The sequence below is a fragment of the Hakea prostrata genome, chromosome 2, assembly GCF_041222555.1.
Source record: "Hakea prostrata isolate BN-2017 chromosome 2, UWA_Hpros_2, whole genome shotgun sequence".
Taxonomy (NCBI): Eukaryota; Viridiplantae; Streptophyta; class Magnoliopsida; order Proteales; family Proteaceae; genus Hakea; species Hakea prostrata.
In genome coordinates, this window is record NC_142601.1 from 30,876,693 (window position 1) to 30,948,781 (window position 72,089).

Here is a 72,089-nt window from a genome sequence, read left to right on the forward strand (position 1 = left end):
TTATGTATTATGGAATAACTTGCCTTGTTGAGTTCTTTTGAACTCACTCCTTTTTGTGCAAATGTTTTGTTAGACTATGCTACAGGAACCGAGGAAATTGATGGCCAATTCTATGAAGCGCCCTTTGATGAAGCACACTACCATCAAGGTGCTAGCGATCATGAAGACTACGGTGAAGATCCCTAATTGGATTATGCTTTGTACCAAGACTAGATCTTCTCGAGAGCGGATTCGGCCATGTCTCGTGTCTTTTGTTTATGTTTACGAGGATATTTTGTATAAGACTGAAGAAACATTAGTTTAGATGTTTATCCCTTTATTTCTCTCTTTTGAGACTTGGATTGTAAACCCTTAACTATTATTCGAAATACTTTCCGCTGCGACATGGGGAGTGATTTCCGCTCACTCTCTTCATTTTGATTATATATACATTGGTATCATTTACTTCTACACTCTGATTATATTGTCTTCTTATCCTTATCTTGATCTCATTGTTTATTTGACATTACGTTGATTATATTGTGTTCTTGATTATGTTATTGTGTATGTGGGAGGCATGGTTTTCTCGATACTTGATCTTCGGGGCTGTGGATCACATACCCGGGTATGCCTGGTAGGGTACCGGCTGGGTGGATGTGACAACCACTAATTCCGAAAGTGGGGTAAAACCGTATGATCTGACGCCCACCAAGAGGAAGTACAAACCAATCTAACTATCAAGGAAGGGAGGTAAATCCTATATAAACTAAAGCTATATACCCAATAGAGAGAATTGAATCTTTTCCCTCTTTAATTGTTTTCAATTCAAGCTTTGTGAACCAGCCAGAGCATTGTGGGGAGCCATTGCTGACTTAGCCTTTGAAGGTGGCCACTCTACCGTGCGATCGGGCCACATCTAACCCAATTTTGCAGGTCATTAATCAAGGATCTGAAGGCTGATCAATTTTTGGACGCATCATTTGGTGTTGTTTGTTGGAAACGCTTCAAAAAGCCATGGTGGATACTAGATCTAAAACTTTGAGGAATCAAAATATTTCCCTTCCTCAAGGAGGAAACCCCCTGAGGGAAATCATGTTCGTGACGGAGAAATCCACAAAGATGAAGAAGTAGCCAAAGGAGTTCATCAGAATGACCTGAACAATGAAGTTCGAATGGCAATGGTAACACAGGAACAGATGAATTGGATGCAAATCCAATTTTTGAAAATGCAACAAATGCTTCGAATGATGGCCAGATGCCTAAGAGCTCCAAGACACCTAAATCTCCATGATCAGGAAGAAGCCCAAGGACGAGCACGAAGGGTCGGGATAAGAAATTTTCCAGTTTGAGGGCGTTCTCCTTGGAGAAATAGGCAACAGATTGAGGGCCAAAACTTTGAGCAAGAAAGAAATCAAGGTCTGCAAGGAGTTCGGGAAGAGCGATCGAGAGTGAGAAGAACTAGGGAATTACCCAGAAGAGATGAACAGAGCATTCAAGATCGTGCACAAGAGAGTCAAACTGGAACTCTCACTAGACTCAAACGCGGAGTACACACACATATAGCAACATCTCATTGTTCGGGTAATGGCAGTGTTCGATCAGATGGTACTTGGGCAGTACAAATCAATCGAGAACCGGCAGACATTAACCAAAAGTTGGGACAACTCACAAGGGGAAGGAGGTCTGATGACATTTACTCAATCATTCGGAAAACCCCGTTCGTAGATGCCATTACCAAATACGAGTTCTTGCACAATTTTAGACTTCCAACCTTCTCTCTGTTTGATGGGTCGAGAGATATAATTGCCCACATGAGTTGCTACTAATAGACCATGGCTGTTGCTGGTAACTTTGATGAAATCTTATGTAGAGTGTTCGGGTCATCACTCACGAGCAACATGGAAGTGGTTCTCAAACTTACCTTCGAGAAGAATTGTTGATTTTGATGAAGTAGCCCAAAAGTTCATTGGTTGGTTCTAGAGTGGAATCCAAACCAAGAAAACCGAAGAGACGTTATTCACTGTCAAACAAGGAAGGAACGAGTCTATTCGGGACTACTTGCAAAGATTCAACAAAGCTACCATGGATATCAAGAACTTGGGTGAATAGGTAGCCAAAACTGCTCCCTTCATAGGCCTCTCCAATAGGCTACTCTTGGAATTATTGTTATAGGATATGCCAACCACATATCTTGAACTTGTACAAAGATGTCAAAAGTAGGCAGAAGTAATATAGATCCTTGACACTCGGCAAGGAGAGATGAAGACGGCCAATGTGAAATCCAGCCCAAACCTAGCCAGGACACCCTATCTGTTTTGGGTGAAGAAGGACTTGTTTAATGTTAGACCTTGAAGTTGGATCTTGATTACAGTGTTGCTATATTTGAGAGTCTTAGGAAGTCGTGTTAGACCTATTCCTTAGGGTAGATCCAATGTCCCGAAGTGAAGGAAGAAGTCTCTATGGGTCCTCTCAGTAGAAGACATTGTATTTGATCCGAAACCCATGGAGTTTGATGACGGTGCTCCATACTTGGATGCATTGTCAGTGTTTGATAAGAAACTACACCTTGAAGAAGGGGAGTTTAGTTGATGGACCTAATGCACTTCTAGACTTGATTCGAAGGTAATTCTTTGACCTAGACTAGTTGATTGAGTTGTAGGAGAAAGCCCAAGTGCATTTGAGTTGATCTGGCCTTCCATTTCCCTATCTGGAGTTGCTGTTCTTACTTGGTCGACTAGCCAGTCGACCAGCTGATTTAAAATTCTGATTTTTGGATTATTACTTAAGTGAACCTCATAGTTAGAACCCTATTCTATTGCTAGACCTCTTGAGAACATGGAGAGACTCCTCTTAGGCCTCTCCGTGGCATTGGTGAAGATCTTCTACAAGAATCATAGTCTCTCTTCTCAAATTTCTTCTACAAGGTATGTAATCTCTCATTCTCTCTCTAATCTACTCCTACCTCATCTCATTCTTGCTGTTGGGACTATGAAGATGGTGCTGCAACCTTGCAACCACCTCTTCTTGTGTTCTCTCCTTGCATTTGTAAAAAGCCCTCTCATTCTATCAATGCTATGCTCTCTATATTGATTCTTAACCTTGCATTCTTATGATTTTCTTCATAGCAACATGATTTCATCTCCTAAACTGATTCCTTTAGCATACAAAGTCTGATTTTATGTTAGTAGTTGATTCTAATCTATTGTTCATCATTCCCTTAATTGAAACCCAGATTTCACTTGCATTTGCAATTGATTTCATTGAAGAACATGATGTTTAGCATTTAGAAGCTAGGGTTTCAAATTGGGGAATCTTAATTTGACCATTGATTGATGTTAAATCTTTCCTAGATAGTCTTCATTTACTATTCCTAACATTCTTTCAAACTTCGGAGTGATCTGAGTCCCGGAAGCTGAGTTTCAGATAAAAAATCTCATTTCAGCCCCGTTACTATTCATCTGGTTGACTACTTGGTCGACTAGGTCAGTCGGCCAGCCAATCGACCAGCTGAATACAAATTTGATGTATTTGTTTGATTTGATCCATTTGACCTCCAATTTGCTTGATTCTTTTTCTAATATTGCATCTATGATTGTCAAGGGTGCAAGTACTAATCTTGGGACCATTCTATTTGATCTTTGGATTATCTTCAATTCGATTTAAGGTAAGGACGGTATTACCATAATTACATAAATTGTGTGAATCTTGTTTCTATTTTGGGAACTCTTTAGATTCAGTTTCACTATTGTATTTCTTAATGTTGTATTACTGTTGTGAGTACGTCAAGTATAGTAATCCCATATTATGTATTCTTTTGTTATCATGAATATTCATTCTTGTTAATTACATATGCAATTGATCATGTTATTACATATCTTTCTATATGATGAAATATCGGTCGTCTATCATATGATCGAATTCGGAATGTGATTGAATAGGTATAATTTGGGATTGGGGAATGTCCTATTGACATTTCTGTCCTTGGACATCAGAGGGAATAGTATGGGATGTTTCCGAAGGTGCCCATTGATGCTTTCCCGGATTATTGGATGTCATACATAGGACTTGTCTAGTGGTGTTGGGTAGGATGTCCTTGTTATATCAAACCCGATTCGGAGGGGTATTGAGACCGAACAACCCGTGGTAGCAATGTGGATTTGTGGGCGCTCAAGACTAGTGAGTTATATCCATGAGAGGACATAAATCACATTGCGGATGCTCGTGAGAGGCCATTTATTGGCAAGGTTGCAAAGAGTAGACTTGGGCTCACAAGCGCTCGAGACCAGTGAAATGATCCATGAGAGGACATGTGTCACACCCCACCCGCCTGTCTCGGTTATCCGCCCGACAACCTGTGGGAGTGATCCGTCATAGGATCCACGGTCTTACCCATCAACAATAATAAATGCAAGTAAAGATAATCATGAGCAAGAATAAGTTCAATAATTGAATAAAAGGATTATAGGAGTCCAAATACTCCAATAAAATAATCAAGGAAAGAATAAATGATCAAAAAGAATATGTGTTTAGCGAAAGTAATTCAAAAAGAATTAAATAATCTTATTTCCAGTTTCTTTCTCTAAAGCTAGAAAATGTTTCTCATGTTTATCAAGAAAAGGGGTTCTCCATTTCTTCTCCATACGGTGGGCAAACTGTCTGGGCAACTTGTCTCCTCGGCCATCAATGGGTGCTATAAGCGCACTCCATGCATTCACAGGAGCTCCCGCACAGACTATCTCCATTCCCATTGCCGGTGCCACATCCTCATCATATGAGAAGGCTCCTTCAATGGAAACGAATCCATCTTTCGGTGCATATCTTCCATCTGTACAGGCTAATATAACATAGAAAATAAAGGAATGAGTTATGACGAACTCAATAAGAACAACAATAATTCTCATCCGCATGTCAACACCATCAGAAATGAATATATGATATGTATGAAGTGCAAAAGTATGAATGCCACTAAGATCTAACTGTGCGAGTCTCTAACAGTTGACATGCTTTAAGATGTACACCAGCCCTCCTCTGGGTTGGTCTAGTCGCTCTGATCAGGCAAGAACTGGCTACCTCTATAGGGATCCTAGGTAAAAGGGTAAGTCCACACTTGGCTCTCAAACCATGGCTGGGGTTAAGTCAACACTCTCTCACCACCACCATTGGCATGAGTATTGACGCAGGTCGGGATTTCTAATCCTATGCAAGTCATAATGTTAACATACTACATGAAGTCTATATACATCCCCTATGACACCAACAAACTCGGTTCAGTATCATTCGCAACCTAGGAATGAGAACCCTCACGGACTGGTTACCGCTATTGGACTCAATTCCATAACCCTATGGTCATCCACATATTTTTGGGGCAGAAAGCTCTCATGACTCCTCATGACACTCGATCCGCTCCTTGGACGTCCATGATCCCAACCCTAACATATGCAACCCTACCATTGTATGACCAACAGTGGACCACTGAGTCTCTACATGGACTGGTTACCGTTGTAGGATGAAATAGAGTCCCATCACCGTCATCACGAGTCATCCGGCTTCAATTCCCCTACCGAAAGGGTAGTAGTATTTGGGTACCTAGCCATGCAACTCTAGACTCTACCTAGGTATGTCATCTAGTAGTTATGCCAGTGCTGGAGACATCAACGAGCATGTGTCCCATACCACAACTCTCTAATATCTCAGGCCAAGATATCCAAATGGAATACCCTTTCCATCAGAACCACAAACCATCATCATCATTGTTGGTGCTACTTTTGTCGATCGCCTTGAACCGAAGTTTCTCGCACCGAACTCCTCAGATCTGATTCGATCTGGTTTGCTCCTTGATCAATCAACCTCTCACTCCTGAAAGAAAACAGAATCACAGTAAGAAACGGAGCCGATCGTCTTGATCGGCGTCTCGTCTCCGACGATCTAGTCAGTATGGAGTCAATGGTGTTCACCGTCTCCTTCTGGAGCTTTTGGAATGCTAGTAATGGAGTTCAATCAGAGTGAGTTTAGGGTTTTGGTTGATTCTAGAGACTTACCTTCTCACGGATCTTCCCTCGCTTTTATACTGATTTTCCCGCTTATAATACTCTTTTAACCATGGCCATCAGATCATTGCTCCTCTTTGAACGTCTTCGATCATCTTAGCTTTATATCTCAATTGAACCCGATTGAGATTGGTTTGACCGGTACGAACCGGCAATGGATATTTTAGTTACAACATAAGCCCCCAAGCCTGCTGATCAGGTCGAGCTTGTATGAGACTCTGGTCAGGAGGTTTTATCCTTTTCATAAAAAACACACAGCATCTCTTGTCCAGCTACTTATGTCTTTTCCCCAGGTAATTCTCGGTTTCTTCAAAACCTTGATGACGAGTTACTGCATCATATCATCATTATCTTGAAAATCTGCTTATAATTATATCTCTCATGAGATCATGTCCTTCGTATTGGTTGACATTATATTACTGTATTCAGCCCCCAAATTATCTTAAAACCGGCTGAAATCACTGTCTTGTCAGATCTTTTCTGAATTTTCAAATACAACTTTTTAACTTCCTTAGCGTTACCGCCGCCTGATCACTGACTTCATCTTTTTCCCATGCATTACCATCATATTGCTCCCTTGTCTTTTCACACATCATCTTCATTTTTTCAACTGTTGTTTTTCATGCGTTAGCTGATTAATCCCACGCGTCGGTTCACGAAAGGTAATGACCATTGATTTTGGACCATCGTGTATTTCCCCCTCCTTTCAAGAAATCCTCTCTAATTCTTTATATATATCATCAACCTGTCGCCTTTTCCTTTCCGTACCTGTTCTTCTTCGCGAACACCAACATACCTATCTCGCTAACTTCTTTATTACTCCTTTTCAGATTTTACCTTTTCAATTTCCTTCTTCTTCCTTGCTTATCTCCGCCATGGAACCCGCTTCCAATCCTTCAGCATACCAGTATCTCTTCCCAACCCGATATACCTTCAAACAGAAAGCAAATGAAAAATGTGTCCGGTGCTTCTTCCTCTTCTTAACATGATCCTTCGGATTGGAAACCGGTCCCGTATGCTCATGATGAAGCCATCCTTCCTTATACTCCTGTCAACATGTCCAGAGAAAAAATGGACCCAAAGCATGCCGGTCCTGAATGGTATCCCACTAAGATAAAGAAATCCTCCCTGGATTCTTATTTGGAAAGTTACCATTTTCCTTCTGATGCTAGAGTATGGGTTCCCGACTCCTCCGACCGTCCTTACTCAGTTGATCCTGGTGTTATCACCATCTACCTTGATCACCTTGATTCAGGTTTTAGAATCCCGCTGATTCCCATAGTTCAATCTTTGTTAGACTATTATCATGTCTGTCCTTCTCAGCTTACTCCAAATAGTTGGAGGCTGGTTTATTGTTTTTTTGCGTTCATTCTTCAGATGAATCGTGTCCCGTCTGTTGATCTCTTCAGAAATTATTACACCTTGAAAGTATCCCGCGAACGCGGATATCTTCATTTTGCCGAAGAACCTCGCATTTTGGGTGAACTGGGGAGAGAATCCAAAATTTTCATTGATTCCTCCATTCCCCATGACAATAAGCAATGGCGGGAAAAATACTTCTTCTGCGCTATTCCAAATCCAAACTTCCGGTCTCGGTGGTGTCTTCATTCCTTGGAATCCTTATCTCCTCTAAAAGTACGTCCTGTGCTTACTGAATATGACCGAATAACCTGGAGAATGATTCCGACTGGAACTCCCATAGATGCGGCCAAGTTGAAGACGGATGCAGGTCTCATTAGTCATGGCCTTTTTCCAGGTAAAGATAATAACTGTTGTATACCTTTTTATCCTTTTGTAATCCTTACTCATTATCATATATTTTTGCCATCAGAAGTAATTGCTCGTCCCATCCTTAATGTTGCTGACTTACGGAGAAGTGTTTCGGAAGAAAAGAAGTCTGATTCTAGGGTCATTAAACCCTCCAAGAAAAGAAAACATACTGCCCGTCATCCTTCGAAGAGAAAAACTGCTAAGAGAAATTCCCCTGATCAAGAGGAAACTACCCCGGCTCCAGAAAGTGCCATCAGAGAAGATGCTGATGTGCAAATTGTGAAAACAGTTGCAAGTGAAATCCCTGGTCCCAAGATGAGGACCTCCAGAACCTCCAATACACTGAGATGTAGACTTAGGTCTACAGGTCCAGTCTCTGACCAGGGCCCATCTGGTTCAAAGAAGAAGAAGAAAAGAAGAAAAGAAATTCATACTGCCCCCATAAAAGTTCCTGTTGTTGAAGATAATCCATGTGAAGAAATTCCTCATGATACTTCTGTCTTCCCAGAAAAAATGGTTGAGGACGAAGGTCAAGGTAAGGATTTATTTGACTATTCTTCTGACCATCTGAAGAAAATTGCTGAAGACATACTAACATATGCTGCAGGTGGTATTATTGAAGAAATAGCCGATCAACTATGTGATGAAAATATTGATGTTCCTGTCTCTCCCTTGGATGTTGTTGCCGAAGACCGTGTAAATGAAATTTCCGCTTCCGTTTTACCTTTGTCCATCCCTGTGTTGGATGTTGCTGTCCCAGATACTGATGTTCCTGCTCCTCCAGATACCAATGTTCTTGCTCCCCCAGATACTAATGTTCCCTCTCCTGAGAAAAATGATGAAGATGTTCCTCCTCCTGAGAGAAGTAATGAAGATGTTCCTCCTTTGGAGGATAATAACCAAAATGTTTCCCATGGAATTCATGAAGTAGTTCTCCCAGAGAATAATCCTGTCCCTCCTGAAGCCCTCGTGGTAATTGTCCCTCATGAAGATCAAGAAAATATCATCATGCAGACTGGTTCAAATGATGCTGCAGTGAATGTTAATCCTGAGAATATTCTTGGGGTAGCTGATCTCCAACCAGCCCCTGATCAGGTTGATGATACCATGAGCAATGCTGATTCTGGGAATCCTTTCCACCCTGAGTGGTTTTTAAAAGAAAATCACACAGCCAGCCGTAATTGGGAGGCTGCCAGAGAATGGGGTACAAAAGGCAGAATTCCTCGCGACAAGAAGAATACTGCACGGATGTCTGATTCTGATCTTTATTCTCATGGGTGGGGGTAAGAATTAGACCTCTCCTTCTTTTTATTTATTTAAAACTAATTCACTTTTGATCTGATTATTTATATTGTCTTTAATGTATATATATATTGATTGATAAACAGATGTTTTGGAGCTGCCTTCAATGCATTTTCTGAAGTGTTGGAGAGAGAGAAAACTTTGTCTCAGGAAAATGTCGAACTGATCAAGAAGAACTTCGAATTGGTTAATGAGGTACAGGATCTTCGAAGAAAATTGGGATCTTCGAAAGAAAATTACAAAGAAATGCTGAGTTCGAGAGAAATAGATTTGATGAATGATCTTGATAGTTTGCATAATGATTATGAAATTTGCTCGACCATTGTCTTTGAATTGCAGGAAGAAGTTTCTATGTTGAGAGAAGCCGTTTTGAATCATAGGAATGAGCTTTCTCAACTTAAAATGTTAAAGGATGATGCCCTTGACAGGGCCAAAATTCCCACAGGTGAAAGAGAAGATTTTAAAGGAAAGCTGACCAGAGCCTTGGTCTGGTCACAAAGCATTGAGAAGGAAAAGAATGAACTCCAGGAGAAGTTTGATGAGATTGAGAAGCTGAATACTGCTTTAGAGTTGGCACAAGAATATCATGTGAAAGCCTTCAGTTCAATTCTGCTGGAGAAGTCTACTTTGGAAGATAAGAATAATGATTTGGAGTCAAGGCTGAATGAGATGACAGTGGAAAAGGATAATCTCAATGCTTCCTTTAATTTAGTTTCTAAGGAGAAAGAAAACCTTCATGCACTCCTGGATGAAACTTTGAAATTCAAAACTTTGCTGCATGAAGACTTAGAGGCAGAGAGGAAACAGTTTGAAATTGAAAAGAGAAGAATACAAAATGAGAGCCAGATAGTTTTAAACTCGGTTACCTCCTCTATAAAGGAAGTTGGAGATAACCCGACTTTCCTAGGGTTTTGCAAAAATATGGTAAAGGACTGCTCTGACCAAATTTTTTCAGAGATCCTTAAGACTCACCCTAGTTTAGATTTCAAGTTGTTACCTCCAGAGTTTCTCCCTTCTAGAACCTTTTTTGATCTTAGGAATCTGAAGCATCCCAGTTCTGATTGTTCATCAGAAGATGATTCTGATGATGATATGAGTGACTCCTCCAGCTCTGGCCCAGATCATTCCGCCAGTGGTTCAGATGATAATGATGATGACAATTTACCTGCTCAAGGAGATGAAGACATTGCTGCTAATGATGCTGTTGATGTTGATCCGTCTGATAATGCTACAGATGTTGATCCATCTACAAAATCACACATATGAAGAAAACACTCTTTTTGCTTTATGGACTTACCTTTTTCTTTCTTTAAGGCTATTGTTAACCATTACCTTTTTCTTTTTTGCCTACCTCTTTTGCATATGAGGGTTTTTCTTCTTCTTTTTTACTCGTCCATCTTTTATGTGAATGAAATTTTCTTCCCTCCTTCTATTGTGATTATTTTCATATTATATGTATACTGCTGAAAATACCTGATCAGATAGCTTGAGATGTTGATTTAATACCTGATCTGACCTTTGAGCTTTAATTAACAGACTTCAATGTAACCTGATCCTTGAGTTACTTTCTGATTAATTCCGTCGTACTCGATCCAAATGATGCCTTAGAAAGATGGCTACTGGAGTCTGACTCTGGAAAGTCGGGATCACCCTCGGTACGGAATGATCCATGATCAGCTTCGGAAAGCATAACCTGGCCTCGGAAGGCTGACCACTTGGGTCTGACTTCGGAAAGTCGGGATCATTCCTCGGAAGGAACAATCCATGATCAGCTTCGGAAAGCATAACCTGGCCTCGGAAGGCTGACCACTTGGGTCTGACTTCGGAAAGTCGGGATCATTCCTCGGAAGGAACAATCCGGGATCACCCTCGCGAAAGGAATGATCCGTGATTAGCTGAGCGTGACCTGGCTACCTGAGCCTAACTCACGAAGAGTCGGGATCATCCTCGGTACGGAATGATCCGTGATCAGCTTCGGAAAGCATGACCAGGCCTCGGAAGGCTGGCTACTTGAGCCTAACTCACAAAGAGTCGGGATCATCCTCGGTACGGAATGATCCGTGATCAGCTTCGGAAAGCATGACCAGGCCTCGGAAGGCTGGCTACTTGAGCCTAACTCACGAAGAGTCGGGATCATCCTCGGCACGGAATGATCCGGATCAGCTAGCATAATCACGCCTCGGAAGGCTGGCTACTTGAGCCTAACTCACGAAGAGTCGGGATCATCCTCGGTACGGAATGATCCGTGATCAGCTTCGGAAAGCATGACCAGGCCTCGGAAGGCTGGCCACTTGGGCCTGACTTCGGAAAGTCGGGATCATCCTCGGAAGGAATGACCCTGGATCAGCGTTGATATGGCTTGATCAAAAGAAACTGGTTCACATTAATGTTCCTTGGTTTAATAACGAGAAAGAAACTTTGGATGACCCTGCTTAATAAAATGCATTCTCCAAGAATACATGAAAATTCTTTCTACTGATAATATTTCTTAAGGTGAACTACATTCCACGGTCGTTTCAAACAACTTCCATGAGAGTCCTTCAGCCAGTATGTGTTTTTGCTCACGTTTTTGTTACCACATATGGTCCCTCCCGGTTGCGTAAAGCTTTCCACAATTCCTTGGATCTGACGCTGATTTTTTCCTCAAAACCAAATCTCCTACTCTGAAAGATTTATGTTTGATTCGAGCGTTATAATACGCTGCTGTTCTCCTTTGATATTCCATATTACGGTATAAGGCCTTTTCTCTGACTTCATCTAAAAATTCGAGGTTTGCCCGTAGTCCCTCTTCATTAGTTATTGGATCAAATTCTTCATATCTATTTGATCCCACCATAACTTCCACTGGAGCCAATGCTTCTGATCCATACGCCAGTCTGAAAGGTGTTTCACCTGTTGGGGTTCTGACCGTAGTCCTATATGCCCATAATACATGAGGTAATTCATCAATCCACAGACTATGCGCTTCATCCAGTCTCTTTTTTATCCCCTGCAAAAGTGTTCTGTTTGTTACCTCAATTTGGCCATTGCATTGAGGATACGCTACGAGATGAGTGTTTGCATTCAATATGATAATCTGCACTGGAATTCCTTGAATCTCTCATTGTCAAATTGTGGTCCGTGATCAGTCAGTAGAATCTTTGGTAGGCCATATCTGAATATGACATGATTTCTGAAGAACTTTTCGATTTGATTCGTGGTAGTTGCTGCCAAGGCTTCTGCTTCTACCCATTTCGTAAAATAATCGATTGCAGCCACCACAAACTTTTTCCCTCCAGCTGCAATAGGAAAAGGTCCCAACAAATCCATACCCCACATAGCAAATGGGAGAGGATTAAGGATTGATGTTAGCTGCTCTGCTGGCTGGTTCTGAATTGGTGCATGAATCTGGCATTGATGACACCTTTTTACATACTCAATTGCCTCAGATTGCATTCGTGGCCAATAAAATCCTTGTCTTAAAATTTTATATGCCAAAGCTTTCCCACCTAAGTGGTTTCCACAAATTCCTTCATGAACTTCAGATAGAGCATAAAGAGCATCAGAGGGTCCCAAACACTTCAACAGTGGCCCAGAAACTGTTCTTTTATATAATAACCCATTTTTTAGAATAAACCTGGCAGCTCTTCTTTTTACAGTTCTGGCCTTTTCTCTATCTTCAGGAAGAATACCATCTTTTAGATATTGCATAATAGGATCCATCCAAGATATCTCTGCATCAATTTCCATTATCTCTGGCTCTGAATATGCCGGAATATCTAGCTCCTCATAATATACAGTTTGTGGAATAGAAACAGACTTTGCGGATGCCAATTTTGCCAGAGAATCTGCTTCATTGTTTTGATTTCGAGATATCCTTGTGACTGAGAACTGTGTGAACCACTCCTTACATTGTGATACTTTTTTAAGATAGCTGACCATTCGATCATCTTTCGCACCATACGCTCCCGTGACTTGACTGACCACCAGTTCTGAATCACTTTTTACTTCGATGCTTTGAACACAGAGAGATCTAGCTAGTCGTAATCCTGCAATAAGAGCTTCATATTCTGCTTCGTTGTTTGAAGCATGAAAATTAAACCGAAGTGCATTTTGAATTACAAATCCGAACGGACTTTGTAAAATCACTCCCGCTCCTGATCCCTGCGAATGACTTGACCCATCTACATGCAAGGTCCATACAGAAGATGCCTTACTAGAATCTTTTTCCTCCTCTGGTGATGAAATACTTTCAGCAATAAAATCAGCCAAAACTTGTGCCTTTATTGCAGTTCTAGGTCTATAATCTATATCATGTTCGTTAACTCTCTCGCCCATGATACCATTCTTCCCGCCGGATCAGGTTTATGCGGTATTTTCTTTAAAGGCCAGTTAGTAAGAACGATAATTGGATGAGCTTGAAAATAGGGCCGGAGCTTCCTGGCTGCTATTATTAAGGCGAAAGCCTGTTTCTCAAATTCCAGATATCTAGATTCTGCATCTAACAATGTATGGCTTACAAAGTAGATAGGATTTTGGACAGTACCTTCCTCCCGGATTAACACCGCGCTTACCGCCGCCTTTGAAGAAGATAGATATATCTGCAAGCTTTCTCCGGGCTTTGGTCGAGATAAAACTGGTGGACTGGTCAACCTCCTCTTCGACTCTTCAAATGAATTTTGACAGTCCTCGACCATTTGAATTCGTTGAGTGCATTTAGATTCTTCAAAGCCTTGAAGAATGGTGCACACTTATCTCCTGATCTGGATATAAATCTACTTAATGCTGCAACTCTTCCTGTTAAGCTTTGAATTTCCTTCATACTACTGGGAGCTGTCATATTTAAGATAGCCCTGATTTTTTCTGGATTTGCTTCAATGCCTCTCTGTGTGACCATGAAACCTAGGAATTTACCAGATGAAACTCCAAATGCACACTTCTCAGGATTGAGTCTCATTCCATTTCTCCTCAATACATCAAAGCATTCTCTCAGATCGACGAGATGATCAGATTTAAGTTGACTTTTTACAAGAAGATCATCTACATAAACCTCCATATTTCTTCCAATTTGATCAGCGAACAGCTTGTTCATTGCCCTTTGGTATGTTGCACCAGCATTTTTTAACCCAAAAGGCATAACTTTATAACAATAGCTTTCCCGATTGGTCATGAATGCTGTGTGAGGTTGATCCTCCTTTTTCATAAGAATTTGATTATATCCTGAATAGGCATCCATAAAACTCAACATCTGCTGACCTGATGTGGCATCGATTAGCTGATCGATTCGTGGCAAAGGATAGCAATCCTTGGGACATGCCCTGTTCAAATCAGTGTAATCTACACACATTCGCCATTTTCCATTATGTTTTTTCACCATTACCACATTTGCTAACCACCTTGGGCACTCGATTTGCTCAATGAACTCAGATTTCTTAAGTTTGTCCACTTCAACCTTAATTGCATCATGCTTTTCTGATGAGAAATTCCTTCGTCTCTGCTTTACTGGTTTGATAGATTTATCTATCCATAAACAATGCTCTGCTACCTCCCTACTTAAACCTGGCATGTCTTGTGCTGACCAGGCAAAGACATCTGCGTTTTGCTGGAGAAATTCTTTCAATTGTTGCTTATCCTGACCGCTCTGATCAGCTCCTATCATGGTCCCTTTTTCTGGATTCTCCAAATCAAAACAAATTTTTTCTAGCTTTTCTACTGGTTCACCTCTTTGAATTTTTTCCTCATCTCTATTATCTGTAACTTCAACAGTAAAGGCAAGTGCCTTACCTTGTGCTTTCGAATCCTTCAAAAAAGTTGTGTAGCTTTGCCTTGAAGTTTTCTGATCTGATTTGCATTCTCCAACGCCACTTTCTGTTGGAAATTTGACCTTCAAATGTCTTGTCGAAATTATTGCACCAATAGTATTCAACGTTGGTCTCCCCAGAATTATATTGTATCTTTGTGGACTTTTAATTAACAAAAATTTGGTAACTGTAGTTACCGTTTGTGGATGTGTTCCAAGTGTTATCGTTAGTTCCACAGTTCCCTCTACCGAAGTAGACTCTCCAGAAAATCCAAATAGTCTTGTATTGCAAGGTTTTATCTTGACCGTATCCAACTTCAATCGTTGAAAAGCTTCGTAAGACATGATGTCTACAGATGATCCTGTGTCTACCAGAACTCTATGAATATCTCTGTTCGCCACCTCAATGACTATCACAACTGCGTCATCGTGTGGCTCTTGAATTCCTTCCATTTCTTCCTCCGTGAAGACTATTTCCTTCATCGTTTTGATTCTTCTAGGAATAACATGAGATTCAACAGAATTCACATACCTGGCATGAGCCTTAGATTTTGAAATTGAATTTAAGTCCAAACTTCCCAGGATGGTCATGACGGGGGACTGCTTCTGTTGAATCTGCCGATTTTCCCTTTGTTTAGTATTTTCCTCCTGGAGAGTTATACTGAAAATCTCCCTTGGCTTGTTCTTCTCTTGCTGGTGTTCGATTGTTCCACCTTCTCGGCTGATCAGCAACATTTCTTCTGTTTCCCCCATTTCTTTTTTGAACATACTGATCTAATCTTCCTTGGTTGATCAGTCGTTCAATTTCATATTTTAGAATTCTGCAGTCATCAGTATCATGACCATGATCTTTGTGATATCTACAGAATTTATTCGGATTTCTTTCATCCGCCTTTGCTATCATAGGTAATGGCCATTTCATAAATCCCTGGTGCTGGATTTGCATCAGAATTTCCGATCTTCTTACGTTGAGAGGAGTGTAGTTTTCTTGGAATGGTTTGGGAATATCCCTTCGTATTGACGATCGAAATATTTTTTGAAAAGCTCTGCTTGTTCCTTCGTTCTCTCTGATCTCTCGATCAGGTCTCACCACTCCCTCATCTTTTCTTTTAACTCCATTGCTATCGTTTCTTTTCTTGCTTGGAGGATGTCTTTCATATTTGCATACCGATTACAAGTAGTCGTCAATTCTCGCTATGTTTTTTGGTTTATTCATAATCGGGAATTCGGGAAGATGTTCATCTGTTAGGCCTCTGAACATAGCGTCATATGCCACCGCCTCATTCAAATTTTTAATTTGAATTGACTCCTGATTGAATCTCTTCATATAATTTCGAACTGATTCTCCCGATTTTTGGCGGATTGCAGCCAAGTTATCAACATGATTTCTTGCTTTTCATGCTACTTTGGAATCTTGACAAGAATACTTTCGTCAAATCCTTAAATCCTTAATGGAGTCGGCAATAAGTGAAGAACCAGGTTGTTGCAGATCCTTTCGGGGAAGATGGAAATGAACGACACTTTAAAATATCGAGTTACCTCGCTAGCATCATAACAGAGTTGAACCGAGCGGGTGCTCCATTGGATCTGTACTTCCATCGTACATCGTGAATGTCGGAAGTTTAAAATTGCGCGGCAATGGTGCTGACATAATGTCTTTAGCAAATGGATTCTGGTTCATTATTTCCTCAGTATTTTCTCCGCCATCTTTATTCACCAATCGTTGGATCTGATCATCGAGGACGCGAAATCTTTTGCTGATTTCCGATCCATAAACTTCAGATCTGCAATCTCCTGATCTTCCTGTTTCTCTCTTATCTCTCCAATTCCCAACGCTCCTGCTTTTTTTGCTCCAGATATGACTCAATTGATCATCTCTGGACGATTCTCGATCCTCAGTCTCTAGTGGAATATAGTTTGGATCTGCACTTTCTCCTGATCCTTCCTTCAGAAATGATCTCCTTCGACTTCCTCCCGATTTTTGAACACGAGAGTTTGGGACATGAAGTCGCTTTTGCTCGGGAAAGAGTTCGAGATTTTCCAACTGACAAAACCGGAACTCTCTCCTCAGGATGTACTCCGATCTGCTTGATGAAAGTTCTCATTAGATTTTGTGTCTCCAGTATTTGATGTTGCATGCTCTCAAACCGCTCCGCAATTAGATTTGGATCTAACTCTGGACGAGATGTCGCCAATGTATCTGCTAATTGTTTCTCTTGCCTTCCAAACTGATCAGTTGGACGAGACGGAGAATGATCTTCCAGCATTCTCTGCCTTTGTCGAGTTTGCATCACTGGAATTTGCGGCATCGGAACCACTTCTCTCGCTCTTCTTTTTGGATTTACTCTCCTTGGCTCCCTCTGGCTTGTTTCCGCCATTTCTATCGGTAATTCCTCCTCTCGCTCAGGTGATTGAGCCATAGCTTCTGTTCTGACTTGTGTTCCCACAGACGGCGCCAAATGTTGGTGCTACTTTTGTCGATCGCCTTGAACCGAAGTTTCTCGCACCGAACTCCTCAGATCTGATTCGATCTGGTTTGCTCCTTGATCAATCAACCTCTCACTCCTGAAAGAAAACAGAATCACAGTAAGAAACGGAGCCGATCGTCTTGATCGGCGTCTCGTCTCCGACGATCTAGTCAGTATGGAGTCAATGGTGTTCACCGTCTCCTTCTGGAGCTTTTGGAATGCTAGTAATGGAGTTCAATCAGAGTGAGTTTAGGGTTTTGGTTGATTCTAGAGACTTACCTTCTCACGGATCTTCCCTCGCTTTTATACTGATTTTCCCGCTTATAATACTCTTTTAACCATGGCCATCAGATCATTGCTCCTCTTTGAACGTCTTCGATCATCTTAGCTTTATATCTCAATTGAACCCGATTGAGATTGGTTTGACCGGTACGAACCGGCAATGGATATTTTAGTTACAACAATCATCATACCACATTCATAATTGATAAAGCATATGTAAAGTCAATACAAACAACAAGCATATAATAACATCAGCATGCTATTCATGGTTACAACAATATATAAAATGAAAGAACAGTATTGAAAGACATTGGACTAGCATGTTCAAGTCATTTCCTAAAGATGAGGTTGTATGTCCTTACCTATAAATAAGTAGAAATCCTCTAGATTGCAAACCAGAAACAATTATAAGACTTTTATTGGAAACAGAGGACACCTATAAACAAGGTTACAATAATATGTAAGTCAAATGAATCAAATCAGACAAAAGTCAGAAGTTACTTGCCCTCTGGAAACCAGCCGGTTGCTTAGGTTGAGCGACCGCCCTAAAAATAGAGAGTTTCAATCTGAAACTTAGGCTTCTGATCATCAGATTTTGATATGATTTTTGGATGATCACAGTCCGAATTTTGAACCTAACACTACCACAACCAAGGGGTAACATGAAACCTAACAATTGACACCAATTTGGTACCCAAAAGCCTCCCCTTGATTAGATCAATCCTTTTCACAAAAGCAGGGTTTTGTTTTCGGACCTGATCTCATCAAGAGCATTAAAAAGGTAGGTACTATAATGAGAGGATCATGAACAACCAAAGAGGAAAACAAATCTACTTTAATCATAGCTGAGGGTAGAGAATGAGTGAACAGGGAGTCACTTACCTCAACCAGATCAGCCAGAAAAGAAAAGAGAAGCTTCCAGATCACCAGCAGCACTTTGCTCACTTTCCAGCAAGTCACTACTACTGCCTAACCACCAAAAAGAGCAATCCCAAATATAATATTCGTAAAAGAAGCGAGGGTTGCTATTTATAGAAGTCTTGGGGCAAAATAGGGCAAAACCCCGCAACAAGGACCAAGCGGTCACTTGGTCCAGTCAACCGCCACTAGCAACCACCCCCTAGTATATTGCTATACAAGGGTGCTTTGCTCAAGCGGTTGAAGTCAAAGTACAACCTAACCCTAATCAACACATGGGGGAGGTCTTACCTTCATTCCGGACATCTCCAGACATCACTGGCCTTCCAGAGGTCCAACTACCAAGCAAGGCAAGCTCTTCCACAAGAGAATCCAGATCCATGGGTTCAGGGTATGGATCATGGACTTCTATTCGGACACTCCACAAATTTACCCAGCTAGACCTTCGGCTTCTCGGACCTGCAATACGGATCTCGGGTTAGAGATATGGGGGTTGTTACAATGTGAGAGCTTCCTGATGAGCACATTTATGTGTGAAATCTTAGGGCATAAAACATGCATTTTATACACTTAGAGTGGAATTACCTTGGGTTTTATGTTGTTTTTGCAGATTTTAGGACTTTTCAAGATTTAAGCAAATATTTGGAAATTTGGGCTTGAATCATGCAATTTTACACGTCAAGAAGTCCATTTAAATTCTCAAATGCGAAAATGGACCTGATCTGGAGCATGATGGGCTAGAGATATGTGATTATGAGCCAACTCCGAAATACTGAAGAGATAAAGAAGGCAAATTTGATCTATGGCTGAGATTATAAATTATCAATCAAATCTACAGAGATATTATTGAGAGAGTCCACATGGAGAAAAGATTCCTTGCATACTTCAATATCTTATTTTCTATTTGGGATTTGATTAAAGAAAGAAAAAGAGGAAAAATAATTATATTCAGATAAGGATGAAACAAAAATCCCGTTTTTGAATGTCTCTGTCCAGTTTCGATCAAGCCCTTCATCGAACGGTCATCTGATGTCCGAACGTGCTGATTTTTGGAGGAGAGCTTCATGACTACTTAAACCTCAAATCCAATGGTGAAATTATGCATCTGATCTCTTTAAGTTGGCTCGATTAGTACGTCAAAACCCTAAATGGCTGAGTAAAATAGGAACCTTGAGTTTTATTCAAATTCAGCCGTGCCTCATATCTCATGTAAACTCTATAAAAGGAGCATACTCCATCAAAGGAGAACATGTTCTAGAGCTTAGCAGAATCATCCTTTCTCCTCTCTTCAGTTTATTTAGGCTTTCTCTAGTTTTCTTTGCTTGCATTTGTGAGATTTAAATTTCTAGATTGAATGTTTAGGTTTAATTTTTTTTTATGTAATGCAATTCAAGTTCAAGTTTCAAGTTTCAAGTGTTTAGATTCTTTTTTCTCTGGGTCTAGCAATTGCAAATTTAGATCATTCTAGATCTAGATCTGGTTGTTAGGGTTGGTTGAGATTCGAAAATTTTGTTCAATTCGCAAGTAACCTTCTTCATTAATCTTCTCTCCTCCCTCCATTCCCACTTCTATCTACCCCTCTATTCTTAATTTAGGATTTACTTTCAGCATTTACTTATTGTTCTCCCATCCCCTGGATTCTTGATCAAAGATGCCTATAGTGGTGCCTCTCTTTGGTTAAGGCTTCCTTTTTACTTTCTGCAATTTACTTTCTGTTATTTACTTTCTGCAATTACTTTCAGCATTTACTTATTGTTCTTCCATCCCCTGGATCCTTAATCAGAGATGCCTACAGTCGTGGCTCTCTTTGGTTAAGGCTTCATTTTCCTTTTATTGCTTGTTTATTGCTTTGTTATTTACTTTCGCACCTGTTTTTTTCTTCTTTAATATCCATTCCCCCGATCAGTGGATTGTAAGCTACAGCAAAGGGTCCATGGTCAAAGTCATTATTATTATACTCCCCTTCCCTCGATCTAGAGCTCACACTCACATCACTTCCCTTTTCCTTTTTATTTTTATTGTTCGCATTTTTTTTCCTGTCTTTTATTTATGCATTGATTGTGTTTAATTTATTTTTCGTTTCAATTCGATTGCATTAGACGTATAGATTAGGATCGTTTAGTTTAGTTAATTATTTAACAATAATTGATCATTCCACTCTCACATTACTATTAAGAAGTTGAATTATAAGTGACATATCTCCTTGAGATCGACCCGTTAGCTACACGACACCGTGCACTTGCAGTTACTTTTAAATTCCACAAACAAGTTTTTGGCGCCATTGCCGGGGAGGTATTAGTCCACTTTATTTTTCTAATTCTTAAGTAAATCGAAGTGTTTAAAAAAAAAATTTCAAAGATATTACTCTTAACTTGAGTAGAAACAAAAACGTATAGTAGTCCCCACTCTACTGCAAAATCCCCAGGATTCGATTGTAGGTGGCTCCGAAGACTATATGGATTCCCTTGCTGTCAAACCTATACAGCGCTCAGCTATACGGCAACCTTACAGCTTTGGAATCATTGTTTCAATCTTTGTGGTGGGAAATTCACTACTTTCCCTTCGTTTTTGTTATTTTCTTTTCTTTTATTCTTTAGTTACTTTATTTATTTAAAAAAAAAAATGTCATTCTTTCATAAGAGCCATTAATTGCATTAGGTGGTTAGTGCATGTGTGTCTGGACTCGTGATTCTACAAATAGAATTGTCCGAGTGTCTACCTTCACCATGGAAGGTCTACCTCCTCCACCTCCGCCTAAGAGTCTTAGAGATAGATTTTATCCAACTCGATCTACACAACCTTCCTATATACGTTTACCTAAAGTGAGGGCTAATAATTTTGAGCTCAAATCTCATTATCTATCTATGTTACCCCAATTTCATGGGTTATCTGATCAAGATGCATATTGTTCCTTAGGGAGTTTGAGGAGGTTTGTGTCCTTATGAAGGTACAACAACTCACTGATGATGCTGTAAGACTATGGTTTGTTACCTTTGCATTAAAAGACCAAGCCAAAAAGTGGCTTTATAGCTTACCTAGGGATAGCATCATCACATGGGAATAATTCACTGTCCTATTCTTGAAAAAAAAATTTCCTTTTTCCAAGACGAAAAAAATAAGAAATGATATTCTTCAATTTTGTCAAAATCCCAATGAGTCCTTTGCTAAGGTAATGGAGAGATTCCAAAGCCTTTTCCAAGAATGCCCTCACCATGGTATATAATTATGGCATTTATGCCAAATAATTTATGAGGGTATCGATTATCAAACAAAGCAACTCTTGGAATCTATGTGCCCCACAGGATTTACATCGTTCACTGATGATTCCGAAGCTTGGGAATTTCTTTTAGACCTAGCAGATAGAACTAGAGAATGGGAGTCAACCCAAGAATCTGAAGGACTAGTAGGGGATATTTTGTTGATAGCCAGTTCATAAGGAAGCACAAATAGATAGTCTTTTGAAAAAGTTAGAGACTTTGGTAGTTAACACTGCACCACCACCACCAAGTCAAGCACATTTTATTGACAAATTTATTGCTATGTATGCATGGTGTCAGTGTCCTACACATGTAAATGAGGAATGTCCTAGCTATTTTGGAGGCCAACATGAAAATGTCAGTGCGATGTTTCCAAACCCGTACAATTCTGGGTGGAAGAATCATCCTAACTTTTCATGGTCTCAAGGGCAAAACCAAAATGGATTAAGCAATTATTCCACACAAAATCAATTTGGTGCCCCTCAAAAACAAAGTGCCTAATTTTCTCATAATCAAAATGTCCAGTTCCCTCAAGCCCCTAATTTTCAGAATGCCAATTTAGCTAGGCCTGCCAATCCACCTATTGTGCCTCGTATGCCTCATATTGCACAAAATCAATCACCACCTGGTTTCAATTGAGGTAATAATCCAAAGTTTTCTCATCTTTCTACCTTAGAGAAGAATATGGAAGTACTTTCTAGCACCTTCATGACTTCTATGCATAATATGGAAAAACAAATTTTCACTCTTGCAAGTGCTTTGTCTGAGCGAGAAAAAGGTAAAATGCCTAGCCAGCCTGAGTTAAATCCTAGGACTAAGATTCAACAAAGGCCACCAAATCAAGTCAACCAAGTTGAAACCACCTCTTCTTCTTTAGAGCCAATTACTTCTATGTATGCATTGAGAAGTGGAAAAGGTTATTTAACAGGTGAATCTCCTATTACTGACCAGGGCAAAATTAGTGACCATCGTGATGCGGAGAATGTTCAAGTATCTCCCAATGAGGGTTTGTCTAAAGAACCCTTAGAAGTTGAGGAGGAACCAATTGCTTTAGAGGTACCTAAGTCTAATGAATCATTATCTGAAACCCTAAGAAAAAGAAGAAAAAAAAACTTCAAATGTGAGATCTTATGTACCTAAGGCCCCTTTTCCTAGCCGATAGCAAGTACCAAAAGGAATGAAAATGTTGACAAAATTTTAGAAGTTTTAAAAAATGTGAATGTCAACATTCCACTTTTAGATGTTATTTCTCAAGTCCCTTGTGCTAAGGTTCTTAAAGACTTGTGTACTCAAAAGAGAACCACGAATATCCCAAAGAAGGCCTTTCTAACAGAAAATGTGAGTTCAATCCTTTCAGAACAAGTCCCAATTAAGTATAGAGATCCAGGAAGTCCAACAATTCCATGTGTTATTGGTGATAAAAAAAAAAAAACAGAACATGCTTTACTAGACTTGGGCGCTAGTGTTAATTTATTGCCGTATACTGTTTATAAACAATTGGGTCTTGGGGAACTCAAACCAACCTCAGTTACTCTTCAGTTGGCTTATGGATCTGTTAAAATACCTAATGGAATAGTTGAAGATGTGTTAATTCGAGTAGGAGAATTTGCGTTTCCTGTTGATTTCATTGTCTTAGACACACAGCCAGTTAAATCTTAATGACCAAATTCTTGTGATATTAGGGAGACCATTTTTAGCTACAAGCAATGCTCTTATTAATTGTAGAAATGGTCTTTTGAAGTTATCATTTGGGAATACATCCATTGAGTTCAATATCTTTAGGTTAGGGAAACAACCAAACTTTTCTGAGAATATTAGTATGTTGCAAAGCATTTCTGATGATATTGTCCATTGAAAAAGGTTTTGAAGAAACCTTTGCCTTCGACTCTTCGATATGCTTTTCTAGGCCCCAATGAAACTCTTCCTGTAATCATTGCCTCTGACTTACCAAAGACCAAGAGGATGAACTTCTTAGTTTGCTTAAAGACAATCAAGAAGCCATAGGTTGGCAAATGGCCGACATTAAAGGAATTAGTCCCTCCATAGTTCAACATCATATAAATTTGATTGATGGATCCAAACCCTCTAGGGAACCCCAAAGAAGGGCTAATCCTGTGATGAAAGAAGCCATTCACAAAGAAGTGTTGAAATGCATGGATATTGGGATTATTTATCCCATATCAGATAGCCAGTGGGTAAGCCCAATCCAAGTTGTTCCTAAGAAGTCTGGAGTCACAGTAGTTACATCTACTACCAATGAGCTCATCCCAACTCGTATTCAAACTGGTTGGCGTGTTTGTATTGATTACCGAAAGCTTAATGTAGTCACTCATAAGGATCATTTTCCTTTGCGTTTCATTGATCAAATGTTAGAACGTTTAGCCGGCCATGCTTATTATTGTTTCCTTGATGGTTATTCTGGCTATAATCAAATCCCTATTGCACCCGAAGACCAAGACAAAACCACATTCACATGCCCATATGGAACATATGCCTATCGATGCATGCCCTTTGGGTTATGCAATGCTCCTGCTACATTCCAGCAGTGCATGATGAGCATATTCTCAGATATGGTAGAGGATTATTTGGAAGTATTTATGGATGATTTCTCTGTTCATGGGTCTATCTTTTCTGATTGCCTTCACCATCTCCGCTTAGTTCTTGAACATAGTAGAGCCAAAAATTTAGTTCTTAATTGGGAGAAATGTCACTTCATGGTGAAGAATGGAATAGTCTTAGGTCATATTGTTTCTAAGGTAGGGAATTATGGTTGATAAGGCTAAGGTTGATCTTATCTCTAATTTACTATCACCTAAGAGTGTCAAGGATGTTAGATCATTTCTCGGTCATGCTGGTTTTTACCGCTGCTTTATAAAGGACTTTAGCAAGATAGCCAGACCATTAACTTCATTACTTGCTAAAGATGTCCCCTTTCATTTTACCTCTGAGTGCTTACTTTGTTTTGAACTATTGAAAGAGAAGCTCTCCACCGCTCCTATAATACAAGCACCAAATTGGTTAGAACCCTTTGAGTTAATGTGTGATGCTTCTGATTATGCTTTAGGGGCAGTTCTAGGTCAAAGGCTAAATAAGATGCCCACTGTGATTTCTTATGCAAGTTGAACCCTCAATGATGCACAACTTAACTATACGATAACTAAAAAAGAATTTTTGGCTGTTCTGTTTGCATTAGAGAAGTTCCGCTCATATTTGATAGGTAGTCATGTAATTGTTTACACTGATCATTTAGCTATCAAATATTTGCTACAGAAGAAGGATGCAAAATTCCGACTCATTCGTTGGGTCTTGCTACTACAAGATTTTGACTTAGAAATTAGGGACAAAAAGGGAACTGAAAATTTAGTTGCAGACCATCTATCCCGCCTTTCTAATTCTAGAAAGGAAGAGAGTCCAATTCTAGAAACATTTTCAGATGAGCAATTTTTATCAGTAAACACGGTACCTTGGTATGAAGATATTGTCAATTATCTTGTGACCTATGAAACCCCATCCCATTTGTCCACCCAAGATAAATATCGGTTCCATTCACAAGTGAAATATTTTTTCCAGGATGATCCATACTTGTTTAAAATAGGTTCAGATCAAATCATTAGGCGTTGCGTACCTGAGCATGAACAAATGTCTGTTCTTTCATTTTGCCATGATCATGCTTGTGGGGATCATTTTGGGCCTAGGAAAACTGCAGAAAAAGTGCTTCAATGTGGGTTCTATTGGCCTACAATATTTAAGTATTCATTTTCCTTTTGCAGAGCTTGTCAATCTCTTGGTCAAGTGACCAAAAGGAACATGATGCCCCTGAATCCAATTTTAATTGTTGAAATTTTTGATGTTTGGGGTATTGATTTTATGGAACCATTCCCTAATTCTTACGGGAATCTATATATTCTGTTGGCTGTCGATTACGTGAGCAAATGGATAGAGGCCATAGCTTGTAAATCAAATGATCACAAAGTGGTAGTCAAGTTTTTAAGGGAAAATATCTTCTCTAGTTTTGGCACTCCTCGTGCTTTGATTAGTGACAAGGGCAAGCATTTCTATAATCGGCCTTTTGAGGCCTTGATGAAAAAGTATGGAATCACCCATAAGCTTGCTACTGCATACCATCCGCAAATGAGTGGTCAAGTAGAGGTTTCCAATAGACAGAATAAGCAAATTTTAGGATAGACAGTTAACCCCTCTCGTAAGGATTGGTCAAACCGTTTGATTGATGCTTTATGGGCCCACAGAATTGCATATAAGACGGATTTGGGTCAATCCCCATACCGTTTAGTGTATGGTAAAGCTTGTCACCTCCCAGTTGAATTAGAGCATCGGGCTTTCTGGGCAATCAAGAAGTTGAAGCTTGATCTTGACGATGCGGGAATCCATCGTTGTATCCAACTATCTGAGTTGGAGGAACTTAGAAATGAAGCCTATGAAAACTCAAAGATTTACAAGGCTAAAACTAAAACCTTTCATGATAAGCATATTGTTACGAAATCATTTTCTATTGGTGATAAGGTTTGTTGTATAACACTCGGCTACATTTGTTCCTAGGAAAATTGCGAACTAGATGGGAAGGTCCATTTATTATTCATTGCGTTATTAACCATGGTGCTGTGGAAATAGTTGATCCTCATTCTAACCAAAATTTTCAAAGTGAATGGTCAACGTTTAAAGCCTTTCCTTGAACTGCCAAGTGTTGATAGTGTAGAGATCATTGATCTCTATGAGCCTTTTTACACTGGTGATTGAGAAACTCCAAGGTATGCCCTCTTTTGCCTTGCCCTTATTCTTCTTTTCATCATGCATTGAGGACATTGCATTACTTAAGTGTGGGGGGGGGGGGGTATAGCTGTGAAACCCAGCCCTGACCCTGTTTTGAAGTTGCTGTCTTGATTGGTCGACTCATTGGTTGATTGGACCAATCGACCAATCAATCGACCAATTGATTCTGTTTTTGAAATTTGAATCCTGTCTCTTCTATTTAAGTCTAATCTCCGGACTACTCCGCCTCCTCTGCCTCCTAAGCCTCTGGAATGAGTTAGAACCCTAATCTAACCCATTCCCTTGCATTTTTTGGTGATTTCTCGCAAAGACTTGAAGAATTCTTCATCTTTCTATGGCAAAGGTATGATTTCACTCACTCTGTCTTCTATCTCTGATTTTCTTTCTTTTATTCTGTTCTTCATTGAGATCAGAAAGATGATGAAGCATTCTTGTAATCATCAATTCTCTGATCTCACCATATTCTTTAAGACTCATGCTCATCATCATGATCTTAAACCCTGCCTGTTGAATTCTTGAAAACCTAACCCTAATTCTTTGAAACCCTAACTTGTGTGATTGTCTGGAGAACTTTTGGTAACCTACCTTGTGAAAGGGAAATCCTTTTTGGGAGACATTCTGTTAACCTAAAACTTAATCATCAATATTTTCCTGTTTTGATTTGTCTTTGTTCATCTAGATCTCACAATTATTTGTCCAGGGAGCCAAAAGGGTGAAACCCTAATTTTCTTGGATCAAACCCAGGAACCCCCTTGTTGATCATGTTAACCCAATTATTATGTTTTCTTTACTAGATCTGAATTCTTCCTTATCCTAGTTCATTATCATTAATTTTTCTATTTTTCCCTCCTAACCTATGTTCAACCTAATTAGGTTAACCTCATGATTTCTAGGTTGTAACTTGAGAACTTGTTTTGATTTATGATTTGATATCCTCTATACCCTAGAATACTACCATGATAATTCCCCTCTGATTTGTATCCTTTTGAACCATCGAATTCGGTTATGGATTCTCAGAATTCGGATTCTTGCAAGCCACTATCTGCATTGGTCGACTCATTGGTCTACTGGTTCAGCAGACCAATCAATCGACCAATGAGTACAGCAACCTCAATCTTGGTCTGTTTCGATTGATTTATGATCTTTTCCTTTATGCATCTTTCCTAACATGTTGTGTGCACTTGTTTAAGACTGTCTTCTCAGGTTTAGTCAAGACCATACTTGATTCTTTAAGATTCCATCCAAGTTAGAAGGTAAGGACAGTTAATTCCTTAATTGCATAGATTACTTGTTCTCTGGTTTCTACTTTATGAAACTATGATATTACCTACTGTTATTGTATTTTAATTCTGATCTCCTATTGTGGGAACAGTAGCACTTGTTTATATCATTTTTTCATTATTTATGTTATATGAATTACTTATTATTGTTTAATCTGATGTTGCTTTTACATTCTCTTTTATATGATGAACTACTGGTTGTGTATGTCATGACTAATCTGAGAATGTGTTTGATTAAGTTTGGTTTGGGATTGGGAGGTGTCCTTTTGACACTTCTGTCCTTGGACATTATCGGAAATAGTATGGGATGTTTCCGGGGTTGCCCATCGACACTTTCCCGAATCAATGGTTGTCATACCTAGGGATGTCTAGCAGTGTTTGGCTAGGATACACCCCTGTTATATCAGACCCGATTCGGAAGGGTATTGAGACCGAACGTCCCGTGGTAGCAATGGGGATTCACGGGCGCTCAAGACCGGTGAGTTATATCCGTGAGAGGACGGGAATCACATTGTGGGGACCATTTATTGGAGGGTTGCATATGGCTAGACTTGGGCTCATGGGCGCTCGAGACCGGTGAGTTATATTCGTGAGGGGACATGAGAGCTTCCCGTTTACCATATGTGGATAACCAATAGGGTTGATGAGTCCGGTGAGTAATATCCGTGACTCTAGTGGAAAGGATACCGGAAAGGATCGCCCGGGGTGAGGAATGGAATTATCTGGACCTGAGTTGATGTAACTGAGTAGATGACTTGCATTGGGCTAGGTTTTTCCCTGACATGCGCCAGTACTTATGCCAAATTGTTGTGAGAGAGTGTGTTGACTTAACCCCCTACCATGGTTTGTCCGAGAGGGATGCAGGACCCATTACCAACTGGCTGCCCAAGATATCTTAAATGGTTAAGGGAACCCAAGATATCTTATATGGTTGAGGGTGTGAGCGGACTTTCCTTAAGAAGTACGGTGCTATGACTTAAAGCATGTCTACCATAGAGACCAGCATACATAGAGTTAGATGCATTCATACTTTATCTGTTTCATACTGCATTGCATCATGTTATGTTTTGCCACATGTTTTCTATGATGTTATGGATTAACTACCTTACTGAGTTTCTTCGAAACTCATTCCATTTGTATATTTCTTTTTGTTAGATTATCCTGCAGATATAGATTATCATGACGAGCAGTACAGTGAAGCACAAGTTGATGAAGCGTATTACACGCAAAGTGCTGGCAAAGATCAAGATTACTTTGATGATTCCCCGGCGGATCAAGCTGCGCACTACTTTTGAGAACTGCATAGAGTTAGAACGGATTCATTGGATTGATGAAGTCCATACTTATGAAGACGTTATCTATAAACTTGAAGACGCTTGATCTTAGTTTATTTCTTAGTACATTTGTTTCAGTTGTAATTCCTTTCGATTTTCATACTACGTTCCGCTATTTTTGGTGAAGTGAGTTTCCGCCTCACTTTACTCCTTTTTGATATCATTGGATATTTGGTATCTTTCCGCACTCTGATTATACTGATTATTCATTTTTGTTTTGAACCTTGTTTATAATATTAAAACTTGATTTATTTCCTGTTTATGATTATGTTATTGTATATGTGGGAGGATGATTTCCTCGATACTTGATATTCGGGGCTGTGGATCACACTCTCGGGTATACCGGTTAGGGTACCGGCTGGGAGGATGTGACAGAATGGTATCAGAGCCCAATGTTCAAGGAAATCCTAACCACAGAAAACAGTAACAAAACATTCCTGAGTCATAGATCCAGAAGTGACTCATCTACTCGTAGAAGTGAATAATAGAACACTTGGACTAGAAACTATTAATGAAGCATATCATAATACTTCTGAATAATGCACAATAATTATATTTAAACAATTGTCACTTAATGCAATAAAAGAAAAGTGCATAATACACAATAATAAAGTGAAACAAAGAGAACTTGATTAACTTTAAGAAAAGTTTTACAACTGCTACATCTGAAAAGCATAAAAGAAAATCCTAGTACAGTGTATCTAGGTGATCTCCTTTGATCTCTGTAAGCTCGGAACTCCTCTGAAAGCTGAGTCACCTGATACTCTATCCTATCCTGTCGTGACTCCATCCTCTCATATAGCTGCTTCTGTCTGAGCTCCATCCTCTCCAGCATGGAAGTCATCGATCTCATCTGTGCACTGAGATCCGAAGTCTTTGGAACTGCATGAGAAGGACCACCTGTCTTGAAGTGCGAGGAAGGGAAATCGTGATGCTCCAGCACTGTCTCGTGCATCTCAGTATCATCTCCGGCCTGATCATCATCACTGTCAGGACCGATATCCTCTCCACCATCCTCTGACTCCTGCTCATCCTTTGTCTCATCATCCTCCTCACCCTCTAGACCAGGAGATCTCACTGTCTGTGTCAGTCCCATCTGACGTACCATCCTAGTCCCCATAACATATTCTCGTGGACCAGTGTCCACTGGTGTATCCTCAAAACTGACCCCGAAATGCCTGAAGATCAAAGTCAGTAACCTCCCATAGCAAAGATTTCGCATGCTAGGCCGCAGAACCAAATCCAGCATGACCTGCTGTATGATGTATGAAAGGTCAATCTCGAAGCCCATGTAAATCCGGTAGATGACTATGGTCTCCATCACTGTAATCCTATGGTGATGTCCAGCCTTCGGCATGATGTTTTGACCGACGATGCGACCGATAACTCGTGCAGAATCTGTCATCGTCCACCTGTTCCTAGGAGTGAAGCACCGGCGGTTGTCCCACAATGTGTTAAATATCTCGCGCAACTCATATGGCATCAAGTAGCTATCTATATCTGCTCCTGCAGGTATCCATACGCACTGATCTGGGTAGTGAGGGACCCACAAGATCTCAGCTAGTGATCTGGTGGAAAAGCGAATCTGAGTCTGAAGGACCCTTCTCCTGAGGACAAGTCTAAGTGGATGCCCTGAACCTCTAGCCTCCTCGGTGTAAGTAAGGTTGCTGAAGAACAACCTCACTAGCTCAGGATATACAGGCAAATCCTCTGTGAAGAGATGAGTCCACTGCAAGGTGTCAAACCTCTGTTGTATCCTAAAGACTCGGAGCTGGAGAAGGTGTAATAGACGTCCTAGCTCGATCTCGCAGTAGTTGAAGTAGGCCTCATACAGGAACTCGGCCTGTGGAGTGTCGAAGCGCTCTGGTCTCCGGACATACTGTCTAGGCTCTGAAGGAACCTGACCTCTACCCCTGAGTGCCCCTACTATGTGACCTCTACCTCGTCCACGTACTCCTCTCGGCATAGTGAATATCTGTAGAAGAGAGAATCACATTGTTGGTTAAGTGCTATTTCAAGACTTAAGCCAAAAGGGTATTTTCGTAATTTTTTGGAAAATTTCAAATTTGGGGGAAATTTGATTTGAAGATACTAGCATGTGCATAATACTTGGAATTGCATGTCTATGAAATTTATTTGATGAAATTCGATCGAAAACTTGATCTAAAGCGAAAAATTTAGCAAGAAGGAATTTGGGGATTTTGCATTCTAGGTCAAAATTGGAATTTTGAAAAGTTGAAATTGGTTAAATCAAACTATATGGACATATCTACAGTATCATTTTGAGCATGTAGCAATTGAATTCATGCAAAAACTCCAAGCGGTTTGTGAGAAATCAAAATTTTTCTAAAGATAACGATTTCGGTACGAAAACCTTGCGAGAAGTGCAAAGAGGTGTTAGAACTTGTTGTCTATGCATGGAATTGTGTTTAAAACCTAGGGAATATGTTTCTAAGTATTCCTAAACATGATTTCTAACAATGGATACAAGTAAAACATAGATTTGATTGAAATGCAAGCATGAGAAGATAAAAGTAAAAGAGAAAATGTTAGTCTTACCTTGTGCTTGATGAATGTGAGTTGTGGTGTTGTTGTTAAAGCACTTGAATCACCCAAAGATGCTTGGAAGAACCTTAGAAGATGTTTCCCTAGAGCTCTCTCACTTGTGGAAGAAGTTAAAATGAAGTTTGAATGTGAAAATGAGGCTTATAATGCGAATTTTTTGTATTCTGTGAGCATTGGTCGACTCATTGGTCGATTGGGTCAATCGACCAATCAACCGACCAATGGACCCAGTAGCTTCAATTTTGGTTGAAATGTTGGATAATGTAATTTTTGTCCTATGAATTGTTGTTGGATGACTAAATGGATGTATTTGAGCATGATTTAAAATTTTCCAATCATTTGGACATGTTGATTTCATTGAAACTTCGAAATTTGGTATTTTGACGTTTTCGGTTCTTGCAGAATGGTTACTCTGAGAAGTGGGCGTGGCGAATTCAGTGGTCATGGAAGTGGTCGTGGTGAGATACCTGAAGGTGGTCATGATCAGTAGACTGGTGACCAAGGTACCCAGGATATACCAGGTGCCCCGAATGTCGGAAGCTTTCATGATATTGCCAACATCATGGGCAATATGATGCAACAACAAGCAGCTCAGTTTAATCAGATGTTGACGGGTTTCATGACACTACATAATGAGACTCGTGCTGGTGTTAATGTGAATCCTCATGCCTCAATTCTGAATGCGGGTGGCCTTGCTGGAACTCCTCATACTCGCCTGATGGAGAGTTTTCTGAAGATGCAGGTGCCCAACTTTACTGGTGTTACCAAGGATCTCTTGTTCCTTAACAAGTGGATTCGTGAGTTGGAAAAGACTTTTCGTCATCTGCAATGCTCCGAAACTCAAAAGATTTTGTTTGCTGAGCAGAAGTTGCAGCATGAAGCCGATGCTTGGTGGACTTCCACTCGGCCTGTTTTGGAAGGTTTGCATGCAGGTGTTGTAACTTGGGATTTATTCAAAGAGTCTTTTTGCATGAATTATTTCCCTGAGGCGGTAAAGGATGCGAAGGAAGCTGAGTTCATGGTTCTCACACAAGGATCCTTGTCTGTGTTAGAGTACCAACAGAAGTTTGAGGAACTTCATTTCTTTGCTCTTGATTCTCTGAAGCCTGATATTGCTAAGGCGAAGAAGTTCTTTAAGGGATTGCACCCTGCCATTAAAGGCTATCTCACTGTCCAGCCTATAGTGAGCTATGCCCAAGTGGTGCAGAACTCGAAGAAATTGGAAGAAAATGAAAAGGAGAATGCTCGAGTGCAAAGGCCTTGGCAGTCTAGAAACCCTGGTTTGGTGGATCGTAATGATCAGCGCTTTGTGAGACCTACACCCTATCCCACTCCTGCTTTTCAGCCTAGGAGTATAGGTCAAAGCCCTGGTTTTCGACAGCCTAGTCAGTTTCAGTATGGCGGGAATCAACAACCAGTGAATGCAAGTGCTAGGCCAGTGAATGTGAATCCAAAGCCTTTTGTTTAGAAGCCTCCCATTGCAGCTGTTCCGGTAGGACCAAGCAATCCTGTTTGCTTCTACTGTAAGCAGTCCGGTCATTTTGCTAGCAATTGTCCGAAGAAGCTTGTCCAGCAGCCTACCCCAGTGGTGAAGAGTGCTCCTGCTCCTCCCCTCTGGTAGAGTGTTCAGTATCTCTAGTACTGAGCAAGATGGAAGCCATGATGTGATCACAGGTACATTGTCAGTCGCTTCTTTTCTTGTATTTGTTTTATTTGATACGGGTGCATCTCATTCGTTCATATCATCTGCATTCATTAAGAAGACTAACCTAATCCCTGAGAAATTGTCTAGTTGTTTATTGATTAGTACACCTACTGGTCCTACTATGAAACAAGATAAAAGATTAGTTAAATGTCCTGTGTTGGTTGGTAAGATGAACTTGGAAGCTAATTTGGTACTTCTTGATATGAAAGACCTCGATGTTATTTTGGGAATTGACTGGTTAACATCTCAGAAAGCTGTATTTCTTTGCTCCTCGAGAAAGATTCAATTCCATACTTGCGTAGGTTCAGTTTTTGAATTTCAAGGTGTGAAAAGAAGGGTTTCTAAAAAGATATTGTCCGCACTGATGCAAATCTACACCATAGTAGATGATGCTTCTTCTGAAGGCAAGAGAAAAGTGGAGAAAAGAGTTGACGAAGTCAAGGTTGTCTGTGACTTTGTTGATGTCTTCCTTGATGATCTATCGGGAGTGCCTCCAGATAGGGATGTTGAGTTTTCTATTGATCTCGTCCCTGGTACCGCTCCGATATCTAAGGCTCCGTATAGGATGGCTCCTACTGAGTTAAAAGAGTTGCAAAACCAGTTAAATGAGCTCATTGAAAGAGGTTTCATACAACCTAGTGTGTCACCTTGGGGAGCTCCGGTCTTGTTCGTCAAAAAGAAGGATGGTAGTATGCGTCTGTGCATTGATTATCGTGAGTTGAATAAGTTGACTATCAAGAATAGATACCCGCTGCCTCGGATTAACGATCTCTTTGATCAATTGAAGGGTGCAGCTGTGTTCTCAAAGATTGACTTAAGGTCTAGATATCACCAGTTGAAAGTGAAGTCAAGTGATGTCTTCAAGACAGCCTTCCGAACAAGGTACGGCCATTATGAATTCCGAGTCATGCCTTTTGGATTGACTAATGCTCTTGCTGTGTTCATTGACCTCATGAACCGAGTCTTTCATGATGTGCTCGATAAGTTTGTGATTGTCTTCATTGATGATATTCTGATTTATTCGAAAAGTTAAGAGGAGCATGAAAGGCATCTAGATTTCACTTTGCAAAGACTACGAGAAAAGAAACTTTATGCTAAGTTTAGAAAGTGTGATTTCTGGCTCAAGAGTGTAGTATTCCTCGGCCATGTGGTTTCTGCTGAAGGTATTCATGTTGATCCTGAGAAAGTCCAAGCAGTTGCTGATGGGAAAGACCGAAGACTGTAACGGAAATAAGAAGTTTCCTTGGTTTGGCAGGTTACCACAGAAGGTTTATTGAGAACTTTCTCGGTTAGTTGCTCCTATGACTAAGTTAACCTGGAAGGAAGAGAAGTTTGTTTGGTCTGACGCTTGTGAGAAGAATTTCCAAGAATTGAAGGATAGACTGACAAGTGCCCCGGTTTTGACTATACCTGATAGTTCTGGTGGTATGACGATCTATCTCGATGCGTCGAAGATTGGTTTGGGTTGTGTACTGATGCAGCACAGTAAGGTTGTAGCCTATGCCTCTCGGAAATTGAAGGATTATGAGCGGAATTACCCCACTCATGATTTAGAGCTTGCCGCTGTTGTTTTTGCTTTGAAGATTTGGAGACATTACCTCTATGGTGAGAAAATTGCCATATTCACAGATCATAAGAGTTTGAAATACTTCTTTACCCAGAAAGAGTTAAACATGAGGCAAAGAAGATGGTTGGAACTAGTCTCTGATTATGATTGTGATATTCAGTATCACCCTGGTAAGGCAAACGTTGTTGTTGATGCTCTTAGTAGGAAGATTCAGAAGAAGGTTCTGGATTTGAATGCTTTGAGTCTACCCTTGTTGTCTTCTATTGAGAGTTTTGAGTTGGAAGTTGTTCCTGAGAATTCTGCTGTTGTTCTTTCTGCTATGACGGCAAGGTCTGGTCTTGGAGATAAGATTGTCGCTTTGCAGAGTTCTGATCTAGAACTTAAGGACAAGGTTGAGAAGATTTCTTCGAATCCTGAGTCGGATCCCGACTTTGGTATATCTTTGGATGGTGCTTTATTGTTTAGAGGTAGATTGTGTGTGCCAGCAAATGAAGATCTTAAGAAGGAAATATAAAGGAAGCACACCAATCAATTTTTACAGTACACCCTGGAAGCACCAAGATGTACAAGGACTTGAAGGAACATTTTTGGTGGATTGGTTTGAAGGCCGATGTTGAGGACTTTGTTGCCAAGTGTGAGACTTGCCAGCGTGTGAAAGTCATTCATCAACCTCCATCGGGATTGCTTCAGCGCCTTCCTGTTCCTAATTGGAAGTGGGAAGATATCTCTATGGATTTCGTAACTAGCTTGCCTAGGACAAGTAAAGGCAATGACACTGTGTGGGTGATTGTTGATAGGTTGACCAAATCAGCCCATTTTATTCCTATGAAGATCAATCATACTTTGGATAAGCTAGCTAGACTTTATGTGGATAATGTGGTTCGTCTACATGGTGTGCCAATGAGTATTGTGTCCGATCGTGATCCCAGATTCACCTCAAGGTTTTGGAACAGTCTACAGAAGGCCTTGGGAACCCAATTGAACTTGAGTACAGCTCATCATCCACAGTCAGACGGACAGTCTGAGCGGACAATTCAGATTTTGGAAGACATGCTCAGATCTTGCGTGGTGGATATGGGTGGAAATTGGGATGAACACTTAGCTTTGGTTGAGTTTGCCTATAATAACAGTTATCAAGCAACGATAGGCATGGCTCCGTTTAAGGCTTTGTATGGTTGCACTTGTAGAACACCATTATATTGGACTGAGACGGGTGAAAGAAAAGTCTTAGGTCCTGAATTGATTGAAGCTACGAGCGCAATGGTGGATATGATAAGAGAAAGGATTAAGTCTGCCCAGTCAAGATAGAAATCCTATGCTGACAAGAGAAGGACTGATCTGGAATTTCAAGTTGGAGAGAAAGTTTTCTTGAAGGTTTCACCAATGAAAGGTGTGATGAGATTTAATGTTAAAGGGAAGCTTAGCCCTCGTTTCATTGGACCTTTTGAGATTTTGGAAAAGGTTGGACCCGTTGCTTATCGATTGGCATTACCTCTGGCTATTGCTGCTGTGCATAATGTGTTCCACATTTTGATGCTCCTGAAATCTGTTGAAAATCCGGAACATGTCTTACAGCAGGAACCTGAAGGACTTAGTGCTGATCTTACCTATGATGAAGAACCAACTGAAATTTTGGATAAGAAGGACAAGCAATTGCAGAATCGCACCATCCCTTTGGTAAAGATTCGTTGGAAGGACCATACCCCTGAAGAAGCTTCTTGGGAGAAGGAAGAAGATATGAAGGAGAAGTTTCCTCACCTCTTTGGAAGCACAGGTACGCTTTCAATTTCAAGGACGAAATTTCTTTAAGGGGGGGAGAATGTGAAACCCAGCCCTGACCCCAATCCGGAAACTTTGTTATTTGTAGGTCCAGTGACCCGAAGTAAGGCAAGAAGTAATCTTTGGGCCATTTCTGTTGAAGACCTGACGGCTGGATTGGAATCCATGGGTGTTGATGCTAGTGTCCCAATGGTGGAAACTGCACCCGAATGAAGATTAGATTAGTTGATGGTCTTGGAGTGGTCTCTGTATTGATTCGAAGGCATTTCTAACTCCTAGGTATGTCACTCTAGGTGTGTGCAAAACCCCTTGATGTTTGGACTTGATCTGAGTCTTCAATTCCCTATTTTGAAGTTGCTGTCTTGATTGGTCGACTCATTGGTCGATTGGTCCAATCGACCAATCAATTGACCATTTGATTCTGTTTTTGAAATTTGAATCTTGTCTCTTCTATTTAAGTCTAATCTCGGGAATACTCCGCCTCCTCTGCCTCCTAAGCCTCCGGAATGAGTTAGAACCCTAATCTAACCCATTCCCTTGCATTCTTTGGTGATTTCTCGCAAAGACTTGAAGAATTCTTCATCTTTCTACGGCAAAGGTTTGATTTCACTCACTCTGTCTTCTATCTCTGATTTTCTTTCTTTTATTCTGTTCTTCATTGAGATCAGAAAGATGATGAAGCATTATTGTAATCATCAATTCTCTGATCTCACCATATTCTTTAAGACTCATGATCATCATCATGATCTTAAACCCTGCCTGTTGAATTCTTGAAAACCTAACCCTAATTCTTTGAAACCCTAACCTGTGTGATTGTCTGGAGAACTTTGGGTAACCTACCTTGTGAAAGGGAAATCCTTTTTGGGTGACATTGTGTTAACCTAAAACTTAATCATCAATATTTTCCTGTTTTGATTTGTCTTTGTTCATCCAGATCTCACAATTATTTGTCCAGGGAGCCAAAAGGGTGAAACCCTAATTTTCTTGGACAAACCCAGGAACCCCCTTGTTGATCATGTTAACCCAATTATTATGTTTTCTTTACTAGATCTGAATTCTTTCTTATCCTAGTTCATTATCTTTAATTTTTCTATTTTTCCCTACTAACCTATGATAACCTAATTAGGTTAACCTCATGATTTCTAGGTTGTAACTTGAGAACTTGTTTTGATTTATGATTTGATATCCTCTATACCCTAGAATACTACCATGATAATTCCCCTCTAATTTATATCCTTCTGAACCATCGAATTCGGTTCTGAATTCTCAAAATTCGGATTCTTGCAGGCCACTGTCTGCATTGGTCGACTCATTGGTTGACTGGTCCAGCAGACCAATCAATCGACCAATGAGTACAGCAACCTCAATCTTGGCCTGTTTCGATTGATTTATGATCTTTTCCTTTATGCATCTTTCCTAACATGTTGTGTGCACTTGTTTAGGACTGTCTTCTCAGATTTAGTCAAGATCATACTTGATTCTTTAAGATTCCATCCAAGTTAGAAGGTAAGGACAGTTAATTCCTTAACTGCATAGATTACTTGTTCTCTGGTTTCTACTTTATGAAACAATGAGATTACCTACTGTTATTGTATTTTAATTCTGATCTCCTACTGTGGGAACAGTAGCACTTGTTTATATCATTTTTTCATTATTTATGTTATATGAATTACTTATTACTGCTTAATCTGATGTTGCTTTTACATTCTCTTTTATATGATGAACTACTGGTTGTGTATGTCATGACTGATCTGAGAATGTGTTTGATTAAGTTTGGTTTGGGATTGGGAGGTGTCCTTTTGACACTTTTGTCCTTGGACTTTATCGGAAATAGTATGGGATGTTTCCGGGGTTGCCCATCGACGCTTTCCCGAATCAATGGTTGTCATACCTAGGGATGTCTAGCAGTGTTTGGCTAGGATACACCCCTGTTATATCAGACCCGATTCGGAAGGGTATTGAGAACGAACGACCCATGGTAGCAATGGAGTCACGGGCGCTCAAGACCGGTGAGTTATATCCGTGAGAGGACGGGAATCACATTGTGGGGACCATTTATTGGAGGGTTGCATATGGCTAGACTTGGGCTCATGGGCGCTCAAGACCGGTGAGTTATATCCGTGAGGGGACATGAGAGCTTCCCGTTTACCATATGTGGATAACCAATAGGGTTGATGAGTCCGATGAGTAATATCCGTGACTCTAGTGGAAAGGATACCGGAAAGGATTGCCCGGGGCGAGGAATGGATGTATCTGGACCTAATTTGATATAACTGAGTAGATGACTTGCATTGGGCTAGGTTTTTCCCTGACATTCGCCAGTACTTATGCCAAATGGTTGTGAGAGAGTGTGTTGACTTAACCCCCTACCATGGTTTGTCCGAGAGGGATGCAGGACCCATTACCAACCGGCTGCCCAAGATATCTTAAATGGTTAAGGGAACCCAAGATATCTTATATGGTTGAGGGTGTGAGCGGACTTTCCTTAAGAAGTACGGTGCTATGACTTAAAGCATGTCTACCATAGAGACCAGCATACATAGAGTTAGATGCATTCATACTCTATCTGTTTCATACTGCATTGCATCATGTTATGTTTTGCCACATGTTATCTATGATGTTATGGATTAACTACCTTACTAAGTTTCTTCGAAACTCATTCCTTTTGTATATTTCTTTTTGTTAGATTATCCTGCAGATATAGATTATCATGACGAGCAGTACAGAGAAGCACAAGTTGATGAAGCGTATTACACGCAAAGTGCTGGCAACGATCAAGATTACTTTGATGATTCCCCGGCGGATCAAGCTGCACACTACTTTTGAGAACTGCATAGAGTTAGAACGGATTCATTGGATTGATGAAGTCCATACTTATGAAGACGTTATCTATAAACTTGAAGACGCTTGATCTTAGTTTATTTCTTAGTATATTTGTTTCAGTTGTAATTCCTTTTGATTTTCATACTACGTTCCGCTATTTTTGGTGAAGTGAGTTTCCGCCTCACTTTACTCCTTTTTGATATCATTGGATATTTGGTATCTTTTTGCACTCTGATTATACTAATTATTCATTTTTGTTTTGAACCTTGTTTATAATATTAAAACTTGATTTATTTCCTGTTTATGATTATGTTATTGTATATGTGGGAGGATGATTTCCTCGATACTTGATCTTCGGGACTGTGGATCACACTCTCGGGTATGCCAGTTAGGGTACCGGCTGGGAGGATGTGACAATAGCGTCTTTGTAGATTTTAACTTTGACTTTTGGTTAGTACACATATTTTTTCAATTGCTATGATGTGTGAAATGAGAGTGATTTTGGTACCCATCATGAACACGTAAAAACCCTGTTGAGAGGAAGGTAACTTGTATATATGTCGTGATGAGACTTTCCTTAGAAAAATAAAAAGGCCCTTAACTTAAGGCGTTGGACCATCTATGAGTTTTGTGGGTCCTTGTTTCTTTGGCTAAAAGTTGAGATCATTTTTGTGTATGGCATATGACAAAAGAAGAAGAAAAAAAAAATGATTGAAAAAAAAAAAGAGTGGAAAGTAAAAGTTGAATTCCTTGGAACTAGACAAGGCACTCCGACTCAGGAATCAAGGTGATTTGATTGAAACTCTTAGGAAGGAGATTATTGCAAAGAACTCTCGCATCACTGTATATGTGGGCATATGCAAAGCAAGGCTACAAAGTAACTTGGGTTTCTGGTGTTTGCTCCACGATGTCATTCAAGCCAACCGTAGTGGAGTAAAGAAGAGTTCACTACTAAAAAGAAAAAAGAGAGATAAATACAAGTGTCATCAATGCCTTGGTAAAATTGTTTGGGCAAAAATACTTCAAAACCTTAGTCCTTGGTCCCCTTACTTTATGAGTGATTTTGCTTAAAGGAGAGGTGTACTTGAAAGATATAAGGTGAGTCTTTGATTGAGATATATGCTAAGTCTCAAGAATCAATATGGGGTAATAAAGTTCAAGTGTGGGGGATCTTAAATCAATGGTGAGAAAAATTGTCATAGCTATTGATCCTGTATAAGTACTTACCAATTGTTAGAGTTGGAATTTGCAATGTTTTATTTTGAGCTAAAATTGGAATTTTGGATGTACATTCACTGCAAACATCCACGAGACAAAACTTGTCCTTTAGGGGTAACCTATTGGTTTAAAGGCTTGTTGCACTTGCTAAGTGTAACCATGATTCCTACGAAAGTGAGTTAGGATTTGTTTTGTTGCACTAGTTTCTTACCTGCATTTCTATTTTTCTTTAATTTTTGTTGAGGACAAGCTTAGTCTAAGTGTGGGGGAATCTGATGAGCACATTTATGTGTGAAATCTTAGGGCATAAAGCATGCATTTTATACACTTACAGTGGAGTTACCTTGGGTTTTATGTTGTTTTTGTAGATTTTAGGACTTTCCAAGATTTAAGCAAATATTTGGAAATTTGGGCTTGAATCATGCAATTTTACACGTCAAGAAGTCCATTAAAATTCTCAAATGCGAAAATGGGCCTGATCTGGAGCATGATGGGCTAGAGATGTGTGATTATGGGCCAACTCCGAAATATTGAAGAGATAAAGAATGCAAATTTGATCTACGGCTGAGATTATAAATTATCAATCAAATCTACAGAGATATTATTGAAAGAGTCCACATGGAGAAAAGAGTCATTGCATACTTCAATATCTTATTTTCTATTTGGGATTTGATTAAAGAAAGAAAAAGAGGAAAAGAATTATATTCAGATAAGAATGAAACAAAAATCTCGTTTTTGAATGTCTCTGTCCAATTTCGATCAAGCCCTTCATCGAACGGTCATCTGATGTCCGATCTTGCTGATTTTTGGAGGAGAGCTTCACGACTACTTTACCCTCAAATCAAACGGTGGAATTATGCATCTGATTTTTCTAAGTTGGTGTGATTAGTACGTCAAAACCCTAATTGGCTGAGTCAGATAGGAACCCTGAGTTTTATTCAAATTCAGCCATGCCTCATATCTCATGTAAACTCTATAAAAGGAGAGCATACTCCATCAAGGGAGAATATGTTCTAGAGCTTAGTATAAGCATTTTTTATTCTCTCTTCAATTTATTTAGGCTTTCTCTAGTTTTCTTTGCTTACATTTGTGAGATTTAAATTTCTAGATTGAATGTTTAGGTTTAATTTTTTTTTATGTAATGCAATTCAAGTTCAAGTTTCAAGTTTCAAGTTTTTAGATTCGTTTTTCTCTCGGTCTAGAAATTGCAGATTTAGATCATTCTAGATCTAGATCTGGTTGTTAGGGTTGGTTGAGATTCGAATTGTTTGTTCAATTCGCAAGTAAGTAAACTTCTTTATTAATCTTCTCTCCTCCCTCCATTCCCGCTTCTATCTACCCCTCCATATTCTTAATTTAGGATTTACTTTCAGCATTTACTTATTGTTCTCCCATCCCCTAGATCCTTGATCAGAGATGCCTACAGTCGTGCCTCTCTTTGGTTAAGGCTTCATCTTCCTTTTATTGCTTGTTTATTGCTTTGTTATTTACTTTTTGCACTGTTTTTTTTCTTTAATATCCATTCCCCCTATCGGTGGACTGTAAGCTACGGCAAAGGGTCCACGGTCAAAGTCATTATTATTATACTCCCCTTCCCTCGATCCAGAGCTGACACTTGGATCACTTCCCTTTTCATTTTTATTTTTATTGTTCGCATTTTTTTCCTGTCTTTTATTTATGCATTGATTGTGTTTAATTTATTTTTCGTTTAAATTCGATTGCATTAGACGTATAGATTAGGATCATTTAGTTTAGCTAATTAGTTAACAAAAATTGATCATTCCACTCTCGCATTGCTATTAAGAAGTTGAATTATAAGTGGCATATCTCCTTGAGATCGACCCGTTAGCTACACGATACCGTGCGCTTGCGGTGAAGGATATTGAATTGAGTTGGTTGGTGCCATAGGGGGAAGTATCTGGATCTAACTTGATACAACTAAGTAGATGAATTGCATTGGGCTAGGCATTACCTTGACATGCGCCAATACTTAGACCAAATGGTGATGTGAGAGAGTGGTGATCGAAACCCCAGCCATGGATTGTCCGAGAGGGATGTAGGACCCATTACCATCTGGAGAACCCAAGATAACTTTAATGGTTGAGGGAGAGTGAATTGGACCACACCCAAAGAAGTATGGTGCTATGACTTAAAGCATGTCTGCCATAGAGACTAGCATAGAGTTAGATTCATACATGCATTGTCTATTTCATATCATTTTGCATCATGCTATGTTTTGTATCATGTTATTTATGTTATTATGGAACAACTTGCCTTGCTGAGTTATTTTGAACTCACTCCTTTTTTGCAAATATTTTGTTAGATTATTCTACAGGAATTGAAGACCATGATGGCAAATCTCATGGGAAATATGATGCAATAGCAAAGTGCACAGTTTAATCAGATGGTGACTGGGATCATGGCTATGCACAATGAGACCCATACTACTACCCAGGCAAACCCTAACCTTGCTACTATGCTAGATGCTGAGAGTTTAGTCAGAACTCCACATACTCGACTGATGGAGAGTTTTCTGAAACTGCAAGTTCCTAGTTTTACTGGAGTGGCTGAAGATACTATGTTCCCTAATAAGTGGCTAAGGGAATTAGAGAAAGATTTTAGAAACTTGCAGTGCTCTGAAGCGCAGAAGATCTTGTTCACCGAGCAAAATCTCCAGCACGTAGCTGATGCTTGGTGGAACTCCACCTGTCCTATTCTTGAAGATCTATATGCAGGTGTCATCGCTTGGGAAATCTTTAAGGATGCTTTTTCCAAGAATTATTTTCATGAGTTTGTAAGGGATGCGAAAGAGTCGGAGTTCATGGCTCTCACGGAAGGTCCCCTTTCTGTATTTGAGTATCAATAGAAATTTGAGGAATTGTTTTTCTTTGCTCCGGAATCCTTGAAGGCAGATAGAGCTAAAGCAAACATCTTACCATCTTACCGATTGAGAGCTATGCTCAAATGATGCAGAAGTCGAAGAAGGTTAAAGAAGTCGAAAGAGAGAAGTTTAGTCACCTAAAATCCTTGCCTAGTAGAAATTCCGGTTATGTTGACAAGACCGATAGGAAGTTTACTAGACCTGCACCATATCCCACCTCGACTTTTCAACCCCGGATTGTGGGACAAGGTGCTGGGAATGCGAACCCCGGGCCAATCTATGCAAACTCGAGGCCAATGACTCAAAGGCTTCTAGGGTCTGTGCAACCTGTAGAATAGAGAGAGCTTGTCTATTATTTCTGCCAATAGACAGGACAATCCCGCTCATCTCTTCCGTCATAAATCAGGTCATAAAGCTACTTTAGTTGTGAATCCAGTTCAAGCCCCTCCTGTCTGTAAAGTTTTAATGCTTATTTGGAAGCGAGATAGACCCGAATCAGAGTGTCATAACCGGTACGTTACTCTTAGCTTTAACTCCTGCTCTTAATCTATTCTTTGCTTGTGCATTGCATACCTGCCATATGCATTGTTTTGATTTATTCTTTGCCGTATGAGTTTGCCTTGTTTAGTTGGGAAGAAGTTGTGGGATAGAAGTTTACCCCCGAAGGAAATTTTTGGAAGAAGGAAGTCAAGATATAAGTGAAGTATCCCCATCTCTTTGGAAACAAAGTACTCTCCGAATTTCAAGTACGAAATTATTTTGGGAGGGAGAATGTGAAATCCAGCCCAAACCCTAACCTAGAAACCTATTTGTTTTGGTGAAGAAGAGCTTGTTTGATATTTGACCTTGAAGTTGGACCTTAAGTACAGTGTTGATATCTTTGGAAGGTCCTAGGAAGTCAAGTCAGACCTCTCCCTGAGTGTAGATCCGAAGTCCCGAAGTGAAGGAAGAAGACTTTGTGGACCATCTCAGTTGAAGACATGGTGTTCGACCCAAAACCCATGGAGATTGATGATGAAGTTCCTTTTTTGGAACCTTAATTTATTTTGGAGTTGAGCTACATCTTGATATTGAAGAGCTCGGTTGATGGACTTGAGGCCTAGTTGGACATGTTTTGGAAGGTCCCTCAATGCTAGGTAAGTTGCTTGTTGAGTTGGGAGAAGCCCCATTGAAAATTTTGAGGTTTAGAGCTTGTAATCCATGAGTTTGGGCAAGCTGCCAAGTGACAGGGGCATTTTTGTAAAACTTTAAATTTTTACGGCTTTTTGATGTTCTAATTAATGGGATGTCGTGGTATTCAGCCCCATTATGTTTCTAAACCTCTAGAGAACGTGGGAAGAACCTTAAAACCTCCTCTTCAAAGCCAAGGAAGATCCCCAAGCATCCTTTAGAGTTCCTCCGTCGAATCTTCTTCTTTAAGGTTAGTAATTGATTTATTTATCTTTAGATCTACTCTCTCTTCTCTTTCTTCTAATTGTTTTGTCTGTGAGGAAGGTATTACACTACTATCAGAGGTCGCACGGATCAAATCGGCAAAGCACACAATTCAGCAGTCGATCGAGTGAATAGTGCTCGATGCCAAATAGTGATTTTTGGCTCAAAATCGATCATCCGGGGCTCGGATCGATCCGAAACTTGGGGGGATTCATTGTAACAGTATAAGAACAATATACAATAAGAATTAGCATGATCCAATGGCCCAATTGAAAACCTCCAAATTGAAACCCTAAGTTCTAAAGGCAAGAATCATTGCATCAATTGAAATCAAATGTAAATGCAAGGAACATTAGGGAATTTAAGTAATGAAATGATGGACAATAGATTAGGATCAATTACTAACCTAAAATTAGACTTGGCATACAACATAAATCATATTAGTTGATAAAATCATGATGCTAGGAAGGAAATCATGGTAATGCAATGATAAGAATCGAATGGGAGCATAAGCATTAATGGGGTGAGAGGAGTTTAAGCAAATGAAAAGGGGGGAAACACATGAAGAGGTGGTTGCAAGGTTCCAACACCATCTTCATGGCCTCAACAGCAATAAAGAGAAGAGGTGAGAGTAGATTAGAGAGAGAGAATCCATACCTTGTGTCACATCCACCCAGCCGGTACCTCATTGGGCATACCTGGGTATGTGATCCACAGTCCCGAAGATCAAGTATCAAGCAACCATGCCTCCCACATACGCGATAACACAACCATGAACGATAATAATCATGTTTTAACCATATAATAAAGAATCATGAATAAGATAAAACAAATAATCAGAGTGTGGAATAAAGGTGATACCAATATATATTGAATCCAAAAGGAAAGAGAGAGAGAGTGATCAAAAGTCACTTCCTCACACGACAGCGGAAAGTAGCAAATTTAAGTTAGATTACAAAACCAAAATCTAAGGAGTATATCAAGAAGTTAAGTTACAGATCCGGTCTTAATAAGAATTCCAAATGCAACATTAAATAAATGTTTCTTTAGTCACATAAAACACATCCTCATAACTATAGATATCCGAAGTCCAGTATAGCTGCTCCAGCACCAGTGTCGGGCTAATCCTGGTGTGCAGCATAGTCCTCTTTGGTACCCTCACAATAATCTTCATAGTAGCCACTACCCTGAGGGTAGGGTGGCTCATCAAACGGTGCTTCAAAGGACGTGCCATTTGACTCTTCAAAACCTGTAGAATAGTCTAACAAAGCAATGCACAGAAAGGAATGAGTTCAAAGGAACTTAGCAAGCAGTTAATCCATAATACATAAACCATATGATACAAGTCATAACATGATGTGAATGATATGAGACAGATGATGCAAATATGATTCTAACTCTACATATGCTAGTCTCTATGGTAGACATGCTTTAAGTCATAGCACCATACTTCCTTGGGTAGGTCTCAAATCACTCTTCCCTCAACCATCCAGGTATCTTGGGTTCTCCAGTGGGACTTGGGTCCTGCATTCCTCTCGGACAATTCCATAGCTGGGGTTTCGGTCACCACTCTCTCACATCACCATTGGTATAAGTATTGGCGCATATCACGGTAAAGCCTAGCCCAATGCAAGTCATCTACTCAGTCATACCATGTCAGATCCAGATACGTTGATTCCTAGCCCCGGGCAATCTTTTCCGGTATCCTTCACACTAGAGTCACAAATATTACTCACCGGACTCATCAACCCCATTGGTCATCCACAAATAGTAGACGGGAAGCTCTCACGTCCCCTCACGGATATGATTCACCGATCTTCGAGTGCCCGTGAGCCCAAGTCTGACTATTTGCAACCCTACCAACAATGGCCCCTTTCGGGTATCCGTAATATGATCTATGTCCTCTCCCGAGTTGGTTACCGGTCTTGAGCGCCCATCAAACCATACTACTACCACGGGTCTTTCGGACTCAATATCATTCCGATTCGGGTCTGATATGACAAGGACATCCTAGCCATACATCTAGACAAGTCCTATATATGTCATCCAATAATTCGGGAAAGCGTCGATGGACACCTTCGGAGAACATCCCATACTATTCCCTCTGACGTCCAAGGATAGACATGTCAGTAGGACATTCCTCAATCCCAAATCATACTTATCCAATCACATTCTCAATTCATCATATCACATATACTTGATACATCATCATATTGAAAATCATATCATAGCATCGCATGATTCAAGTGTATATGTAAATAACAATAATTAAATAGGCATGTTATACAAGAGTAATTAAACATGTTATTACTGTTAAAAGACATCTACAGTAGTCATATGATGTTGAAATACAAATGATAAGCTAAGCATACCAAGTTATCAATCATCATTGTAATAAACACACAGTTTATGTCATATGGGTATAACCGTCCTTACCTTAATCGAATCGGGAATAATAGCAAATACCACTTAGAATAGTCCCCAACTTAGAGCTTGAACCCTAGACAACATATATGCAACATTAGAGAGGGAAACAATCAAATTGGAGATCAAACGAAGCGAAACGAGCAAGTGTTGAGTTGCTGTTTTCCTTTGGTCGACTAATTGGTCAACTTACCAGTTGACCAAGCAGTTGACCAAGAGGAACAATAACGGGCAAGGGAAATTTGGCCCGAAACCGATCTTCCGGGTCTCGGATTGATCCGAAACTTGGAGGGAACGATCATAGCAATATAAGGACATTATACAATGAAAATTATCATGATCTAATGGTCCAATAAGGAATACCGAAATTGAAACCCTATGTTCTATATGCTAAACACCAAGAGTTGAAATGGAATTTGTTGCAATGGCAAGGAATGATGGGGAATCAGCTAAGGAAGTGATAAGAACTAAAAGAGAATCATAAACCAATAGTAAATCAGACCTAGCATACACCTACACATCAGTTTAGATCACTAAGACAAGTTGGAATGACAAGAATCATAGAAATGCAATGCTATTGATTGTATTGAATGCATAGCATAGCAAGAATGAAAATAAATTAATGGAGATGAAAGGGGAAACACATGGCCAAGTGTTTGCAAGGTTGCAGCACTTCAACCATGGTCTCAATAGTAAGAAAGAGTGGAGGAAAGAGTAGATTAGAGAATGAGAGAGAGGAATCATACCTTGAGGAAGCAATGGAGATGGAAGGCAATGATTGAGACCAAGATCCTTCACCAACTTCAAGGAATGCCCTAGGGAAGCTCACTCCTCGTGCTCTGGAGTGCCAATGTTTAGGTTAGGCTTTTATTCACGGGTTCCCATAAAGTATGGTTAAAATATTAAGGAATTTTGTGATTTTCGGATTTATTAATCTGCTGGTCGACTAGCCAGTCGACCAAGCCTGAACAACAACTTCAGTCAGGGAAATGGAAGGCTAAACTGATCCAAATTGAGTTGGGTTTTCTCCTACAAGTCAATCAACAAGTCTAGAATAGATAAATATCTTCGGAATGAGATCGAAAGTGCATCACGTACTTCAACTACGCTCCCTCCTTCTAGGTGCAGTTTCTCACTGAACACTGACAGTGTATCCAAGTAAGGGGCATCATTGTCAATATCCATAGGCTTTGAGTCATACATCAAATCTTCAACTATGAGGGCCCACAAGTATCTTCTTCCCCTACTCCGGGTCTTCGGACCTACAAACACCAATGGATCCGGGTGAAAGTCAGGGTTAGGAAAGGGCTGGGTTTCACACCTTGGGGGAGAGATTTGAGAAGAGAGACTATGCTTCTTGAAGGAGACCTTAACCAAAGCCAAGGAATGGTCTTAAGAGGCTCTCTCCACATTCTAAGAGAGTCCCAGCAATAGAATGGGGTGAAAACCACAAAGACCCGCATAAATAGAACCCAAAATGACCAAAAAACCCAAAATTCTCGGGCTTATAATTCCCTTGGTCGACTAGCCTTGGTTGACTGGCCCAGTCGACCAAGCACAGCTCAGAAACTTCGGATAGGGATTTGGGGGGCTATACGGGGTCAAATTGAGTGGGGGTTTTCTCCTACAAGTCAATCAAGAAGTCTAGTTTCCAGAAATACCTTCAGATTGAGCACGGGAGTTCATTAGGTACTTCAAATAATTCACCCCTCTTCGATGCGTAGTTTCTTACTAAACACTGACAATGCTTCCAAGTATGGAGCACCACCATCAATATCCATGGGTTTCAGGTCAAACACCATGTCTTCCATAGAGAGGGCCCACAAAGACTTCTTCCTTCACTTCGGGACCTTGTATTTACCCTAAGGAAAGGATTGACATGACTTCCTAAGGCTTTCAAAGGTAGTAACACTGATAACAAGGTCCAACTTCAAGGTCTAACATTAAACAAGTTTTTCTTTATACCAAAACAAATAGGGTGCCCTGGCTCGGTTTGGGCTTGGTTTCACATCCCCCCCCCCCCTTAAAATAATTTCTTCCTCAAAATTGGGAGAGTAGTAGGCTTTCAAAAGAGATGGAGATACATCGCTTTTACCTTGATTTTCTTCTCCCAAAATCTACGGAAAACAAATAACAATATGTCTTTTGTAATAAAAACAAAGGAGTAAATCTAACATGCTTTCAAAACATAAACAATTAGAAGGGATAACAAATCATGAAGATCACACTTGATTTCCCTTTGAAATCATCATGTGGGGAAAACACAAGGTTATAGAGTGTATGGAGATCAACTCTAGAACAGCAGGGATAGAAGGATCAGTCATGGGAATGACTTAAGATCACCCTCCTATCAAAGGGAATAGAAGGCACAAGAAGAAATAGAAGGGAGAAAAGATCATCTTTGAGGTAAACTTCTACCAAGCAAAACTAGGCAATTCATACGACAGAGAATAAATCGAATAAGGCATATGGTATGTATTCATTTGGCACAACAATAAGGTTAGGGTTAGGTGGGATTTCACAATCTCCTCCCCTTAAAATAATTTCTCCCTCAAAATTGAAAGCATACCCGGGCTTCCAATAAGATGGGGAAACTTCTTAAGGGGTGTGATTCCTGCACTGAATCTTTACCAAGAAGGAAGGTACAAAAAAAAAAAGAAGTTTAATAGGTAAAGAACACTGGACTCCTGATTGACTTCTTAAATAGCTGATAGGAACTCAAAACAATAAGCTGATGTTAAGAATGCGAAAGATGCATAGGTGACAAATCGAACGAAGATAGGAACAAAGGCTACGAATAACAAACTTGAAGAAAAGTTTTCTAGGCTTCTTAAAAGGTTCAAGGGTTTCAAAGGTCTTCCACAACATCACACTTCCAACATATAAACCACACTTAAATCAGATGTATAGGTCATTAAAGTCAAAATAGTGCATCAAAATCAAAATTTTCCCAAAACTGCCGAAACAACAAAAATCTGCTCTGCTTGAAAAACAGCCTTAAAGGGACAAAATTCTCTCTTTCAATCACACTTCAAACACTTCCAATTTCGAGTTTGGTTCTGGGGAAAGGTTCTCTAGGGTTCCTAAGGTTCCAAGACTCTGAAGAGGCTTCAACAACTTCACACAAACTAATCAGGTCATCAACACGAGGTAACCTTCATTCTTACCTCTCTTTCTTTTCAAATTTCACTGCTAACAACATGATTTTCTCCAAAACTGAGAAATGCTTGCTGCTATTGGTTAGAAACATGTTCAGGGGTGTTTAGAAACATGCTCCAACCAATTTCCATACAAAAACAAGCTTCAACCAAAAAGATTTCCCACACTTTGCACAAATTTTCACTATTCACTTCACCAAAATCCCAACTTTACAAACACTTGTCCCATTTTCAAACCAAAAGGAATTTTTACACCAAACCAATTCCTACATGATTGTTTCAACATGAGGAAGGTGCTTATACACTTCGTTTGGCCAAAATTCGATTTTCCAAAAATCACAAAACCTTGCCCAAAAGAGGATTCCTTCTTCTAAAGTTGCTGAATTTTCATGTCCACACGGTAAAACTGATGGATTTTCTTCACACAAACCAACCTAGCATGTTGATCCAAGTCTTATGCACATGCTAGTATGTTCTAATCGCAATTCGACAAAATTGAAATTTTTGAAAAATTACAAAAATGCCACTCTTCCATTCAAACCAGCACAAGAACTCATCTAATAGCAAATTTCTCTTGTCTCAATAGGTTCACTATGCCTAGAGGAGGTAGGAGGGCTGATAGAGGTCGGGGACACATTCTATGGCTAGTAGTACTATAGGAGGGTTCTTCCACAACTTTCATCCTTGTTGAATTTTTCCAAAATCGAAGGGTTCCGATGGATCTTCTTGAAACAACCTTCTTAGCATGTTAAACCAACTCTTGTACACATGCTAACATGTCCAAATCGCAGCTTCCATCGAAAACAAAAAAATTTCAAAAATTTACCAAAATACCCTTCTTCACCAACTATTGCATTGCTTAACTTCCTTTACTCATGCAATGCAAATCTCAACTTGTCTCTTCAAATTCCCATCAAACCACCACGAAGAAAAACACTTAAGGATTAGGAGAGTTAGAGATGAGGATCAGAGTACTATTCCTATGCCACAAGCAGAGATAATACAAGGATAAGGAGGCAACGGTCCAGACTTCAGATGAGGTTCAAGATCAGGATGAAGATGATGAGGAGGAGGATCAGGAGGTTCAGTTAGATGAGAAGGGAACTACTCTAGCTTGACAGCTTTGAGGGTGGAGGTACACATATATACTATAGAAACCAATTGACACAACTAAAGGAGGAGTCTCAAACTATGAGAGATTAGCTCGATTCTAAGGAACAATTTCCTAAACAGATAGCACTAGGATTGTCATTGAGTCTACGGTTGGAGGCAAAATGATCAGCTTCACTACCAGGGTACTAGCCCACATTTTGGATGTTTTGTATGTACGGGATTCCCACTGGTGAATTCTGGCCGGCATAAACATCATAGAGGCTTTGTGTTGCAGCTAGGTTAGAGGATGAGGGTGATATTGCCAAGGTTGATGGCACAAAGGATAATGGTGATGAGTAGGATAAGGATGATGATGGTGACGAGTACGGAGATGGTGATGATGGTGAGGATGAGGATACTGGTGGTTAGGTAGATGAGGATCAGGGAGATGGAGATCAGGTTCAGGATGAGATTCTGAGACATGAGGAGATTCCTACATCGCGATTCTTTGAGGTTGGAGGTCCATCACATACGACTACTGAGGCTCCATGTGTGGCTTCTCATCAGTCATCGATTTCTTCCACACTTAAGAGGATAAAGGCTCGACAGGAGAGGATAGAGTCCTATATGTATACCTTGGGAAAGAGATTTGCACGACTGGGGAAGGAGTTCAGATCTAGGAGGGACTAGACAGATCACTGGAGTCGGTCACCTAGATAGATAATCCTAGGAGCTTCCTTTTATGCTTTCACAGATGTAGTTCCTTTCAGACTTATAAAAATCTCTTATGTGATTAATGAAATTCAGTTTGTTTCGCTTATGTTATTGTACATTATACATTTCTTTTGATGTATTAGAAATTGTTAATGTTTAGTTATGACTTATAACCCATGACGACTACTCACGACCATTACTCCCAATGACAACTCCCGACTTAGACTCATACAACAACACATGAAGATAACACAACTCAAACTCATGACAACTTACTCTCGACAACACCTCACAACAAGGCCTCACTCACAAAGATGACTCACAATGACAACTTTCAACTCAAGACTCAACACACATACCCAATAACTTAAACTGACAACTTAACTCTAACCATGACTACAACCCAAGTACAAGTCATAAACTTTAATTATTGTGTACTATTCAATTAAGATGTATTATGCTTCATTTATTCAAATTTCTAATCCAAGTTCTCTATTATTCACTTCTAAGAAAGTTTGAGTCACTTCTGGATCTATGACTCAAGGATGCTTTCATCACTATGTTATATGGTTATGATTGTCCGAAAACATGGGCTCTGATACCATCTGTCACATCCCGCAAAATCCACCCAGGGTATACCCTATCTGGATTACTCAGGGGAGTGATCCATAGCCCCAAAGGTCAAGTTTAGGAACGATCTTATCCACTTAGCACAATAATATAATCAAAAGCAAGAACAAATCTTTGTATTCAAGTAATTTAATAATAAAAGTCTAGAAAGGATCACTAAAGGATCACAAAAGAACATCAGAGTGCAAAAATGATACTAATAAAATAAATAGTTAATGTGCGAAATGAAGGGGGGGAAACCATTCTACAAAAACAGCAGAAGGCAGATCGAATAGAAATAAAGGCTACAACTGGTTCCCAAAGAGAAGGGGAACAAACTAAACTACGGTCTCAACGAATCAAATAAAAGGTTAAAAAGAAAATGGGACGATATCCCAACACTAGCACACAAGTGCAAGGGCCGAACTGCTCCAGATAAGTAGCAATCTCAGACTGCTAGTCTTCGCTAATGTAGTCACCATAATCAGTAGTGTAAGAGTCTTCATAGTGTTGACCATCATAGTCAACAGTAGTAGTACATGCCATAGAGTCTAACAAAAGATGTTGCAAAAAGGAGTGAGTTCAAAAGAACTCAGCAAGGCAGGTTATTCCATAATAACACATATATATATATGATACAAAGCATAGCATGATGCAAGATGATATGAAACACATGATGCAAATGTGATTCTAACTCTATAAATGCTGGTCTCTATGGTAGACATGCTTTAAGCCATAGCACCATACTTCTTTGGGTCAGTCTCCATCACTCAAGTCGAGAAACTGGGTCCTGCATCCCTCTGGACAATCCATGGCTGGGGTTTAAGTCACCGCTCTCTCACGTCACCATTGGTCTAAGTAGTGGCGCATGTCAAGGTGAAGCCTAGCCCAATGCAAGTCATCTACTTAGTCATATCATGTCAAATCCAGATACATCCATTCCTCGCCCCGGGCGATCCTTTCTGGTATCCTTCACACTAGAGTCAGCATAGTCCCAGACTACAAACTCACCAACCTATTGGTCATCCAAAAATAGTAGACAGGAAGCTCTCACATACTCTAACGGGTTGGTTACAGGTCTTGAGTGCCCGTGAGCCCAAGTCTAGCTATTTGCAACCCTACCAATAAATGGCCCCTTTCGGGTATCCGTAGTATGTTGTATGTCCTCTCACGAGGTGATTAGTAGTCTTGAGCGCCCATCAAACCATACTACTACCAAGGGTCGTTCAGTCCAACGGGAATGTATTAGCCAACACATCTAGACAAGTCCTATATATGTCATCCAATGATCCGGGAAAGCGTCGATGGGTATCTTCGGAGAACATCCCATACTATTCCCTCTGATGTCCAAGGACAGAAATGTCAAATGGACATTCCCCAATCCCAAATCATACTTATCCAATCACATTCTCAGTTCATCATATCATACATACATGATACATCATCATATTGAAAGATACGTCATAACATCACATGATCAAGTGTATAAGTAAATGACAAGAATGAATAGACATAATAAACAAAGTAAATAAACATGGTGCTACTGTTATGAAGTAACTATAGTAGTTATATGATGTCTAAATACAATTAATAAGTCAAGTCTACTAAGTTGTCAACATCAGTGTATTAATCACATAGTCTATGTCATATGGGTATAACCATCCTTACTTTAAGCCGCGATGATGAAAATCCAATGGCTACAAAAGAATGATCCAAATATGGTATTAAGACCCTAGACAAACATAAATGAAAGATTAGAAAAGAAATCGAGAAAATCGGGGGTCGAACGGATCAAATTGGCGAAGCACACAATTTAGCAGTCCATTGGTTGACTGATTGGTCGACTGACCCAGTCGACCAAGTGAATAGTGCTTGAGGCTAAATAGTGATTTTTGGCTCAAAATCGATCTTCCGAGGCTCGGATCGATCCGAAACTTGGAGGGATTCAATGTAACAGTATAGGAACACTATACAATAAGAATTAGCATGATCCAATGGCCCAATTGAAAACTCCCAAATTGAAACCCTAAGCTCTAAAGGCAAGAATCATTGCATCAATTGAAATCAAATGTAAATGCAAGGAACATAGGGAATTCAAGTAATGAAATGATGGACAATAGATTAGGATCAATTACTAACCTAAAATTAGACTTGGCATACAATAGAAATCAGATTAGGTGATAAAATCATGATGCTAGGAAGAAAATCATGGTAATGCAATGATAAGAATCGAATGGGAGCATAGCATTAATGGGGTGAGAGGAGTTTAAGCAAATGAAAACGAGGGAAACACATGAAGAGGTGGTTGCAAGGTTGCAGCACTATCTTCATGGCTTCAACAACAATAAAGAGAAGAGGTGAGAGTAGATTAGAGAGTAAGAGAGAGAGAATCCATACCTTGGGGAAGAGATTTGAGAACAGAGACTATGCTTCTTGAAGGAGACCTTCACCAAAGCCAAGGAATGGTCTCAAGAGGCTCTCTCCACGTTCCAAGAGAGTCCCAGCAGTAGAATGGGGTGAAAACCACGAAGACCCGCATAAAAAGAAACCAAAATGACCAAAAAACCCAAAATTCTTGGGCTTATAGTTCCCTTGGTCGACTGGCCTTGGTTGACTGGCCCAGTCGACCAAGCACAGCTCAGAAACTTTGTATAGGGATTCGGGGGCTATACTGGGTCAAATTGAGTGGGAGTTTTCTCCTACAAGTCAATCAAGAAGTCTAGTTTCCAGAAATACCTTCGGATTGAGCACGGGAGTTCGTTAGGTACTTCAAATAATTCACCCTTCTTCGATGCGCAGTTTCTCACTAAACACTAACAATATGGAGCACCATCATCAATATCCATGGGTTTCGGGTCAAACACCATGTCTTCTATAGAGAGGGCCCACAAAGACTTCTTCCTTCACTTCGGGACCTTGGATTTACCCTAAGGAAAGGATTGACATGACTTCCTAAGGCTTTCAAAGGTAGTAACACTGATAACGAGGCCCAACTTCAAGGTCTAACATTAAACTAGTCTTTCTTTATCCCAAAACAAATAGGGTGCCCAAAACAAATAGGGTGCCCTGGCTAGGTTTGGGCTAGGTTTCACAACATTCTGGTGGATTGGTTTGAAGAATGATGTGGAAGACTTTGTGGCCAAGTTTGATACTTGCCAGCATGTTAAGGCCATCTGTCAACCACCATCGGATTTCTTGCAGCCCCTTCATGTACCTAGTTGGAAGTGGGAAGATATCACAATGCACTTCGTTACTAGCTTGCCTCGGACTAGCAAAGGAAATGATACAGTATGTGTAATGTGAAATCCAGCCCAAACCTAACCTAGACACCCTATTTGTTTTGGATGAAGAAGTGATTTGAATGATGTTTGACCTTGAAGTGGGACCCTGAGTTCAGTGTGAATACCTTTGGAAGGTCCTAGGAAATTAGGGCAAACCTTTCCCTAAGTTGGTTGAAGGCCCAAGTGTTGGTTTTGACCCTGGAGATCCAAAATTCAGCAAGTTGACAAAGGGAGACCCTTTGATTGATGCTTCCTTCAAGCACCATCAACCAAAGGAACTCTGAAAATAGAATTCGCTATTTTTTGAAGTTTTGGTTTTTGCACTCCCTATATATTGTAACCACGATCTAAACCTAATTGTTTTGCCTCTAAACTATTGGAGAATGTGGGAAGAACCTTAGAGCCTCCTCCTCAAGCCAGGGAAGATCCCCAAGCATTCAACCAAAGTCTCTCTTTGATTACTCTTCTACAAGGTTGGTATTCTACCTCTTTCTTCTCTGATCTACTCTCTCTACTATTCTCTCTTCTTGTTTGGATTATGAGGAAGGTGTTACACTATTATAATGACCCAACCTCTGATCTCCTTAGTCTTAGAGTGAATCCCCTTTCACTCTATGTTCTCCCTTGAAGCCATATGGTGATTCTCCATGTATTTGATTTAATTGTGTTAACAAGATCTACCCTTTCTGTAGTTTTCTATTCTAAATTGTGTTAGACCTCTTCCTTACTTGTTTTCTACGCATGATCTACTGTTTTCTATCCTTTCGAATGAGTCCCCTTTCATTCTAGCCTCTCCGTAATGATCCGCAGTTTTAGCCTAAAGGGATGTTTTATTAGAATTCTATTCCATTGAACTTGTTAGCTGTCTAGACCTTCATAGATAGTCTTAGAATATTGTTTTAGAATTTTCCTATTAATTTCGGAGTATTTCAATGTGTTTCGGCGAGTTTTTGATAAAAAATTTGAGATTTTGTTTGTACACTGTCTGCTTGGTCAATGCAAGGACCATCAACCAAAGGAGTTGCTGATAGCAGAATTCCCTATTTTGACTCCGTTTCGACTCCAATCTTTTGGATTTGTTTCTTATGACCTATACACGTTTGTTTAAGCTTATTTAGGTGATTTTGGATTTGTTCTCTGATCTCTTATTTGAAGGTCAAAGATTTGGAATTCAAGGTGAGTACTCCACTCACAATATACATATTTACATGCTTGATGTGTTATGATTCAAATGCATGATTTAGCTATTGTTGTTTTACTTTCTTAACATTATATTACTTCTACAATTATAGTAGCATGTTCGTATTGTGATTTATATATTGAAATTGATTATTGAATGATGTGAATGTGATTTGGACTATGATGTGCTATATATGGAATCATGATATGATGTAAACGCCTAGGTTGTTGTTGTGGAATGGGGAATGCCCTTTTGGCATTTCTATCTTTGGACACTAGTGGAGGTGGTTTGGGACGCTTTCCTATGGTGCCCTTTGGTGCTTTCCCTAACTACTGGTTGACATACCTAGGATTGGTCTAGAAGTGTTTGGCTAGGGAAACCCCTATCATATCTGACCCTTTCGGAAGGGGAATTGAGATTAAGTGAACCGTGGCAGTAATGGGGATTTGTGGGCACTCAAGACCGGTAACCAACCCGTGAGAGGACATGAATCACATTGTGGGGGCCATTCATTGGTAGGGTTGCAGTAGTAGACTTGGGCTCATGGGTGCTTAAGACCGCTAACCAACGAAGGAGACAATGACTCTAGTGGGAAAGGTACTGGAAAGTATTGCAGGAACCGTGGAATGGACATATCTAACCCTAAGTAGATGTGACTCAGTAGATGACTTGCATTGGGCTAGGACTAACCCTGAACACGCACCAATACTCAGACCAATGGTGATGTGAGAGAGTGGTGACTTAAGTCCCAGCCATGGAATGTCTGGGAATGATGCAAGACCCAATTACCAACGAAGAACCCAAAAGACCGGGAAGGTTGAGGGAAGAATGATTTGAGACCTACCTAGAGGAGTATGGTGCTATGACTTAAAGTGTGTCTGCCAATAGAGACCAGCATATATAGAGTTAGAAGCATACTTGCATTCATTGTTTCATACCATTGTATATATGCTTGCTTTGAATTGTGTTTAGATGGCTGTTGTGATTGGACTACTTGCTAAGTTCCTTTTGAGCTTACCCTTCGAGGGACATGTTTTTAGATTCTTTTGTAGGATCAGAAGAGAACCTGTGCTTCGGTATGGAGGACCCTTTCTTACATGGTTCAGCTTCTTAAATCAGTGGAGAAGGTCATGACCAGTGGTGTGACCAGCACACAGGTTTGGACTGTGTTGACGGCTCCTATTCATAGCAGCCGGCATCATCTTATTTGTCGATGGGATCCTGAGCTAGATGATGACCTAGTGGTAGTGTTGAGTTATGAGTCATAAGTCAAACGTTGAACAATTACTAATACAACAAAAGAAAAGCATAATGTACAATAACACAAGTGATACAAATTTAACTTCATTAATCATTTAGGGATTTTTTTACAAGTCTGAAAGTAAATACATCTGTGAAAGCATAAAAGGAAATCTACTAGCACTATCTATCTAGGTGATCGACTATGATGACTTGTCTGATCTCTCCTAGCTCTAAACTCCTCCAATCGTGCAAATCGCTTTCCCAAAGTATACATAAAGGACTCTATCCTCTCCTGCCCATCCTCTGTCATCTCCTATCTACTCTCAATCCTCCCCTATCGAGCTTCTATGCTATCGAGTGTGGAAGAAGTCGATGATCACTAAGAAGCCACACTTGGAGCCTCAAAAGTCGTATGTGATGGACCTCCAAATTCGAAGAAGCTTGGTGTAGGAATCTCCTTGTGTCTTAGAATATCCTCGTAACCTTGATTCTTATCTCCCTGATCCTCGACATCATCCTGACCCTGAGCCAAAACCTCATCATCATCATCCTCGTCATCACCCTCACCATCATCATCACCCTCATCCTCAGTATCATCATCCTTGGCATCCTTATCATCATCGTGCTCATCCTTTGATCTAGCTGCATCTTGAAGCCTCATCTTCCCGATCAACAAGGAACCAATGTCCTTTCTCATAGAGCACCTCTGTATCCTCGAGGTCGACATCGAAGTGTCGGAAGATGACTGTTAGTGGTTGACCGAAATCTAAGTTCCTGACCTTAGGATACTCAACTCGATCGATCATGATATGCTGCATAATGTAGGCCAAGTTTATCTGAAAGCCGATGTAGATGCTGTAAATGACTAAGGCCTCCATCATCGACACCTTGCTGTGTTGCCTACCTTCAGAATGATATTTTGCCCGACAATGCGAGTGATAACTCAATCTAAAGGACGCATAGTGGTGCCACTCCATAGACTCTGGCAACGAATATCATCCCAAAGTGTCATGCAAATTTCATGAAGCTCCTGCGAATGAAGTGCCTCCGTGATGTCTATGCCAACCAAGATCCACCAGCGAGAATCTGAGACATATGGAAAATCAAGTATTTAGGCTAGTGCTCTCATAGAAAACTGAATATCTCTGCCCTTGACCATATACTGAATGACGAGCCTAGAATCACCGCGTGGGTCTACCTCTGTACGGAAGGTCAGGTTACTATAGAAGTACCAGACAAGGTCTGGGTAGACTGGATAATCCGTAGTGTATAGGTGCAGCCAATCCATAGCCTCAAACCTTTGTTGAATACGGAATGTCTCTAGATCATCTGTGATAACCAACCGCCCGTGCTCGATAGGTATGTCTCGGAAGTAGTACTTGTGTAAGAACTCAGCCTCTGGGGTAGTAAAGAGATCCTCCCGTAGAACTATTGGCTGTGAACATGTCCCAGACCTCAATCTTCCTACCTACCTCCTCTAGTCATAGTGAACCTGTAGAGATAAGAGAAAGATTGCATTAGATTAGTACTTGAGCTGTTTTGCACCAATGAAGGGCATTTTCGTAATTTTTTCAATTTTTTTTTTTTATTTTGGCAAAATTATGATTCGGACATACTAGCATGTGCATAAGACTTGGATAAACATGATGGGATGGTTTGCTTGAAGAAAATCCATCAAAAATGCAGTTTGGACAAGAAAATTCAGCAAGCTAAGAAGAAGGAAACCTCTTTTGGGTGAAGAGATGTGATTTTTGGAAAGTTGGATTTTGGCCGAACGAAGTGTGGGACCATCTTCCTCATAGTGAATCAGTCATGTAGGAAGTGGTTTGGTGTCAAAATTCCAATTGGTTTTGAAATGGTGCAAGTTTTTCAACAGTTGGGATTTTGTGATGTGAATAGTGAAAATTTGTGAAATGTGTATGAAATCTTGTTGTTAAAGCATGGCATTGTTTGGAAAATGGTTGGAGCATGTTAGTAAACTTTCCTAGATATGTTTCTAACCAAGAACAACAAGCATTTCATAGTTTTAAAAGAAATCAAAATGAAGAACATGACATTAGAGAAGATGGAAGGTTGCTTACTTGTGTGTGATGATCAAAGTAGTTTGTGTGAAGTTGTTGAAGCCTCTTGCAAGCTTTGGAAGTCTTAAGAAGCCCTAGAACCATTTTCTATAGAGCCAAAATTCAAATGTGAGAAGTTAGAAATGAGTTTGAAGTGAGCAAAGTGGGCCCTTTAAAGATGTTTTCATGCAGATTTTCCTTTGGTCGATCCTCTTGGTCGATACCATTGACCAATGGAGCATTGACCAAGTGATGTGTCCAAAATCTGCTCAGCCCTTAGATCTCCTAAGAATGACCTACAAAAACGAACGTCATATGTGGCCCGACCGCTGGGATCGGAAGTCCACCTCCGAAGGCTAAGTCAGTTGATGAACTTAATCACAAACGGCTCTGTTGGGTCACAGAGCTAAGGAATGAATAACGAGAATATGATTCATATTGTATGTATCTATGTGTGTTCGTCGTCCTACCTTGTGGGTAGGTGATGTCTTATATAGAGTATACCTTTGAATCTCCTTCGTTGGATGTATTTGAGCCTTCTTCGGATAGTCGCTGGATCTTAACAGATAGATCCGTTGAGTGATAGATCTCTACTAGGTTGGACTAGTAGATGACTCCTTTGATAATACGATCGTTTTATGGTAGTTATCCATATATTAGTGATGAGTGACAGCCGCCAAATACTGCTAGCCGTCTTTATGTTGATTAGCCTATTCCAATCGTATCGGATTAGGGCGTGCTTGTGATTGAGTTAGTTTTCTTCCTCAGCAAGCTATCTCCTGGACCCGGCTCGCTCGGAAGCAAGTCGACTCCTTTCATCCCGACTGGAGTCGAGGGTCGAACCAAGATTGAACCCAGTTCAGTTATATTTTCTCCATATCACGAGCCCCCCAGACCAAGTGTTCGGTCGATACCGAGGGCTTGGTTTTTAATTGGGTTTTCCGTCGAACAATAGTTTAGCATAATCCTCAACCCATTAAATGTCAAATCACATTCAATGTGGCTGTGTCACTTTTTCCTCGAGCATTGTGAGTATTCTCACTTTTTGTGAGGGTGACGCCACTTGTCCTCTGCAGCCGAAACTATCGTTGCCCACGAAATCAAAATGACGGTTTTTGAAATCAAAACGACGGTTTTCGAACGCCTGTTTTTGATTTGTGAGTTCAAACTTTCGAACCGTCTTTGAATTTCGATCGTTGATGTTGAATTCATCTCGATCGTCCACGTCTCTGAACACTCGTGCGGGTGCTTAAAAGCGGTTTGATGTCTTTGTAGATTTCATTCTCTTTGTCTGGAATTTTGAAACCTCATCGTCTTCTTCGCGCCCTCACGGTCTTCTCATTCTTGAGCCTTCTGCCTTAGTGATTTAGTAAGTTTACTAACTCCTTTGCAAAGTTTACTTTCGTCTCCAGGTTTCTTTTCTTTTGCCAGAAACCACAATCAGACTTTTTAGTAATGGAGGGCGATAGGGTTTCTTCTGAAACTTCTTCTGTACTTAGCACTGGTAAGGGTGATACTGGTGATGAGGCCCTTGCCTCTGTCCCCTCTGAGCAGTCGGATAGCGACAAGAAAACCCTAACTGCTCTCTGGTGTGACTTCGCAGAAGTTAGCCAACAGAGAAAAGTAGAAGAAAAAGCTGACGCATCTTCTGCCCTTCCTGAGTCCGGACCATCCATGACTCTGAAGGTGACTGTCGAATCCTCTGGGCAGTCCAAACAACCTACCAGGTCTGCTGATGAACCTGGTTCTGTTGCTTCCTCATTTATTGAGGAATACCTTCCTTTAACCGTCCAACGCTACAACTTTCCTTCCTCTTACCATCTTAGGGCTCCCACTTCTGATGAGAGGGTTGATTCGATCCTTCCAAACAAATTTTCCTTGTAAATAGATACTTTGGAAAGTGGAGTTCGCTTTCCCTTCTTCAATACTTTATTTTCTGCTATTCTGAATCATTGGGACATTTGTCCCGGAATGCTTCTTCCCAATAGTTGGCGTCTCATCGTCGGCTTCTTGGGTTTATCTTATGAACTTGGCATCATACCTTTTTTTCCTCTTTTTATACATTTTCAAGTTCTTTCTCTTTCCCATCCTCCTGGTTGGGTTGTGCTTTCCAAGCGCAACAAAGTTGAGCTTGACTGGTTGGGCAGCATCATTGCCAAGGGAACCTGTGAAACCCGGCCCTAACCTTGACCCGGATACTCTTTTGTTTGTAGGTCCGAAGACTCGAAGTAGAAGTGATAGTCAACATGGGCCATATTGGTAGAAGACATAGTGTTCGACTCCGAACCTATGGAGATTGAAGATGATGCCCCATACTTGAAGACAGTGTTGGATATAGAAAAGAGACTACGCCTTGATGAAGAGAAGATTGGTTGATGACCATAGAGCTTGGTGGGATATGATTTAAAGCCATTTTTCCATGCTAGGTAAGTTATAGAATGTGTGTTTAAAGTTTCGTTTGATTCCGAGTAGTGGAAGACCCTCAAATCCCTGTCTTTGGATTTGCTGTCTGCCTTGGTCGACTGCTTGGGTTGACTGGGCAAGGCTACTCAGCCAATCGACCCAAAGATGCTGAACTCGAGCAGAATCTTCTGTTTAGGTTATATTGCTATATATACCCCATGACTTCGTGATTTTAGTATCCCTAGCCTCCAAAACACTTAGAGAACGAAGGGAAACCATCTCCAAGCCTCCAAAAGTGTAGAAGAAGATCTAATCTTGCAATCTTGCAAACTCTCTCTTGTTATTCAATCAAAGGTTAGTATTCAATCTTTTGTGTTCTTGATTCATTCTTTCTATGATCACTCTCATCTCTGAACTGAGATTATGATGAAGATGCTGCAACCTTGTAGTCATATCTTTACAATCTCTTTTCATTCTCTTATGCCATGATATTCTCATTCATTCTTAACATGATTTTTATGATTTCTTCTTAAACTATGATCATATTCTTATTTCGATTTATTCTAGCATTATAGATGCTTCTCTATGATTATTCATACCTATGATTTACTATGTTCTTGTACTAGAATGAGACCTTTCATCTCTAGTTCATCTCTTTCATTCATAGCATGTTTTCAATGAAAACCATGATTTTTACCAAAATAGAAACTATGATTTCAAATTAGTAAGTAATGATTTTAATGGTTGTTTGATGTCTAAATTATGCTTTTTAGTCTTAGACTACTGTGTTAGACATTCTCTCCAAGTTTCGTCGCATTCCAGACTGTGTAGCATAGGTTTCGAATCAAGATACCCTTTTTATTTTTGAATTTGCTCTTGGGCAGACTGCCTGGGTCGATTGGCTCGGTCAACCCACCAATTAACCCGCAAGAACAGAATCTGATTTCTTCGTCCGTTTCGATTCGATTGATGCTTATTCTTTTAGGACTACTTCCTAATGATTGTGTGATGCTATTCTAGGGTTTATTTGCTAACTTTGGATTCATCCTCTTGTCCGTCCGGCATATATTCGAATCTATTTAAGGTAAGGAAAGTTGTTCCCATATTAACATAGATTGCATAGATTTAGTTTCTAATTTGGGAACTACTTAGATTTGCTACTGTTATGTTAGTTTCTATTATGATATGAATGTTGTAAGTACATTAGGATCTTATTTCCTTATTTACTTTATGTACTTGATCATGTATGAATACTTATTCATGTATGTTTCTTATTTATTTGATCTTGTCTTATTATACTCTTTTATGTGATGAGATATCTGTCGTGGATGATATGACTGAATTATGAATGTGATTGTTTAGGTATGATTTGGGATTGGGGAATGTCCTTTTGATATTTCTGTCCTTGGACCTCATTGGGAGTAGTATGGGATATTTCCAATGTTGCCCTTTGACACTTTCCCGAATTATTGGTTTTCATACCTAGGATTTGTCTATTAGTGTTTGGCTAGGTTATACCCCTGTTATATCAGACCCGATTCGGAAGGGTATTGAGACCGAACGACCCGTGGTAGCAATGGGGATTCATGGGTGCTCAAGACCGATGAGTTATATCTACGAGGGGACATGAATCACATTGTGGGGACCATTTATGGGTAGAATTGCATATGGATAGACTTGGGCTCATGGGCGTTCAAGATCTGTCACCAACCCGTGAGAGGACATGAGAGCTTCCCTTTTACTATATGTGGATGACCTATAGGGTTGATGAGTCTATATTTGAGAGAGTCGGATACGCTGACTCTAGTGTGAAGGATACCGGAAAGGATCCCGAGAGGGCAGGCGGAATGGACGTATCTGGATCTGAGTTGATGTAACTAAGTAGAAGAGTTGCATTGGGCTAGGCTTTACCCTCACATGCGCCAGTACTTAGACCAAACGGTGATGTGAGAGAGAGGTGACTTAACCCCCATCCATGGATTGTCCAAGATGGATGAAGGACCCTTGCCGAGGATGAGTGAATTGAGACCTACCCAAAGAAGTATGGTGCTATGACTTAAAGCATGTTTGCCTATAGAGACCAGCATATATAGAGGTAGACTCATACATGCATTGTCTGTCTCATATCATATCATATTATGTTTTGCTTATGTTATCATGTTATTTATGCTATTATGGAATAACTTGCCATGATGAGTTTCTTTTGAAACTCACTCCTTTTTGTACAACATCTTTTGTTAGATTATTCTACAGGCCTTGATGACTTTGAAGCACAATATGAAGAAGTGCAAGATGAAGAAACGTACCATATGCAAGGTGTTGGCAACTATTGAGATTACATTGAGGATTCCTCGAGTGGTCTCTCTTGTTACCAAGATTAGCCCTACTGTGGAGTGGGAGCGTCTGAGCGTGATTGATGAAGTCTATGTTTACGAAGACGTTCTTTACAAATTAGACTAGACCTTAGCTTAGTTAGATTATATCTTTCTTTCTTGTTTTTAGAATCAGTTGTAATCTCCTTTGATTTTCGAACTACATTCCGCTGTACTCGTGGAGTGAGATTCCGCCTCACTCTACATTTGATTCTATATATCTATTGGTATCATTTCTGCACTCTGATGATTATCTCGTTACTTTACTTTGATTCATTTGAACAATATTGTTAACCTTGATTTAGTCTTGTTCTTGATTATATTGTTGTGAATGTGGGAGGTTGATTTTACTAAATACTGGATCTTGTGGACTGTGGATCACACACTCGGGTATGCCAGATAGGGTACCGGCTGGGTGAATGTGATAGAGTGGTATTAGAGCCCACAGTTCCAAGTAAAATCCTAACCACAGAAACAACGATAGAACCTTCCTGAGTCATAAATCCAAAAGTGACTCAAATATTCTTAGAATTGAATAATAGAACATTTGAATTAGAAACTTAAAAGCGAAGCATAATGTACTCTGAATAATACACAATAAGTATGATTTAACAACATCACATAATGCAACAAAAGAAAATGCATAATACATAATAAGAAGGTGAAACAAAAGTGAACTTCATTAATTCTAGGAAAGTTCTACAACAAGTTACATTTGAGAAACATAAAAGGAAATCCTAATACAATCTATCTAGACTACTGTCTCTGCTCTCTCAGTACTCTAACAACATCTACAACCTGAGTCAACTGTGACTCCATCCTCTCCTGTCTCGCCTCTATCCTCCCTAAGATGGAAGTCATAGAGTGCATCTGTGCACACAGCTCCGCAGTCTCTGGAACTATTAGTGAAGGGCCTCTGGTCTCAAAATGTGATGATGTGGGGATCTCCTGATGACCCTGATCTGCCTCACACATCTCAATGTCATCTCCTGCCTGGTCATCTGTATCTGGACCAGCATCGTGGTCACCACCATCCGACTCATCATCATCCTCATCTGTCTCAAGACCATCCTCATCATCCAACCTCTCAGTCTGAGTAATGTGCATCTGATGAATAGTCCTCGTCCCAATGTCATAGCCCAGCAATCATGTTTGCATCAATGTATCCTCCAGCCTCACTCTGAAATGCCGGAAGATAAGTGTGAGTAGACGTCCGAAACAAAGGTTCCGTACGCCTGGTGACATCACAACCTCTAGCATGACGTTCTGGATGATGAAGGAAAGATCAATCTCGAAACCCCGGTATATGCGGCAAATCAGTAGAGCATCCATCACTGATACTCTCTAGTGATGCCCCCTGCCTTCGGGATGATGTTGCGGCCCAAAATGTTACCGATGATTCTAGTCGAATCTGTCATCTGTGCACTAGTCCATGGTGTATAGCATCCATCATCTCTCCAAAGTATGATGCAAACCTCTTGCAGCTCATGTGGTAGTAGAAAAGCATCTATCTCTACCCCAGTCGGTATCCATACACACTCATGAGGATAGTGTGGTACCCAGAAAATCTCTGCCAATGTACTAGTAGAAAATCGAATCCGTGTCTCTCAAACTCGACTCTCTAGGATCAACTCGAATGGACCTCGTCTCCGACCCTCCTCGACTGATGTAAGGTTGCTGAAGAACAACCTCACTAAATCCGGATAGACTTGAAGATCCTCAGTAAAAAGATGCGTCCACTCCATTGTATCGAATCTCTGACGGATCCGAAAAGTGCTAAGTTGTCGTAGTCTGAGTACTCGGCCATACTCAATACGACACCACTCAAAGAAGGCCTCATATAAGTACTCCGCTCGGGGTGTACTAAATAGGTCTCTGTGAATAACTACATCTCGTGGCTCCAAAAGTGGAACCTGACCTCTGGCTCTGCCTCTACCTCTCCGACCACCCATATGTCGTACGCAAGGAGGCATGATGTCTGTATTGCTGTATGAAGACAAAAAGAGACTTGACGTTAGAAGGATTACAAAAATTCGGCATGAAGGGTATTTTCGTAATTTTTTGGAAATATTTGATTTTGGAGAAATTTCAGTTTGAGCATACTAGTATGTGCATAGTACTTAGAATAGTGTGTTAGCATGTTTTATTGGAGAAAAACATTTCAATTTGATGGTTTAAAGGACAAAATTCAGCAAGCATAGAAAGGGGAAAAATTCTCAAATTATGTCAAAATGCGATTTTTTAAGTTTGGATTTGGCTCAATCAATTTACATACACAAGTTCCTTATATCATTGCAAGTATGTAGGAATTTATTTGAAGTCGAAACTCTTTGCGGTTTGAAAATGAGAGAAGATTTTCAAAAGAGGGTTTTCGGTTGAGAAATCGTTAACAAGAGACCATGAAATGGATAGCAAGCATTGTAAAGCCATGGCATTGTGTTAAGATTACCTAGAACATGTTTCTATATGTTCCTAAACATGTTTCCTAGCATTTATAACAAGTAAATCATGATTTTTGGAAGAATACATTTCATTTTTGAATATATGAAGCAAGGAAAAGAAGAAATTTACCTTAGATGATGTTGCAAGAATGTTGGAGACTTGTTGTTGATGTTAGATAGCCTATAATGACTCTTGAAGACCTTAGAGAACCTTGCCCTAGAGCTCTCCCACGAAGCTTGGTGTTTTGGAATGAGTATGAAATGAAAAATGTGATTTTTAAGGTGTTTTTCGCGCACTGTTTGCGTGGGTCGACTGCTTGGGTCAACTAGATGACTCGACCCAGCCACTCGACCCAAGGAGTAAAATTTTGGAACTTTGGATAAATTTGGGGATTTTGATATATGATTCATGGATGACTTTTTGATGATTAAAGTGATGATTTTAAACCTTATTTGGATAAGCTAAGACTAAGGTTGAGTAATTATTGATTGGTATATTGGAAATTTTGGGTATTTTTGACTTATTTCGATTTTTGCAGAATGGTTGTGCTAAGGAATCGCAATATTGGTTCTAATAGTACTGGGAATGAGGAAGAAGTGTTTCATGAAGATACTCCTAATGGTAGCACTGGTCAGCACACTAATGTGAATGGTGATAATACGACCGGTATACCTAATGCTCCGGCAGTGAATAATTTTCGTGATATTGCCAATATCATGGGCAACATCATGCAGCAACAGTTGAATCAGTTCAACCAAATGATGACGGGTTTCATGACACTGCATACTGAGACTCGTACTGGTGTGAATGGAAGTCCTCATACCGGAGTTCCTAATGCGGAAAGGCTAGCTGGAACTCCTCATACTCGCCTGATGGAAAGTTTTCTGAAGATGCAAGTGCCTTCTTTCACTGGTGTTACAAAGGACACTTTGTTCCCTAACAAGTGGCTGAGGGAATTAGAGAAAGCATTCCGTCACCTGCAGTGTTCTGAAGCACAGAAGATCTTGTTTGCCGAACAGAAGCTTTAGCAAGAAGCAGATGCTTGGTGGACCTCCACTCGTCCTATCTTGGAAACCTTGCATGTTGGTGGATTAACTTGGGAAATTTTCAAGGATGCTTTTTGTAAGAACTATTTCCTTGAAGCAGTGACTGACGCTAAGGAAGCTAAGTTCATGGCCCTTACACAAGGACTTTTGTCTGTGTTGGAATATCAACAAAAGTTTGAAGAGTTATTTTACTTTGCCCCGGATTCTGTGAGACCTGATAGTTTCAAGGCAAAGAAATTTTTCAAGGGATTGTGTCCTGCAATCAAGGCTTATCTACCTGTAATTTCAATTGAGAGCTACGCTCAGGTAGTTCAAGTTTCGAAGAAGATTGAAGAAACTGAGAAGGAAAGTGTGCGTGTGCAAAGAACGTGGCAGCCAAGGAACACTGGTTTGGTTGACCGTACGGAGAGAAGGTTCACTAGACCTACACCGTATCTTACTCCTAACTTTCAGCCTAGAATTGTAGGCCAAAATTCTAGTTTTGCACCGGCCAGACAGCAACGCCAATTCAGTGGGAACAAACCAATTGTGAATGTTTCGAATGCTCGGCCAGTGAGTGTGAACCCTAGACCTATAGGTCAGAAGCCTCCAGTGGTAGTACCTTCAGTTGGACCGCCGGTTTGTTTCTTTTGTAAGCAGCCCAGTCATTTTGCTCGTACTTGTCCCAAGAAGCCTAATCAGCCCTATGTTCCTGTAGCTAAGAGTGTACCTTCCCCTGTGCCTTGAAAAGTGTTTAGTATATCTGGTACTGAACAAGATGCAAGTCATGAAGTTGTGACAAGTACTTTGTTAATTGCTTCTATTCCTGCATTTGTATTGTTTGATACGGGTGCATCTCATTCATTTATTTTGTCTGCATTCGTTAGGAAGACTGATTTGTTACCTAAGAATTTGTTAGTTGTTTAATGATTAGTACTCCTACTAGAACAACTGTGAAACTAGATAAAGTGATAGAAGATTGTCCCATTTTGATTTGTGAGAAGAGATTGAAAGCCGATTTAGTGATTCTTGACATGAAGGACTTTGATGTTATTCTTGAATTGATTGGTTGATAGCCCATAAGGTTGTAATTGTTTGTTTCAAGGAAAATTCAATTTTAGATTAGTAGTAATTCAGCCTTTGAGTTTCAAGGTGATAAAGGAAGAGTTAGCAAGAAGACTTTGATTGCCTTGATGCAAGTTTGTGCACTAGTGGAATGTGCTACAGCTGAAAGGAAAGTCAAGGAAGTGAAGAAGAAGCTTGAAGAAGTTGAAGTTGTTTTTGATTTTAAGGATGTCTTTCCGGATGATTTATCAGGATTACCTCTGGATAGAGAATTGGAATTTTCGATTGAATTAATTCCAGGAGCCGCTCTGGTATCTAAAGCTCCATATAGAATGGCGCCTATCGAGTTGAAAGAACTACAAGACCAGCTGAATGAACTCTCAGATAAAGGTTATATACAGCCTAGTGTATCGCCTTGGGGAGCTCCGGTTTTGTTTGTTAAGAAGAAAGATGGTAGTATGCGTATGTGCATCGATTACCATGAGTTGAACAAATTGACCATCAAGAATACGTATCCGCTGCCTCGGATTGATGTTCTTTTCGACCAGTTAAGAGGTGCAGCAGTGTTCTCGAAGATTGATTTGAGATCCGGATATCATCAGTTGAAGGTGAAAGCTTGTGACATTTGTAAGACAACTTTTAGGACAAGATATGGTCATTTTGAGTTTAGAGTCATGCCCTTCGATTTGACTAATGCTCCTGCTGTGTTTATGGACTTGATGAATCGAGTATTTCATGATGTGCTGGATAAGTTAGTTATTGTATTTATCAATGACATTTTGATTTACTCAAAGAGCGAAGAAGAGCATCGGAAGCATCTTGGTATTACTTTGAAAAAACTAAGAGAGAAGAAGTTGTATGCCAAGTTTAGTAAGTGTGATTTCTGGCTTCCAAGAGTGGTATTTCTTGGTCATGTTGTTTCAGCCAAAGGTATTTGTGTCGATCCCAACAAGGTTAAGACAGTTGCCGGGTGGGAAAGACCGAAGACTGTGTCAGAAATAAGAAGTTTCTTAGGTTTGGCTGGTTATTACAAGAGATTTATTGAGAACTTTTCTAAGTTGGCTGCTCCTATGACAAAGCTAACTAGGAAAGAGGAAAAGTTTGTTTGGTCTGACGCATGTGAGAAGAATTTTCAAGAATTGAAGGATAGATTGACAAGTGCCCCGGTTTTGACAATACCCGATAATTCCGGTGGTCTGACAGTCTCTACCGATGTGTCTAAGATTGGTTTGGGTTGTGTTTTAATGCAACATGGGAAGGTGATAGCTTATGCTTCAAGGCAATTGAAGGAATATGAGCAGAATTATCCTACTCACGATCTAGAACTTGCAGCCGTTGTTTTTTCCCTAAAGATTTGGAGACATTACTTGTATGGTGAGAAGATTGCTATTTTCACAGATCATAAAAGCTTAAAGTACTTTTTTACCCAAAAGGAATTAAATATGAGACAAAGAAGATTGTTGGAATTAGTCTCTGATTATGATTGTGATATTCAGTATCATCCTGGTAAAGCAAATGTTGTTGCGGATGCTCTTAGTAGAAAAAGTAACAAGAAGGAACTAGATTTGATTGCTTTGAGCAAGTCGTTGTTGAAGTCAATTTCAGATTTTGAATTGGAAGTTGTTTCGCAAAGTTCAGATGTTGTGCTTTCAGCCATGATAGCAAGATCCACCCTTAGGGATCGAATTGTTGCCTTGCAAGATTCGGATCCGGAATTGAAAGAGAAAATAGAGAAGATTTCTTTAATTCTGATTTGGACCTTGATTTTAGTATATCTATGGATGGTGCCTTATTGTTTAGAGGAAGACTTTGTGTGCCTGCAGTTGAAGAAGTTAAAAAGGAAATT

At 40.1% G+C, this 72,089-nt stretch overlaps 1 non-coding gene across 1 annotated transcript; it reads right to left on the minus strand.

The window, feature by feature from the left end:
* Window positions 1-21,657: 21,657 nt before the first annotated feature.
* LOC149024215 (small nucleolar RNA R71) lies at window positions 21,658-21,764 on the minus strand. The gene has a single exon (XR_016171929.1). It is a non-coding gene; the product is annotated as a small nucleolar RNA R71 (small nucleolar RNA).
* Window positions 21,765-72,089: the final 50,325 nt, after the last annotated feature.